At 44.2% G+C, this 72089-nt stretch overlaps 1 protein-coding gene across 1 annotated transcript; it reads left to right on the forward strand.

Moving 5' to 3' along the window:
* Window positions 1–8075: 8075 nt before the first annotated feature.
* Window positions 8076–39300, forward strand: RNF144B (ring finger protein 144B; the record flags this gene model as incomplete). The annotated part of the gene is made up of 7 exons (XM_082014908.1): window positions 8076–8334; window positions 21203–21307; window positions 29504–29564; window positions 35649–35853; window positions 37005–37149; window positions 38874–38963; window positions 39160–39300. Exons 1-7 carry the CDS (start codon window positions 8170–8172, stop codon window positions 39298–39300), a joined length of 912 nt encoding a protein of 303 aa, XP_081871034.1. The 5' UTR covers window positions 8076–8169.
* Window positions 39301–72089: the final 32789 nt, after the last annotated feature.

Below are 72089 nucleotides of genomic sequence, written 5' to 3' on the forward strand. Positions count from 1 at the left end.
GAGGACATACTGATGTAGCATTGCTAGAAGTTACTGCCAGATTTTGGAAGACCAGTTCTTCACAGTTATTAATACCTCACAGTATTACAGTACAGTAGAGATGTTACCTGACAAGTGTACTCTCAAGGACTTGTGGAGACTGATCTACATGTGCCCTAATGATGTTTTGATTTATTAGAATGATTTTAAATTATTGGGTGTATGTGAGATTTGGGAAGCTGTTAAATGTGTGTTTTAGGCGTCCTAAAGTGCTGATATAAAAATGCCTGGCAGGAAGCTGGGTAACATCCTTAATTAGTGCAGTCTGTCCCTTACTTTTTTTTTTTTGAGCAAGAGGCTTCCCACTCACTACATTCCTGTCAAAGTATTTGATATATTTATTTTGTGGTTGCTAGCATGATATGAAAATACTCCATACAGCCAGTGCTTCTTGAACAGCAGCTCAAGGGCTCTTTTTTTTCCAGGCATTCCAATGAAAACAAGTGAGGGAAATTGCCTTTGGTGTGTTCTCATCCACCAGACAGCACGTTTACTTAGGCTGCTTCTTCTTTAAAAAAGTTTTCTTAAAATAAAAATTTTACAGTGCAGAAAGCTGTCATGAAGTATTATACATCTGACTTTTCTTAAGCCCTGCTCAAAGAGAACAAATACTGAAATACTTTTATTCTCTCTAATACTTTGGCTTGGTAGCACATTATGGTAATCCAGAAATGGGTTTTCCTTGTACATGCATGTAATAAAGTGCTTGCTGTATTAAGGCACAGATGTAATGCAAGTAATTCTGAATGTATTAAAAGTGTTTTTAAAATTAGACCACCTATTCATGGATCTGGTTGCTTTTTTTTGACACCACAATTTCAGAAAATCTAAGTACTTGTTTAACTTGTTAATATTCTCATTGCAATAAAGCAAAATATTTAGGCTTTGATACACAGGAGCACTTAAACATATGATGAAATGTCCTTCTTGAAGATGAAGGCTTTCCTGAATTGGAGTTTTAATCATATGCTTTACAGCCTTGCTGAATCACTGCTTGATAAGTAATGCTGTACGGACTAGATAGGTAGCTCTGTGTAGGCAGTGCATATCAAAAGAAGGAGAAATTAATGCATTGTGGTTTAGTGGTCAGTCTGTTAGACCACAGAAGTACTAGTGTGCCTGATTCAGACTAATTCTTTGTGCAGAGCTGTTGAATTTAAAAAAGCTGCCTTAGAAGTGAATTTTGAATAACATTGTCATGAGACAGTTGGGACAACTAAGGACTTGTAACCAAAACTGGTAATGAGAGGGTTTTGCTGAAGCTGATAGAAATGTGGGTTTCTGACAGCTGTCTTCACATGCCCTAATTTCATATCTCGGTTTATATCTTCTATGATCTGACCCCATTATCTTAATACCACTGTGCTATATTTTTAAAATCTTTCTATAATTATTCTTTTTCTCCAAGGGTCCGATTTTTAGCATTGGTTTTGAACACTTGTATTTTTCAGCTAGTTTTCTTCTTCTGTTTTATTTTTTAAGGTGGGAACCCTAGTTGCAGGAAAACAACAGAATCCTGAGCTGAACTATGTCAAAACAGGTTTTTATGTGGCATTGAAGTAATTTTGTAATGGGTGGAGTACTTAAAAAAATCTCTAGGGCAGGAGGAACAATTACAGTGCTTGCAAGTGTTTCTTCAAGAAAGTTCAATGAATACCTGGTACACTAAACAGGAGTTTAGCACAGGTGCTGTGAATTCATTTTGATACTAAAATGGTTTTTGTAAAATGGGGAAGTGCTGTGTTACGTGTTAGACCCACACATGACCTTAAACCTAACCCCAGCCTCTTTACCATCCTGTCATGTGTACGCAAGCCCATGCCTGGGGGCTGGTTTATGGCAAGCCTTGGGGGGTCCTGGCCCAGAGGGGGCTGCCCCACAGGATGGGCTCAGGCACACGCCAGCCCACAGGGAAAAATACACAGAGGACCCTTTTTATTCTGTTAATGTTCCCTGGAGCAATGTGTCTCATGTTTTCCTTTAAACTCCAAACTCAGCTAAAAGCATACAGCTCTACTAACTGCAGCTCAATTGTTTGTAAACACACGGCTTGGAGTAGCTTCTCCAAGAACTCCGTTGTTGCTACGGGATGCAGCATGTGAAAAATGAAAGGGTGACTTACGGTGCTGAATATAATCCATTCGTTCTCCTCCAGCTTCAGTGCAGAAGGCTTTTATGAGTTTATGTGGTGTTTCTAAGTGGTGAAAGTCACATTCGGACGCATTTTTTTAGCTAAGTACAGTGACTTGATTGCAGGCACACAGACAATGTCCTTCTGATGTTGCAGCTTAGGAGACTGCCTGGCTTGTTTTGCTCTATCACATAGAGTAACTTTTGTCCTTTGAGCTTGGTAATCTGGGTTTGAGGCAGCTGGGCAGGCTCAAGTGAGCCTTTGTGTGATTGTAACAAGGATGTTACCTTACAATGCATGCTCATGGGGAAAGTTTCAGCTCTAGGTTGCATCAATTTTTAACACTTTTACTGAGCTGTGGTGGTCTGACTTCGGCTGGCTGCCAGACACCCACCCAGCTGCTCTCTCACTCCCACTTCAGGGAGTTAATCGTTGCCACTTCAGGACACTAATACCAAGATTTGCAACAGGTACCTGTCTAGAAGCAGGCACAGCAGATATTTGCTGTTAGGAAGTCATTTTCAAAGCCAGACGCCAGACGCTGTGGTGTCAGGAGGCCCTGACAGCAGCCAAATTCTGTACTCCTTCCTGCAGTGCTTCTGTTGTGTTTTTCATATTTTGCTCAAAATCTCCACTGCTTTCACGTTAGCGTTGCTGCTTGTACTTACCCTTCCTACCTCCCTGAGCCCTTTCTCTTTCTGCTTTGAGCATGCTGTAATGTTTTCTTGGTTATGGATAGTATTGAGACATTTCACTGCTACGTGAAAGCACAGAGCTTCCTCACCTCCCAGAGACAAAGCAGAATTGTCTGCAGGCAGATGAACGAAGTGGAAACCTTGACAGGTCTGAGCGTTCAGCAAACTGTGGTCCTGGGGCGGTTTACGCCTTCCTAGGACTGTCCCATACAGCTCGCTTGCATTCATTCAGAATTTCTGGTCATGCCTTACCCTATGGCATCAGCACTGATGTCAGACTATGACTATGGCATCTGTCACTGGTGTCAGAGCCAGGGAAGGATGAGTCTTCCCAACAGTTCTTCTTCTGTACAAGCTGGGCAGCATACAATTTGAGGAAATACGTCCCATTTCCTGGAAATTCTGTGCAATGTAAGAGGAGTATGATGTGTGTGTGTGGTTCACAGAAGTATGTAAAAACTTTTGGATCTCTACAGTTCATGAGTGTTTACGCACATGGGGGCCAGTTTGACTCTTCCTTGCCATCTATTTATGCGGGTGCAGAATTTAGTTTGGTATGTTCCTCCGGGTTAGAGTGTCCCTGAGATGTGTTTATCCTTATTCCACAGAATCTCATGAGGCCTTTGTTGCTGTTCAGTGGAGGTTTTTGTGAGGAGTTACGTGCTGTATTCCGGTTTCAGGGATACATTTCTTGCTTTATTTGGGATTCTATCCTAAATGTGTCATTTGTGTTTGTGAGCATGAAGGGGACGATCTGTGTGCTTAGAAATGTATTTTATTTACATGAGGGTCCATTTTTTTTTTCAGGGACTTTCCATTTACTTTTATTTCAGGTCACTTTTATTAATATAACCCAATATGGAACGGTCTTTTCTTTTTTGTCCCCAACTCATTCTTCAGTGACTCCTGCTTCCCCTGCACGACACATACATACTAGGTGGGTTTTTTTCAACCTAAACCGTTGGCAACTCACTTGTAATTACAGTAGGAATTTTAAGCCACTGTAAAGAGACCTAATGGACGTATAATTAACTAATGACAGTCTGTAGGATTAAGCCTAGCAAAGTGAAAGCCATAAAAATTCGTAGCAACTGAGGTGGAACTTTACGGCTTCTCTGCAGTGTATGGAAAAGTCGGTTTTGCCAGGGTAGTAAAGCTGGGGAGATGGTTTGAGATGTTGGGAGAGGACACTGTGTCTTTGAAACATTGGGGAAGAATAGGAGAAGGAGTAGAGGGTGAGAGCAGGAGGAAGACACGCGCCTTTCTCTCCCCATCGTTTCCGCCATCTGATCTGATCATGGGAATAAATCTCCTCCGCAGGCCTGATTTCTCCTCAGAGCCCAGTTGCCACTGGATGGGGCAACCCTTTGCCGTAACCATTAACGCTTCCCCCGCATGCTTCCCTCGGCAGCAGTAAGCAGAAGTCACAATTCCGGTGAGGAGAAGCAGAGACCAGCTGGTTGGGTTGTTCTGGGAAAAGGAGCAGGCCAACTAGGCCGTGCACTCGCTCTCTCTTTGATGGGCAGGTTTTCAGGTACTAACAAGATGGCTTTGCCTATGCCAGGCTGACCTGAAGGACCGCTTATGGACAAGCTGGCCCCTTGGGGAGCTTGGAGGGAGTGCTGCTGCTGGTAGCCATGGTGGCTTCTCCAGGGGCTGTGCAGGCAGGCTGTGCAGCTGTCTCCATGGCTCTGATCCTGTTTGCTTCGTTTGCTGAAGCCCGACGGGGTTAATGAGGCTGCGGTGAGATGAGCCAGCCTGGGCTGTGTGGGGGCTGGATCCTCTGGTCTGCCAGGTTTGCTTGGTCTTGTCTGCTGGAGATTTCCACAGGGCGCTCTGCTTGTTTTAGGGAGAACCCCAGCCCCGCTCTGGCGTCCTAGTGCGAGGGAAGGAGAGGAGTGGGGGGAACAGGGAGCAAAGCTGAATGTAACCTACAAACAGTCTTCAGGGACAAGGGTGCCTGGGATATCATAACAAACGCCCACAGCCATCACACTGTGGCATCTGGTCGCTGCTGGGGCAGATCAGTGTATCAGGAGCCTGCTCCTCACTGTGGCAAACTCTCTTACTATCATGCCGAGTGCCAGATTTAGGCCATCTAAAATTAGCCCCTAGCCCTAAACCTCAGCCGTACACCTGAATCTTTCTACTGCTGCCTTAATAAAAGCATGCAGGGTCATAACCATTTTGGTTATGAACAGAACACTGACTTTGGAAACAGCTGTATCCATTTTATATCCATCCCCACATCCTGACATATTCCTACCTATTTTTTTGTACATCCCTTTGTTGCTAACATCCCTAACATTGCTGCTTTTCACTGTGCAAATGAAGAACTGTCAGATCCGTGCAGTATGGGGATGAGTAGCTTACCTGGACAAATACAGCTGCTGTTGAAAAGCAGACCTGAGTAGATGTGTTACAATTCTCCTAAATACTGAGATAACGTCTAGCATGTAGTTTTAAATAACAGGTACTTCTTGATCTGCTGTAGCGTTTCCAGTGACTCACTGTTTTTTTCCCCCCATTGCAGTAATTACAGGAGAGTATTGCAGTCCCTGACTCAGAGGGAGGCTTCCTTCCAAGGCTTCTGGTCATGCTGGAGCTCCAGCTCTGCAGCCGTACAGAGCAAATTCTTTGGAGCATCGTGGCAGCAGGCAGGGACTACGCCAAGAATAATGAGGGCATGGCATATATTTTGGACTAGTGACAGCAAGTCATTAAAGACAGCGTTTGCTTTGGATTCGTGGCCAGGAATTTGGTTGCCAGAATCTTGGCTATGACTCTTGTGTCCCTAAAACTGGGTGCTTACAGGAAAGGCATCCCAAGGGACACATCCGATGGCTTCTCTGTCAGGCTAGGTTAGGAAATGGCAAAGTGTAAAAATTAAAAAGGGCTAAGTGTGCTCCAACCCAGATCTGTTGTGGATTCATGGCTTTTGAAAAGAAAGGGTCTTCCTGCAGACCCGTGGGAACACAGGGCATGAGACTCATGGGGCAGGGCTGGGGATGGGGCTCGGCTGTGTGTCAGGTTGTGGAGTGGGAGCTGTGAGGCAAGGTTTCACGTGTGCTGATGCCTCAAGCTCCATGAGCACCATCATTTCTTCCTCTGGGGAGGCATTCAGCAGGTACTGCAAGCCGGCCCATCGCGTATGCACTGACTGGCTGCAGCTGGCCGGGCCGCTCCGGGAGCTGCATCACGGCAGCAGTGACGTGCTGCCAAATGTGACCTGACAGCCCTGCCACGAGGACGCTTGGGACTGCGGGGGAGGCAAGCAGAAACAGACCAAAGGGCTCAAGTCTCCTGTTTGCCTCGTGAGATGTCAGATCTGACAGGAACATGGGCAAGTCTTGATCCTCTCTTGTTTTCCTGCTCATGCAGCCTCCATTCGTGACGCAGCTTTTCAGATTTAGTAGAGCTGCACTCTTACTTGTTGCTGGTGTGAGCAGCTGTGTGCAGCTGGCCACCAGGTCTCCGCTTGCAAGAAGTGTGTGTGATGTGAAGGTCTTCTTGCCATCAGCTAAGTGTATTCAGAAGATCTGTGGAAGTTGAGCCAAGGTTCTTGGAGATGGGAATAGATTTTCCTATGCCTTAAATGCTGCTCTGAACCTCACTGTCTATTTTGAGGTTAATAAAATCTGCAGTTTTGCTTTCCATTGTTTTAGCTTAAGAATGAAAGGCTGAGAGAGTTGGGGTTGTTCAGCCTGGAGAAGAGGAGTCTCCAGGGAGACCTTATTGCAGCCTTTCAGTACTTAAAGGGGGCTTATAAGAAAGATGGGGACAGACTCTTTAGCGGGGCCTGTTGCAACAGGACAAGGGGGATGGTTTTAAACTAAAAGAGGGTAGATTTAGACTAGATATAAGGAAGAAATTTCTTACAATGAGGGTGGTAGAACACTGGCACAGGTTGCCCAGAGAGGTGGTAGATGCCCCGTCCCTGGAAATATTCAAGGTCAGGTTGGATGGGGCTCTGAGCAACCTGGTCTAGTCGAAGATGTCCCTGCTCATTGCAGGGGGGTTGGACTAGATGACCTTTAAAGGTCCCTTCCAACCCAAAGATTCTATGATTCTATAAGGATATTCTCTTTAATTTCTCTTTCGGTGTTACTGTGTAAGAATGAGGGTCCTGAAATTTTTTATGGTTATGGTGCAGTGTTTTCAAATTAATAGGTCAGAAAACATTACATGTGAGCATGATATTTCCATTTGTTGCTTCTCAAAGGATAGAAATGTCTTCTCCAGGCACTGCTGTGATATAATGTGTGGTGGAAACATGGCTATTCTGAGCATTTCCCTGTCAAAGTGCTAATGCACTTACTTCATGATTCACAAACCTCAGTTAGATGCCTAAGAACCCTATGAAATAGATAGAAGAGCTGGATGCCACAGTGGGATGGACAAAAGCTACAGACCTGAGCAGGCAGCTCTCCGGCATAGTCAAGGGAATGCAGAAAAGAGGACTGCACATGGAATACTGTTACTCGCTTGGATTTAAGCTCCAGCCCCATATGAAGTAGGATATGCAATCTGAAACCCTTTCCTGGCTTTAGATACCTTTGCCACCCCTCTTGCAATGGACTATCTCAGTAACAATGAAGAAAGTGGAGTTCGTGGTACCCACCACTTACATTACAGGCTAAATGTTTGAAGTGCTTGCCTAGGAAGTGGGAATCTGTGCCTGTTATTGCCTTGCACTGCCCAGGAGAGGTCCTGAGCCATGAACTGGAATGGAAAATGGGAGTGGAGACACCCATTGAAACAGTGTGGGTGCAATGAAGACCAAAGAATTCATAGGGATGGGAGGGGTATGACTCTGAAACTCATTTGAGAAGGCACAGTGATATATATATATATGTACATGTGAACACAGTTTACTTTTTAATTAAGAATTCATTGTCCCAGCTCAGATCACTGTTTTTAGGACTTTGGTGCGGGGTCTGACCACTATACTGTTGCATATAAAGATAGGTGATGTCTCATCTGTGTGAGGTTTGTTTTGTTTGTTTTATATATGGTGATAAATGGCCTGACTGTTTGTGCCAACACAGTGAATGTTCACCTTGAGAACACAACCCAGTTCAGGCCTTTTGGGGAGGTGGGCTCTCAGGCACCTTCTTTGTAAATTTTGAATGGCCTGAACTGTGAGACTGGCGCCAAGATGCCAAAGTAGTACATTTGGGTGTGCAGGTGCTTTTACAGACCTGAGCTATAAATTCTCAGGTCAATGAGAAGTGACTACATGGCTTGTAGGATGTTTCAGCTGTTGATTTTTCTTTTCAGGGTGAGTGGACCATTAATGAGTGAATGGGCTCTGCTGGGAAGCCTTGTCCTCACACCATGACAGCTGATGAGTCGGAAGCAGGAGAGTTAGCTCTGGAGCCCCTGCTCACTTGCAAGCTATGTCTCTGCGAATATTCCCTGGATAAGATGACCACTCTTCAGGAATGCAGCTGCATCTTTTGTACATCGGTAAGACGTAGCACCACCTTTACGTCACAGGAGTAGGGTCATGGGAGATAGACAGAAGTGTGAGATGGGGTTGCTTGTCCTGTACAAGAAGTGTATGTTATCCATGCTGTTAGAAGATGCTTTCCTAAAGAGCATTTGGTGTTAGTCCGTCTTGCCTTAATTAAAAGACTTCTCTGGCATTCTGCTTTTGATAATTTGTAACTCTAACAGACAAATAATAATAAATCCAAGTAGAAAATGGGAAAAAACCCATGCATTTTAAGACTGTCAGAGAACATACGCAGTCTATATGCAATCCAGTATTTATTTTTCTGAAGTAAATCTTGAAACATCATAGGATAAGTGTGAGATTTTGTTTCCCCTTTATCATTTTCTGAGTACTCAGAGACTTCTTAGGTCTTGTATGTAATTTTTAAGGGCAATCAGAAAACCTAGACAAAAATTTACTGTGGCCTATTGAACCTTTGTATCTTCAGTCTGTGCTGCAGAGATGTTGCCCAGGTCATGCATTGCCTATAGTTGTCAGTGAGGACTTTCTGTCCTGCAAATTCAGATCAAATAAAGCTGGTGGAAGTGATAAAGGCGGTGGTTGAGTGAGCTGATAAAAACCCTACAGATATTAGTACTCTTCTGGTCTCTTTGTCACCATGGGAAAATGGACCCAGTTTCTTTGGTGATAGTGACTTTGATGTACCTGACTAATGGACTTTGGAAACAGGTCAGAAGCCACTGGAGTGATGTTGTTTCTTTTAACTCCAGAATAAATGTGCTTGGTTTTATTTTTTAACAACAAATTGTGGATAAGCATCAAGCAAGTATGTTTGTTTTGCCCTTGATTGTTTGAACTTATGGAAGAAATCTGATACTTGTGAAGCCAGCTTGAGTGAGAGTATCTTCACTTACTCTGAATTCAGGGTAGCCTAAGTGGGATAAGAATCTAGCTTTGTGTTTCAAGAAACTGGCATAAGATTGACTAATATGCATTTTCAGCCTGAACTTGATGAAGTTTGTTTTCCATACCGACTTCCACAAAACATTTCTGTATTTCAGTTTATAACAAAACTTACCAAAAAAACCCAAACCTGTGAACAAAATTTAGGTGTGAGAACATACCTAACAGGTAGGTATGAAGATAATGCTTTAAATAAAAAAAAAAAATTAAGAAGTTGATACCTTTACAGTGGTCCCACTCTTCTCCAAGTATTCGGCAATTGATTTATTATCATTAATGGCACATTAACCTCAGTGTTAGCTGGGCTGAGTAACCCTATCGCCCCTGGGAAAGGGAGGACTGCTGAGGACTGTGCCAGGCAGAGCTGGGCTCTCTACCCATCCAGGGTACCGGCTAAAGGGAGAGGTCTGTGATGGCTGGGGATGTTGCTGTCCCCACCTGTCCCCTGTTGGTGCCGCAACTACCACCCTGTGCATACACCTCTTACCTGGCCGGTAGCGGGAAGAGCATCCGCTCTGAGCTTGGCTCTCCAGTGCCATGACAGTGAAGTGGAAAGTACAGTCACAGTTGTTTGGCATCTGCGCAAACTTTGTTGACTTTGAACCAAGGGCCTGCCATGAGTGAGTGCTGAAAGCAGCTGGGAGAAGCCTTTAGACATGCTCTATTTATTTCAGTGGGCATAATATGTCTCGATTGTGCTTATGCTCCATGTCTACTCTTTGTCTGGCTGTTGTTGCCTGCCTGAACATCCTCCCGATGGACGTGTCTGGGCTGATGCAACAGAGACGTGTAGACCTGTAACAAAGGGGACTCTGGAAACTTTTAACCTGCCTATATGGCTTTCTGTTTTGAATTCAGAGTGGTTTCTGGGAGGTCATATGAGTTGCACCTTTGGGCAGCCTCCAAAGAGCAGTGTCAGAAGCACCTTGCCACAGGGTTCCTCAGTGCCAAGGCTTGCATGGGGGGATTGCTGTTACTGAAACTGTCAGTCGTGTTAATTTTTTGTTCAATTACACGACAGGTCTTCTGTTTTTTTTTTTTTTGCTAACTGTAATGACGATTCTGCATCTATGATTGTTTTTCACTACAGCATTTTTGGCTGTGGAAATATTTGGAAATTGTTACTATTTAGGTATCTGTGGGGGTGATGTAGCCTGTAAAACCTTTTCACTTATAGCCTGTAAAACCAAGGAATTTAAATGAGTTAGAATTGTGTACAGCTATTTTTTGCAGCTTAGAAACTCTTGTAATAAACATTATATACCTCGTTAAGGCTGTATTCTAGCCAAAGTAAGTAAATTGTGTTTAAGAAGGTGTATGTTTGCATTTTGGTGGAATGTTGCTAGTAAGAGAGGAGTTTTTCAAATAGCTATAAACATTTTTACTCTCTCTGTTCAGAGAAGAAAAAACAGATTGCTTGCAGAACACACTTGCCATCTTACTTGGTAGTGCAGTCAGGTCTGAAGAGGCATTAGCCTTGTATTTCTCAAGATTTGTTGCACTTGGCGTAAGACTCCACTGAAATGTAAGCTAAAGCACACCTTTACACAACCCCAGAGTTTGGAAACGGCTATAGTGTACCTGATGGCTTTGTTTCGTTGTGTTTGGACTATATTGGCTTTGAATGAAAGACTGATCTCTGAAGAGGCTTGGGCAGAGATGTGAGGTGTATTTTATCTGCAAAGGTTTGAGAGGACTGCACTTTATATTATTCAGGTCATTTCCTATACCATAAAATCTTTGTGGGGTTCCATGCTGTGGTGCACACTCTTACATATATATATTCATCACTATATGTATTGCTTAAGCTGCATGCCCCATTCCCTAAAGGGGAGGGGATCTCATCTGTTCCTGAAACTGCTTATGTTGGTTTTTGTCTTGCCAGTCATCCTTCTTGTATATTTGGTGGGATGTCCTTCCTATCTGCAGTCCCTTATGTTTACCTTGTTGCCTTGCAACTTTTTCTTCCTTGGATGCGCCCGTTGTGCAACTGCACAGGTTTTTGCCCCTGTGGTGGTCACATCGCTTATGTAACGTATGCTTACATATGTATGTAAAATAATTATATACTGTGAGTGGCTACACCATCAGTGTGTTACAAAATACAGTATTTTAGTGCACTTATATCTGGGTCCAAAGCAAACTAATATTAATTACATCCCGATTCATACACTTACAAAGCTATATTTTGAATATTACACTTATTTCTAGTCAATTTTCCTACATGTTTGTATCCTTTGCTCTTCTCCTTCCTCCCCCAGATAGCTCCAGTGGTGCCTCACTCAGGCAAGATTCAGGAGTGCTCTGGCAGGGTAGTGCCAGAAACGGGCAGGCTGACCTCCCAGCTTTGCCTTTGGAGGGGGCACTGGGTGTTGGCCAGGCTTTGGCACTCATTAGGCTGGCTGGAAAATATACATCTTGGAGACTCCCGCCTTTTCAAAACCTGGCTGAAACTGGGAAAACAGCTGGGAGAGATGATGAATGGTGTGATCGCAGGCACCTCGCTGCTTCTTGCTAGATATGCCCTGGTAGCTGGCACAGCATAAACTACCCTACACAGTAGTGAGGAGTGCAGGACTGGCAGTAATACTGGAAATGCTAACGGCCCTGTGGAGGACTCGGTGCAAGTCTGTAGCCTGTAAGCAGTCATGGAGGTGGGCTTTTACCAGGTGTGGCAAGCTTGCCCTGGTGACAGTGATGACAGAAGGGAACCAGTGCAGTGCTGTTACAGAAGACATGAGTTTGGAGTCAGTAAAAAAGTTGGTGTCAGCTTCTTCCCTGCACACCAATTCTGTTTGGGTTTGTCTGTCCTCTTTTTCCCCCTCCTCCTAAGCATTTCAGAGTCCTGATGAGAGCCTGGTGAGCAATAAATGGCATTGCTGCTATTTACGTCAAGCAGCAGCTTATATCCATCTTGTGTATTATATACTGGAACAGGGTTTGAGATGTCTAAGACAACATATAACAAACTCTGAAAACAGAAGATACTTTCCTCTATTTGCTTCTGTGTTGTCAGCACATGTTTATGCAGAGCTAGCATGAGTCACCCTTCTTTTTTTCCAAGCAAATTCTTTGTTGGGTCTTGTACTTCTGAGAAGTTTGTGAGGTAACTGAGTTACAAAACGTGCAAAACAAATACCATGATGATCCACCTGTTTATTATTTTGGTGGAGACAATGCGGTCTCAATGAGATTAAACTTCATGCAACCTTAAAAGGAGACGTCAGTGTGCAACATTGAGGTAGCTTCTGTGCTGTCTTGGCTATTCTACAAGTAGAAGGTGATCTGAAGGCATTTGGGAGAACAAGATTTTCTGCTGTAGCTCTGTGTGACAGCAAGGCCAGGGCTAGACATGGGTGAAAAAGGCTCTTTTGCTGCTCTTGACAGCCTGGTGCCCTGGGCGGCTGCCTGCCTGGAGAGTCAGGCCTTGGGAGACCGCAGCCTCCAAGAGAGGGGCTCACATGCTGCTGCCAGCTACTTTTGCTAGAGGGAAGGGGAAACCCTTCTAGAAACAGGAGTTTATCTGTTGCACTTTACCAGCAGGACACTCTAAGGCTCCTCTGCTTTTCTTAATCTTTTTAAGAGCAGCTGTGCACTGCCCTGCTTCCTTTGGGTGGCTAAATATTGACATTTTGTCCTGAGTGCTGTGAAGCCTCAGATCGCTTGTGCAGAGGAGCACTGGAGAACTGCAGACAAACTGGTGTGAAGGATCAGCATCATCAGCAAAAAGCATGGGCAGAAAAGCCTCAGAGCAGAGGAGACCGAGCAGATCAAAGACAAGGAGGAGGCAGATTACAAAGAGCATGGGATGCATGCTAAATGGAGAAAATGTACATGAATACTCCAGTGAAAGACTACTTAGTAAAACTTAGGAGTGAGGGAAAATTTGGATTTGCCTTTATCTAGCCAACATTGGGTTTTAGTATCTCTTCTGTTTCTTTGTGCTAATTTTCAAGAAGGGGTTTGATCCCCTCTTCTTCCTCCTCTTTTCCCCATTCTAGGAGACAGCAGCATGTGCTCATGGCTGCACCAAAACACTACCTTCTCCTCTTCCTAAATAGACCTTGTGCTGCAATGACCTGCTTATTTTATATAAAGCTCACCTCAGGTTGTTTTCCACTTCCACCCACAGGTAGCAAGCTGTCAAGTTTTGACTTTTTTTTTTCCCCCCCCCAGCTCAACACTTGAAATGTTTCAGAAAAGCTTTGTTTTAAAGTTATAAAACACAAAATTGCCACACCTGCTAATATTGGCACTGAACACATAGCACTTTAATAGTAGTTTAGGTGGTTTAAGAACTTCCTACATGCATTTCTGGGCAGAGTCACACCAAAGGGAGAGTTACTGGGGGTACCAAAAGGGCACAAATGTACCTATTGCCTTTTGATGGATGCTACTATTTAGGAAGGGAGGCTACATGTTTCTGAAGAGGTGGCAGCATCATCTGGGTGGTGGCCAAGGGCTGGCAGGTGAGGAAGAGGGAACTAACATGTTTAATGACAGCACTGCATCGGTGAAGTCGGTGTTATCTCCATTTAACAAATTAAGAAACAGATGTGAAGTAAGTTGTCAATGCCTCAGAGTGCCACAGTAACTGAGCCAGCCTGTGACATAAGCCTCGCGGTCATGTCTGTTTTGTAGCTGTTGGTAAGGCCAGGTGTGGTCTCATGGTCATGTCTGTTTTGCAGCTGTTGGTAAGGCCAGGTGTGGTCTGACGCAGATTTGTTTGCAAGAGAAATGGTATTTGCAGCCGGTTCTGTTTTGCTGGGGTGAATTTCTCTGGTGCTGTTCACTGGTCCTTTTCTGTATAGAGGTACCACTTCATGGCAACAATTACCAGGAACCTTTCCCAACTTTAAGACACAGATTTTAGGCCGTGTATCTGAGCAAAATCTAGCATCACTGGTGGAAGATCTGTTGAGACAAAGCTGATGACAATATATTTCTCATATATCCTTGAAAGATTTCCTAAAAAAATCAGCTTGTAGAGCAGCAGGAGGCCATCATATTCTGGCCCATTGTCATGTTTGCTTGACGTTTGCACTTGGTCGTGATATAAAATGCTTGTCAGTGATGTTATTCCCCCCCTTCTACTTAGCCACGAGATGACAGTAAGCCATTTGAGGTCAAAGGGATGTATTTTTTCACTTTCTTTCAAGTATCTTTCTCAGTAAGGCTCTTATGTGGCCTGATCTTCTATCTATTTGAAGGCAACTTAATTTGTCACTGCATCTGGTCCTTAGCAGTTAAAATATAGATTGGGCAATACAAATGCATGTTTTACTGGACTTTTGTTTTTCACTTTAAACTGTCCCTATCATAAGTTTATCTCTGAGAAATTAATAAATGGCTATTTCTGCGGTGTACTTTTTAAAAACTTTCTTTAATTGGAAAAGCCTCACATTTTTTTACAAGTGCAGTGCAGATGCCTTCAAGCTAATTGCCAATAGACTTGATTCATCTAGTTTTAAGACCTGTTGAGAAATACTTGAGAGATTCCAGGAGCTGGATTACCACACATTGAAAGCAACTGGCCCATTTTAGAGATTGAACATGCAGAAGTGCAGATGTCATGACAAGGATGAACATATTTACTAAACATTATGTAGATCTGTCATAAGTACTATGAGTACTGTTTTGTATTTTGGTTTGTGGGGGCAGGTATATTTAATTGAGTACACAATTGATTAAACGCTGAGTGGATCAGGTGGTTAAATTTAGACTTCTGACATGAACTGTCTCACCAGAGTCAATAATACTACATATTCCATAGAAAACTGCATCACTATAAGACTACTCTGTCTTGTGTAGTCTTGTGTACACTGAAGAATGGGTAACACTTGTAAATTATAAGAAAGATATTAAAGCTGTATCTTACTGAGTAAAAAGTACATAAACACTGCCCAGAACTGAAACAAAACCGAAATGCCTATCTGTTGGTCTGTTCTCAATCATAAGACACTCTGGAATGTCAACTGAAAATTTGTTTTCTTTCCATTTACAGTCTTCCCCCCTGCCAATGTTGAGTTTGTAAAAAGGCTAAGGCTAAAAAAACCCCAAACCAATACAGTTTTCAGGACAAATCTGGAACAGAGATTTAACATTTTAATCAGTGTCACCGATTTTAATATGGAAACCTGGGGTTTTCTTAATTTTTCTGAAATTGAAATTGTCTTCAAGTTACACATTAGTAGGAGAGACCTTCTTCTTTTGGCAGGATGCCTTCAATCATTTCTTGCGTTTTCATATTTAATGTAGATCATGCCCTAGTAGTGGTTAAGAAATACTGTAGATCTGTTTTTTCCTTTTCTGCAATTCAGTTGAAGACAAATACCCTTACTTATTCTGTATCAACTGCTGCACAGTGGTCTGTGGCATTTGACAGGAAAAATGGCCAGCACTTTCCATTTCTTTCTTCTTCCTAGCCATTCCTCCATCTTTCTTAATAAAACTACCTGTTCAGTTTTGTCATGTCACATATGTGGTTTCCTTTTATGCCTTCGCATCCAAACAAATGAGGCAGCATTTAGGGAGCTGAAGAGCTCCCATGCAGATGGGAGATGAGCAAGGTAACAGAACATGTCAAGACTCTTGAAAAAGCAGTACGTAGGGAATGACCGAGATCCATCTTTTGTCTCTGGTACAGAGACTATCTGAAAATGGCTTTGAATAGAAACATAAGAATTCACAGTGAGAGGGATATAGGGCCTTTGTCACATCATTACCTGGCAACATAATGCTGAAATTATTCTTTGAACTCATTCTTATGTTAAAGTGCAGCACTGTTATGGACCCTTTGCAGATTAAATACATGGCCAAACAGACTTTTTTTTTTGGTCACCACATTAAAAATCCCCTCCATACAATATGCTTTGGGGGAAAAAAGAAAGTTGAAGTTAGAGCAGCATGTAGGAGAAGTGTTGAAATGAAGAAACCATTAATAGCCTGAACAGAGTTTTCTGCTCCTGAGGCTCGCAGCTGATCACAGCAAACACTTTTTAAGATTTGAGGAAGTGTTTATTACTGAAGAAGGAATTTTTTATATTATTAGTTTGTGCATTGCTAGATTGGGCTAGATTTGCCTAAATCGTAATCTTTCTTACAAGTCCTGCAAGATAAAAGATAAAGCATGTACTATGATAATTTGGTCCAGGTACTTTACAGGCCTTAACTTACTAGATACTCGTGAGTTGAATTTTGTGAAGTATGTAAATGGATGTTAACCTTATTTTGTTACATAGAGGAAGGTGATGGCCTGAAAGACGAAAGTGGCATAAGAGGAAAAAAAAATTCTTGCCCCCAAATGCTTAGACAGCAAATTATTTGAAAAAGGTCTCATTATACATTATGAATCTCAGGCAGAGAAAAAATTACTTGTAGTACTCTTTCCGCTGACGTTGACAGCAGGAGCAAAACATGCTTGGCAAAGTTAGATCAGCACCGAAACCTTCTGTTAGGTGTACTGAGTTTTACTGATGGAATTACCTTATCACATTTCAATTAGTCCCTCTTGCTTGATTGCATCAGGATTTTGTTTGATATTCCAGAACACAGATACGTACATGGTACAGTTGCTCAGTGGGGAAAATCTGAGTAAACTGAACGTAACTGATTAGGGTACACTTGCAGGTATGGAAGTTAAAATTCCTTGGTTTGGTCTCCACCATTTATTTGAGGGGTAAACATAATAGAGCCAAACCTCCAATTTCATCTGCAGTCAGCAGGATTCAAATCTGTTCAGCAAGACCTCAGTAGATTTTGAGCCTGTTGCCTCAACCATTCTGCCTTGACTATGTGACACATTCATGGAAACCTCACTGTGCTGCTATGAAGGTCTCTGCTGATGACTTGCTCTGGCCATGGAGAGTAAGACAATGGTATGACTCTCACTGTAAGCCACAGGTCCTGTGGTGTGGCTTCTCCAGCCACTGACTGCTCTCCATGCTTGTAAGTCACTGCTCTGTGGGAAATTGGTGGGGGAGCGTAGCCCGAGGGTGTTGAGACCTGGTTTTGTTCAGACCTGAGACCTGTTGAGACATCCTGATTTCTTGGATGTCAGGATTAAGATCCTTTCAAGGAACTCTAACACCACGGAAGGCTGAGTATCTTGATCTTACTTCCACTTTGTAGAACAATTAAGTAGCGTATATAGTGTGTGCAGTTTTCCAAACTGAGATACTGCTCATTTTTGTAGACAAAATGCCCGAAAAGTCTTACCATTTTATGTCTGTATAATGCATTCTCCATAGTGTGGGAGGACATACTGCTGAGAAGGTCAGTCATGATTCATTATATAGACATTGAATCCTCTTTTCATCACATTTGCAGCTTGTACATCTTTTCAGATACTTTTATTTGCCACTTTTCAAGTAAGTAGCTAAATCAGTAGCTGAGCTGTAAATAATAGTAACACCCCTCTAAAAACAGTTTTACTGTTAAAGTGAAGGCATATTTTAAAATTAAAATTTTAAAATTTCTTTGATGCTAACTTGTGAAACAGGTGAAAACCTGTTAAGACTTAGGTAAAAAGCTTAATCCTTCGGTGGTAAATGTTAAATGCTTCCTTTGAGTTTCCCAGCACCTTTAAGTTTTTTTCCATCAGCTTCTTGAACTGCACCCACAGAACCTTCTCCAAGCACAGAAAATCAAGGCAAAAGATTTAATATCTATAAAAACTCTTTAACAGGGAGGTTTTCTGTGAAACACTTGAAGATCCATGGCACTGCACAAACCTATTATAAAATCTCTCCAAGTCACCCTCTGAAAGCACAGCAGCCTCTAAAAGTATTGCAGAAGGCTCTGGTTGCTCACCTATCATCACCTACAACCAAGGAGTGAGCTAGAAGAGAAGGAGAATCCAGGTGCATTAGCAGTCCTCAGTAAACCTCTGTTCTCCTGGCTTGCTACCCATAATGATTTAGGTAGTGCATATTGAAACTGATTGCAAAATCCATATTGTAGATTGAAGCTCCTTAAGAGCTTCAGGCTCATCCTTGCATGGAAGGGTAATAGTCAGTGCTCTGAGCTTCTGTCCTGGAAGTCTAAATTAAGAACAAGCCTCTGGGCTGCTGCTAGGTCTGCAGTAACTTCTCAGGCTTTGTCCTGCCTCTCTAACTGGCTGACCTGAGCTGCCCCCAGAATACAGATCCACTGTACCATACTGTCAAAACAAATTACTGTCAGGCAGTACCACAGAGGAGATGGAAGCCAGGATCTTAGCGAAAGCAAAGGGTTGCTCTCCCATGCTTGCTGACGAATTAAGGCAAACTAAATACTTGGGTGGGAGGGAAGCATTCCCCTTTCCCCAAATGCTGCCCTGAGACTTGATCAGGTCTCCCATGAGGAGAGGGAGTGAGATGTAAGGTGGGTCTGCTGGAACATCAGCCACGTATCTAAGTGCACCCAACATACTGCAGCACGTGCAGGCTTTGGGGAAGGGACTCAGAGGGCAGAATTTCCTCTTTGCATTGTTCGTGGTGGAGGCTGGGTACAGGCACAAACCAGGGAGGAAATTTGTGCAGGGAGTGAGCGCTTGATACCCCATTTCTCCCATGATGTGGTCTGAAGCATGTGGGCAACGCCAGGTGCTTAATGAACGTGGGGCTACAGGAGCGGGTCACCCACAGTCTCCATCCGCATCGGTAACGGCACTGGGAGCCACCCTGGGCTCTGGGGACACTTTTTTGGCTTTCCCTGTGCCACCCACAGGGATGGTGGCAATAGATGTGGGCAGGGCCCTGGCAGCTCCGGTGTAGGGTACCTGCTCCCAGGCACCACTGTGGTTAGGTACTTGCTTCTGCTCACTGCTCTGCGAAGGAGCTGCTAGTGGGGTGATTTGATCCGGTGGTTAAACTGGCTTCCGTAGGCACTGTGCCTAGATGACTTTGGGAGAGGTGGGCAAGGAGATGGGACAGGGCAATGAGACTTCTTGAATAACAAAAGAGTAGCTCCTGGTTAAATCTGGGCTGATACTCCCTAGGGAGCTAATAGTGCCTTCAGTTACTGACAGGATTTCTTTTTTGCGCCTCACCTGTGAGTATCTCCCTGACTTCCCACATGATACTTGCACCAGCAATTTCTTACAGCCTGCTCTGCTGCTTTCTTATAGGAGTGTGTGCTGGATCTGGATCCATTAGTGCTTAATGAGCTAGATATTTAAAACTTACCATTTAGGTTATACCCCTATGATCTTCTAAATGAATACACTTCAAATATTTACAAATCAAAAGTAAGCTCCTTTAAAATGGCATTAAGTTAATCTGCTTCTACTTGCTAGAACTAATATCTCCGTATAGTTCATCAGAATTAACCAAAACATGTGGATATTGATGTTTCAGTAGAGAGACAGACAGAATAATAAAGAAACCTCATTGCCATTTGTAAAAGTCGTAATTATCCTGACATTTAACAGCGTACCAGCTTTCCAATAAAAATACAAATGAGGAAATTTCTTCAGTCAGAGCACAATATGCAAGGCCTTCTCAGAACAGTCCAAACTAATGCTGACTTGAATGTTAAATGCCTATAAATACTAGAAAAACAGTTTGTGAAGAGCCCCAGGGCTTTACCAGAGTTGATGCTCTGAAAGGCTGTGATTTCCCCATAACCCACCTAGCAGCTTTTGAACTCAGCACCTGTTCCGAAAGTTGGCAGAGAGACAGAGGTCTCAAAGACCTTATGCTTTGACATACTTTTTGAAAATTAATGGGGCAATAAGGGAAGAAGCCAGCAGTACTGAGGAGGAGGAGGAGAGGTTTATCATGTGCGCATAAAATACAAATCTGTAGGGAACAAAGCTGCAACAGTCCTGCTGCTTGTAAAATATGTTGGTTTTCATTTACAATAAACTGTGCAAGCTGATCCCAAAATCTGCCAGAAATCCATGGTTTGTTATTTTGTTAACAGTGATTTGCAATTGACTGTGCGCTTTGTCATTATTTTGAGGAGACTTGGTTGTTTTGTTTGATTTAGAAATAAGCTCACTTACCTACCTGTGCAGTTCGGAGATACAATTCAAGCACTGTTCTCTGGTCCATTGCACCAGTTCTATGCCATGATTTTACTCAAGACTCTATAGTATGTGTTAAAAAGACAAGCTGAATATATTTGAAACTGGCATGCCTGATAAAATGTGGGGAGAAAAGAGGTTTTTGGTGGGGGGAGGCCTGCCATTTTTGTGTAACATTCAGTGCTAACAACCCCTACGCTCTGCTAAACCGGGACTGGAGGATTTAAGGGGGGTAGTATTCAATTTGGAAGTGTTCATAAGAAGGCCTCTATACTGGAAATGGACTTTGAACTCCTGCTCAATAGACTAGAGGCTGATGATAAATCATTGTAAACCATGGAAATTACCTGTTTTCTTAGGCGGGCTGCGAGGGAGGGAAAGAACTGATAGCTGTACATCTTTTAGGGCAGATTATAACCTCCTAACCCGGTTATACACCCCCTTCCCTTTTTATGCAGCTGAGAACAGTAGTCTCTTTCTTGTAAATGAGGTCTCCTACAATGGAGACTGCTGGCTGAGAGTCTGAATTAAAAACACAAGAGGAAAGACAAAAGAGCGAAGCCTGTTTAATTAGGATGAAAGATACTACCCCCCCCAAAAATCCTCTAGTCCCGGTTTAGCAGAGCATAGGGGTTGTTAGCACTGAAAGGTCTGACTTGCTGACTTGGGTAAACGCAATGCTTGGCAGATGAAGTCATGCATAATTAATTGTTCTTTGTTGCATTCTTTCCAATGTAATGACTTGTAGCATTCACGCTTATAATAATAGATGTTTTCTGTGTGCAGGAGCTTCAGGACAGCCAATTAAGGCAGTGGAGGTGGTAGCTGTGCAGCATCTCTAGCATCTGTGTGTTACCAACATTTGGGCTGTAACTTCTTTTTTTTTGCGTTTCTTTACTTGTTTCTAGTGCCTAAGACAGTACATGCAGCTGGCAATTCAAGAAGGTTGTGGTTCTCCTATCACGTGTCCAGACATGGTATGCTTGAACCATGGGACCCTACAAGAAGCAGAGGTATCAACACTTTTTTCTTTCTCTTTTTTTTAATGTAAACCCCCAAAACTTCTTTATCTACATAATAAATATGATCATACACTTTTTCCTCCCTTTAATTACCTTTAACGAGCTTTTGGCAAGAAGCCTGACTGACAAGAGGAACTGGAAACAAGCAGATGTTTTTCAAGGGTTTTGCTCCTTTTTTCCTCCCTCTGTGCCTTAGGGAAAAGCTTATTTGGCATCTGAACAACCTCTGAATTACCCATGCAGGTGACTTAACCGGAATACTCAGCAGAATTGCTGAGCCTCCATTAGCACTGTCAGTTAAATCAGATTTGATTTGACTGCAAACACTGAAGTTCCTGCGTCTCTCAAGAGCAAAAACTCAAACTGGTGGTACACAAGGCCAGAATGTCTTCATTTATGTTTATATTGGGCTGCAACAACCAATTTGCAGCCCAGTATAAACATGCAAGGCTCTGTATAGTGGTATGGAAAGAAAGGTCTCTGCACAGCACTGAGTGGAAGTTGGTCTTAAGAGATATGAGAAGTGTCTTAATTCCCAAGGCAGTAATGGAAGATGTTGAGAGCTCAGAAACTAAATGAGATTTAGGCAGATATGTTTGCGTGTCTGGCAGGTGCACAATCTCCCAGAGTAACTGGAAGATTTGGTTTGAAAGTTAGAGGTGGAGAAACCGGAGGGGAAATGTTCTCCTCAGACCTTCTTGCACCACTTGGGACAACAGGGTTCAAGGGGGCTGTAGATGGCCCCTACCAGGCTGCCCGAGGGCCTCCCAGCAATGTTCAGGCAGCCTCCTGCCTAACTTAGGGCTGGTGTAAAGTTTCTGAATTGGGCTTAGCGCCAAACCCGTGACATGGGGAGGAGCTGTTGGCAGTCTTGCTGGAACCCTCATATGTGCCACCTGTTCTGTGAATCTAGAAGGCCATGGAAAACCGCAGGCAAATGTGATATTGCCCTGTGGCTATTCTCGCTTGCTTGCTTTGTGAGCCAGGTAGGCCCCTGCTGGGCCTTGGAACACAAGCCGGCGGGGGGAACCGGGAAAAAGTGGTGGCTAAAGGTTTTTGACTGGTTTTGTGCATTCTCTCTGCATTTGTTTGCAGGGACAAAATCAAGGAGAATCAAACCTCCATCCATGAACTGAAGAATCTTCTGGGTTCCCTTGAGCCCTACGTATACAGATGATATAACTGTGGTTGTTTTAATATATATTTTATATATATATGTATGTATATAAAATCCTATTCAAATGCAATCAGTGGCAGTGCATTTCCCAGTACCAAAAATGCCTTTTTCTCCAGAAAATTCAGTATCTCCTCTCCAGCATGCATTTGAAATGCTGTGCTTAGCTGAATCAGGGCCTGGGAGTTACAGCTATGTTCGTTACGGTGTGCAGGCATATGGTGGAGCTTTTCTTGGCTGAATCCAGCTACTGTGGAAAGTAGCCAGCTGTTTGCCTTCCTCTTTCTTCTGCATAGATACAGGGAGGGCATAGCAGTGTCCCTCCCACCCATCACACCAGATTGGAGGCCACTAGCCTTTACTGAAAACGCATTTTTTAAAGAGAATTAACGAATGGTAGGAAGAATTCTGCTCTGTTAAGCTAGGGTTATGATGCTGTCAGAATTACAGAGCTATATTTCCCCTTAGAAAAGCAGGAGGACACTTCAGGGCACGTATTAATGGACCGTTAGCTTAATACTTGGGTGCTTTTTGGGCTGAAGGCAAAATGACTAAACAGCCCAAATGTGCATTAGTGTCCTGTGAATGAATGAATGTTCTGACACTCCCTTTTGGCGATGTGCTTGAAACACAGACCTTCTGCTTGAAAAGCAAACAGGCCCCCCAGCCTAGTTAAAATGAACTGCTTATGTATTTTACCAAATACCTGTTTCTTTAAGGAAGAAGACCCCCTCAAAAAACGGGAACAATTGAAAGAATAGATTGTTTCTGTTAATAATCTGAAAAATTATTACAGATTATGTATGAGCACTCTGTATTCTTTTTACTTCTCTATAAAGGCTGTACCATGTGCAAATGTGGTCCTTAAAAGCTACTATTTGAAAAACAGAACCTTAGTCAGATGGTAGAGATTGTGCTTAAATATGGCTATTGTTTGGTATGGAAGCACTATTTAGAATTAGAGTTTATTCATTACACAGTCTGAAACTCCTGGTTGTAAAAGTATCAGCCTTCTCACCCTCTGGAGGGTCTGGATGTTTGGTCTCTGGCTTCTGGCAGGAAAAGGTTCCTCACCAGGACAGTTCAATGAGGAATTACATGTTGCCTGTACAGCAGGGGAAAAAAAACTGTTGGTCTTTTTTTCTCCCTTGTGTTAGTATCAGGGTTTTGAGAAAGTGTATTTTTCATGCCATGTTCATTCCAGACTGTGCTGTGAGTGACGTTTACCAGGTACCGTTACAGTTTGGAGAAGAAATAGCATTTCAAATTGTCTTTGTCATGGACATGATGTTAAATTGGTTCCTATATTTTGGGCTAAATTGTGTCTAATTATGTTAGCTAACGTGGTTGTTTTGTTTGCTTTTTATGCATTTTGACCTAGCCTGCACAAGGGAGATATGGTGAACTTAGTCTTAATTTGAAGTGAAGGAAAGGACTTCAGTGCATTTTGGATTGAACTCTCTTCAATAAGAAAACTGAACAATTAATAACAAAGCTTATAAGCAATTTATAACACATTAGAGCTATGAAAGTTCCTCTACTTCCCTCTCTCAAGATCCTTATTCAAGGTGTGTAACTGTCGTGGTTTAACCCGGCAGGTAGCTAAAACAACCACACAGCCATTCGCTCACACAGCACCCCCCCCAGGGGGGCAAAAACTCAGGTTAATATTTTGAACACGGAATAGAATTTCTTCTTGTATGTCTCATGAAGAAATGAGCAACCATGAATAGTAGGAATGTGTCTCTCTAAAACAGGTGAATATTTCGTCAGTGTTTGGCGAATAAACTGCTTATTCATAGAGTATAGGAGATGTTGGGAGTTAAGGCTTTACTTTTGATCTTTGTGTCTCTCTGGACCTCAGAAGAAAATGTTCCAGGTTTTTATTCTTAAAAAGCTTAAAATGAAAAGTTATTTGAACTAGAATATATGTTTTCTGAAACTCCTCTGTTTGGTTGTTGTTTTGGGAGGTTTTTTAAGTTTTGGTTTTTTTTTTTTTACTTTAACAAAATCTAATTGAAATTGGTATGTTCCCCAGCATTTTTTTTTTTATTTTGACAAATAGTGAATTCAAACAGAAGGAATTTTTCCACTGGAGTGCTTGAAATCAAGCGCAACCGTAGGTCATATCTTGACCTGTTACATCAAGATAGCAGATGCTTGTAGTATAGCTGGTTTTAAGTAGAAATAAATGGGTGGTGGTGGTGGGAAGGCAATGGTTTTGGCTGCAGACTCTGTTTCAAATACCTGGTTACACACAGAAAAGGAAAGTTTAAAAGCAATCTCGTTAAACAAGATGTTTGTCCTTTCAAGCTCTAATAGTACAATAAACAAAGATGATTTGGATTCCTTCCTGGAAGCTGAGGGTAGAAAGAACATCTTATGTTAATGCAGTTCTCTTTAACCATGCAGACTACTTCTGTCTAGAACACTCCTGTCTCTCTTGGGAATTTGCTCCATTGATTTAATTGGGCCAGTTAATATCTGTAATCTAAATAAGGGGTAGTTTGTCATGGTTTGAAATGGTTTTACTTGGTGCAAATCCAATCACCAGTGTAAGCTATGAATCAGGGTAAGTCTCAACTGCATACAGAGATTTCTCAGGCAATACTCTTGGATAATGTCTAGGGATTGTGCTTTGCTATTTCTGACTCCAGTGTTGTTTTGAAGTTTGTAGCATTGATGCCAATGATCCATGTGTACATCATCTGATTTGGGTTAAAACCGTGCAGCAGGCAGTAAAGGAAATACTGATTTGGCCTCTCCTTTTGCCTCTTAAGATTGACAAGGAGAATTATCCCTTTGCATGCAGTGCAGATTCTGCTTATTGTCCTTCCGTCTGTGTAAATCTGTGATCTGCACCAGTGCTAACCTGACAGAGCATTGTCAGCACTTTGTAAAGCGATGGTGAAATGGGACAGGGACCCAGATCTTAGAATTCTTAATTGTGTTATATTCCATACGTAGCTGAACAAAAATCCCATTGGGAGTCAGTTTAAAATACCGGTTTTATTTTTAATTTGAAAATTGGTTTACATTTTGCAAGGGGCGATTGAATTGGCAAAATGAGGAGGAAGGTGAGAAGATGTTGCAGGCTGACCTAGATTTTTCAGGGTCAAAATTAAAATTTTTGTTCTTTTTATTTACTTGTTTTTAAGTAAATCCAAGGGGAGCAAATGAGAGTCTTAATTTTGTTTTTATTTGTCACTAAATAAGAGCTCCTTAATGGAGAAAATGAATAGTTTAATATTTCATGCTGACTCTAGTGAGCTTGGTAGCTGATGAAGAAAGGGGTGGGTGTAATTTCTAACAATAAAGAGATTGAACTCCCAAAGAAGCCCAAGGTAAAACTGTTTTGCACTCCTTGCAAAACTAGACAGTGCCTCTGCGAGTGGGACTTTTGCAGAGGTGGGCAGTGCAACCCTTTGTAAGCGGCAGTTGCTGCCAGTGCAGGATCTGCCCTTGCTGCGTATCTGCTCAAGCGAGAAAGGGAGAAGCACTTGTCCCGGTGAACTTTCCTCCCTCGGCATTATCGAGGTTTCTTTCATATGGGTGTGAAAGGAAGTAATATCTATTCAGCTTTCTTGGTTGCCTCCTTGCATCTCCTTTGAAAGCCTGAGAATAGGTGGAGTAGTGATTTTTCCCTTTCCACTGTGATAGCCAGTGTTTAAAAACAGGGGAGTTGTTCCTCCTTGGCTCCTGGTTACGGAACTGCCCGGGTTACAAGGAACAGTCTGCCCCTGTGTAAGCTGAACCCAACTATTTCAAACCCTTTCGTTTTCCTTCCTTTGCTCTCTTTGTCTCACCTAGTGAGAGCACCCCCGTTGTTGTACCATGTTGGGCAATCTTTTTGGACCCTTGGCAAGGGTCCAGCTGGAGCCTTTTGTGGTAGTGAGCCTTCAAAATTTTTCTTTTTTTTCCATGGATATTTTTGCTTCAGGTGAAAGCTGCTGTTCCGAGTGAGAGCGCTTAAGTGTTCTTGTGCTCTGTGACAAAAGTACTTTGACTGCAGACATTGTTTACAGTGTATAGAAAATGAGAAAATTTATTTCAACTCCCAACAGTCTGATAAGTCTCAAATCAACATCTTTTCAGGAGAGAAGAGTCCTTGCCTCTCATTTTTTTCATAGGTTTTTGTTGTAACCTTAACTCAGTATTAAAAAAAAAAAACAAAACACCTAAAGCTTATCCTGTAGCATTTCCTGCTGCGTTGAATAATTTCTTAGCCTAGAATAAGAAACATCTTGCTTTCTGATGCGCTCATGGCCTTTCTCTTTTGATCCTTTGCTATCTGCCGTGTTGCTGGTTTGCTTCCTCCCCAAAGCTCCGTCCTGTGTCCAGCCCAGGGGTGTGTGTGGTTGTGCAGGGGAGGAGGTGTTTGGGATGGACTCCCGGGTGGGGCTGAAGACATTGTGTGAAGATGAACGTTTAGGCTCTGATGCCAAGTACAGGAGATAAACACCTAATCCCCTCGCCATGTGTACGGCTGTCTTTCGCAATGAAGCGTAAGTGAAACTAGAAGTTCACTGAGGAAGGGATTTTCTGATTTTTTAGGGGACCTGATACTCACGTTTCATTTTTTTTCAATTGAGTTTGCACGTACAGCTTTGCTATGGCACTGAATTCAGGCAGCAGCAGATTGTGCATCCCTTTCCTCATGCCTAAAGATACTAAATCTGTGAGGGGCTTTGGCTCAGCACCTCTCAGGTTTAGCTCCATGTGGGTGCTATCAGGAGCTGTCTTTCAAAGCCTGGGGCGGTCAGTGACAGAGGTGACCGGCTGCATACGTTCAGTGCCGCGAGCTGCATGCAGGGAGGGGGGAGCTGAGCTGTGAGGAAGCTTTGTAGGAAGAAGAGTGAGGCTGGGTCAAGCTGGTGGGGAAGGCTGGCATGGTAAGATCAGGTTTTCAATGGGAGAAAGGGAAGCTTTCAGCACTAACTCTGCTTCCTCTTGAAATCTGCGATAAAACTCCTAACTCAGCTCCCACTGTAATCAAAGAGGCCGATTTTTAACACATGGGAAATTCTGGGCTCAGTAGAACTGCTTGTGAAAAACTGTTTGTCAAAACCAATAGCAAGGACAGAAAGACCCCAGACAACTAAACAATTCACTCAAGTGGCTCTTACAGCATTGAGACTTGCTCTTTTAATTTAGTTGCAATGAAGGAAAATTTAAAGTAGTTGCGAATGCCCACCCAGCTGGCGAAAAGCAGATGACTCTGTTTTCCAAACTCTATTTATATTTGAAGCTGCCCTGGGGAGGAGTGGGCAATACTGAAATGATGTGTCTTTTGGGTTTTATAGAACTTTGTTGGTTGGCTTCATTCTTTGCTGAAGCTGCTAAACTTCACTCTTTTTTACTTGTTTGATTAAGTTGTTATTTGTTTTCCAAGAATGTTTCAGCTGACTTCTGATGAACAGGTGAAGAGTTTCCCAGGAAGCTTACTGTGTTTTACAGTCATACTTACGTAATATTGTTTAGCCATGCAAATACTTTCATATTAAAAGTAGTTTACACCTTGAATTCAGAAACAGAATGAGGACAGAACTTTGACCCCAGGACTGACTTATGAGACTAAGGATATGTTTTGTAACGATTTGTTGGTGTTTCCCATTTTGATATTAAATCCTTTGTTTTCTTCAACTGGAAGTCTTTTAAGCATCTTTGAACACTTAAATCTTGATATCAGTTGGATTATTTTGTATGACATTGATTTGGGTCAAAGAAATTATCCAAACATCTGCTTCAAAATGCAATTTTAATTCCAATTGATTTGAGATCTTAATAAAGCAGTTTAATATCTTGTAATATACAAATGGATGTATTATTTTATTTTCTTTCTTCCATTTACAAAAGCAAATGTATTCACAGCATGACATTGAATATATATTGGATTTTTGTGTCTTTGTATTTCTTCTCACATAAGTGCTGTGTCACACAAACCAGAAGGATAGCCAGGACCAGTGTCTACTTCACTGAAGGCAGAATTTTGCCTTTTACAGTAATTTGAACGGCTTTGGTGGGAAACTGGGTGTGAGGGTTAAGAGCCTTTTAACTTTGAAGCTGTCAGTTCTACATTGTCTCAAAGTGCTTCCAATGATCAGGTCTTGTGTTAATATTAGTCTAGGTTTATTTTCAGTAAAAGAGAAGGACATTTGCAGTGCTGGTTCAATATTACAAATGGATCAAATAAAGAGAACAATCTCAGATTTTGAGTCCAACAAACATGTGGTTCCTGACGTGTCCATGAAGTTTCTTTTGAACCTCTCCTTACCCTGTATGCAGGTTTGCTAATGTTTTAAATAGGGTACTTGGTTTTCTTAGGTAGACTGTTAATTGGAGATTAGAGCATTTAGCCTTTTAGGCTGCTAGTTTAATTATGGTAATGTGTAAAATGTATCAGCAAAGCCTGTTTGTCTACGCCAACTAAATGTGTTAACTTCAGTCCAGTTCCTACTGGGCTGGTGCATGTCAAAGGCGAATTCCAACAGCAATGGCATTAACTTTCTCAACCCAAAACACTTAAAGTGAATACAAAATGGAAACCAGACTAGCTTTTAAGTTTCTGAGAGCTAAGCGACCCTTGCCATTAAGACTGGGAGACATGAATGAGGAACCGTTCATGTGAGCTGTATTCTTGTGCGCAAACAACAGGCTGCAGTCTCCAAGGCTGGCAAGCTGTCACCCTTTGTTACATTAAACCAACATGAAATAACACTGAGAAGCCTGAAGTAAATAAAGAATCCACAGAGAAGGCTTTCCTATGCATGGTAAGAAAGATGTGGGCTGAACTACTGGGCTGTGTGGCTGAAATAGGAGAGGTCAAGAACTACTTTACATTTGGGAGAAGGAAGTCAAGGTACGGAAGAATGTGCTGGTGAAAAAAGCAAGCAGGAGAAGAAGGTGGATTTGAGAGCCAGCTCAGGAGAGCAGGCATGTAGAACAGGGTGCTTAATTTTTTTCAAGTCTGTGTTTCTAATGCTTGTTCTGTGTGGTTTTTTTTCTCATTTCAGATTGCCTGTTTGGTGCCTGTTGACCAGTTTCAGTTATACAAGAGGCTGAAGTTTGAACGAGGTGCGAACCTTTTGGTTTCTATTACCTTCCTTTTTAAAGTGCCAGTGGAGGCAGCAGTATTACATACTGCAAAGACAAAGCCTGTTGGGTGAGTTAAGGAAGAGACAGAGAAGATGTCTTTGTTTTGAAATAGTTTAAGAACAATCACTAGGTCTGACTGTGCTCTGCAGACGAATTTGAAATTATTTCAGTGAAGCAGAATCAATAGAGTGGCATCTTACTGAAATACCACGCTTTTACTCAAGCTTATGGGCAACACTCTCAGATGGCATGCCTGAGACTCCATCGTTCTTCCCGCAGCATGCTCGTCCTGGGTCCTTGAGGAGGTGGTTGTACTGGTAGAACTAGGCAAGGTGCTGGAGACTGGTGCAGGGCGCACACGGTCCTTTCATACATCCATAGGGATCTTCAGAACTTCTGGAGGAGACAGACCTTCCAGTGTGAGGGGGATTTTTGCAAACATCCCTGCAAAAGAACTTTTCTCATGTAGAAGCCTTGTGTGTTCATCTAGTACCTTTTATTTTTTCCTGAGGGGTAATTGGACCCGTCATTACTGAGTAAGGCCTATTACTAAAGAAGTTTGAAACTGAAGGTCATACTGGGGACAAGCTTTCCTATGCCAGAGGTCAACCTTCTGCTTCAGGAGATGGTTCCTTGCCCAGAATGAAGAAACTTGCTAGTCAGAAAGATGAGTCCTGTGCTGGTTTTAAAGACTGACACCAACTTGAAAGTCTCAGCTGGAAGTTGCAGCATTTTTCAAAGAACTCACTCCATGGTAGCTTGCAGGATGGTGTATCGGGGACTGATCTGCCCTGACTCTACGTGTTTTCAAACTTTTCTTGAAAGACTGTATTTGTGTTCTTGCTTTGCATGCATGCTTAGATGCAGATGGATTTGAAATGAGTATGAAAATGCAGAAGTTCATAAAAGTTAGGCACAGTAATGCACGTGGAAAGATGGTGAGATAGAAGAATATATGGGTTTTTACTGAATCTCATCTGGCATGAGTCACGGTGAATGACCGTTAGTATACTCAAGTATGCCTCAGAGTTCATGGGCAGATGCAGATTGTAGCTATGATTTGCAGGCACTCAGGCCAAAAAAAGAAAAAAATCACAAACCCTGCTTTCATTTTTTATTTCTCCTTCCTATTTTACCTTCTTCTCGTTTACCCTTAATTCCTTAGGAAGTCCCTCCAGTTCATAAGCCAAGCAGTGGCTTGTCTACAGCCCTAGACAGTGGAAGTCAGAGCTTGTTAAATCACCATATTAAAGGGTTAAGAGAGAGAGACGTTCTTGTAATACATTAATCTGTTTTATGTAAAACCTTTTTTTAACACAAGACTGTGAAACTAATGATTTCCTGGTATCTCCTCCTCTATAACTAGCCAAGGTGAACTCATGATCTTTTGTCCAACTCCCTGTTACATCTCTTTTTTTCACTGCCTCCCACGCACAGAAGCCTGAAACTTGGCTACTTTTTAAATCCTCCTTCCCTTTTGTTTCTTGCCTAAGTCTGACAAATCCTCCTCCACTGCCTCTCTTCATGGTGTTTTTAAGATCTATCCTTTCTCCTTTATGGTAAGTAAAACTGGCATTCAAGCAGCAGGCTTAAACCCTAACCTTTTTGCCTTGCCCATTAGCCCCAGCAATAAATCCAGCTTACTGATGCCTGGGAGCAATGTTTCCTGCTAACTCAAGCTCTGACCTGAACACCAGCACAAATCCCAACCCTGGCCAAGACCTTTTGACTATCCTGGGTTTAGCCACTGCCCCCAAGGCTGACCTTTTTGGGCTCATCAGCTGAACCTGGCTTTCTAGCTGCTGGCCAGAAGCTCTGTTCTCAGACCTGACCCTAGCCTGGCAAAGCCTGCCTGCCCCAACCGATGTCAACATTGGCCTGAAGGTCTTTTTTCTGAAACTAGCAATGAACCTTCCTTATGGTGCTTGCTGGGGCCAAATTCTGACCTGAAATCTGCCCAGGGTCTCCCGGCAGCTGAGATCTGATGAGTGCCATGTGTCTGTGCCAACCATAGTGCAACCTAGCCCTTTTCAAACCTGGAATTACACAAAGCCCAGGCTGCTACTGCCTAACTCTGCCCTCTGCCACAGGCTCTCACCAGCCACGACTACTGTGTGCCTCACGATCCATTCTCGCACCGGCCCTAAGCCAAACTCAGCTGCAGCTCCTTGACCTAGCAGCAAAAGCAATTCATCAGTCTTTGTGTTGAACCACGGGCCTTTCCCTAAACACATGTGAGCTCCAGTCAGGATGCAGCCAGGTGGGCAGAGCTGATGTGAGCCATAAGCTGCACCAAGTACATCTTCTGAGGACCAAGAATTAATTTCATTTACTTAATGACAGAGAACATTTCAAAGAACAGAAATACAGCATAAGAGTAGCATTGCTCTAATCAGCCTTTCAGGGTTCATTTAAAAATAAAGAAAACCTTTATATGTGAAATATTTTGAGCTCCCTTTTCTTTTTAGTTTTCAGGTTTTTCTTCAGACCAGGTGCTGGGGAAGACCTAGCTTGGGCTTGCTAGGGTTTTTTGTTGCTGGGGAGAAGGAGTCAGCATGGTAATGGGAATAAATAGAGTGCAATGAGTTTTCCAGACCTTGCTGTCTGAAATGTACCATCATCTTTTCCGTGCTTGCAAATACAATAGGCCAAATTCTGGTTCTTAAAATAAGCAGGTGCTAGGGTGTCCTTCATGACTTTTGCTCTGATCAACAAAGCCCTATATTCAAACTCTTCAGCTTCCTATATTTAGACCCTCCTTCTCTCAGCTTTATTCTATTGAGATATAGGCTCTCTGCTTCAGCATCCCCTTTGCTTTACTATAGACGCTGGAAATAAATAACCAACTTCTTGGGTAAGTCTTTTTTCTCTTGCTCTGTAGTCTTTGCTCACTACTCTTCAAGCAATTGGTGAAGCCAATGCTTCTCACCCTTCCAGGCATTTTCCATTGCAAGATTAATTTTGAGGAAAATTTTGAAGACCTGAAGAAGGACATCCAAAAGCTATTTTCCCCATCCCCCATCTGTGCTAGTTATTTTAATAAAATATACTTCCTCTCCATTTTCTTGTTTTTAAAAAAAATGGACAGATAATATTGAGTGAAAAAGCTGTGAGAAGTAATTGGCGTACAATCGTATATCTATATACACTTACTTAGTTTAATAAGGAATGCACTGAAAATATTCTGTCCTTTTGTGGTTTTTGTGTTTTTAGAATGCAAATGTTTTCTGGCTTAAAACCAAGCTTTCTTACATATCTGTAACTTCTCTGCATCCAGTCAGGACGTAGCCACAGAGCTTCTGTGCAGCATGTTTTAATAGGAAGAAACAGGAATTGCTGTAAGTCTGCTTAGGATGGGGTCGATGTGGTCATCAGAAGTAATGAAATAGAGGAATAGGATGTGGTTAGGACATATGCATTATATTCTATTTCTGTGACAATTGCCCAATAGGCCTGGTGGTAGATGGTGAGAACCTCCATTTTATGCCTGACCAAAAAGGAGTCCATTTTAAAGGGAGATATTACTAATACTCTACAAAAGGCATGGGCTTATCTTTTCAGTGGGTACCTCTCCTGAGCCAGAAATTCTCCCTTCTTCATGATGCTGCATTTCCTGCATCTGTCTCCCACATCTCACCTGCTTGCTTGCGTGTTTTGTGAGTATCGGCCAGATCCCTGCCCATTACTGGCACTGTTCGGGAAGGCTTTCCCCCTGAGACTGGGGTGAGTGTGGCTGAACTGGCTGTGGGGAAGCAGGGGAAAGGCTCAGGAGAGAAATGGCCCTAACTAGAAGATGGAGCAGTTTGTCAGAGTGATATAATAGCCTCTTTCCTTTTTTTTGGCTGCTCAATTTTATTTTTTTCTGGTTTCACTTGTACTCCATGGTAAACCAAACAGTATGAGACAGCATGGATTGCAAAACACCATCTGTAGGTTCTTTGTAAAATGGAGGAAATGGGAGAGGAGGGAATTTCATCTCATGTGTTAGATCTTGCTGCAACAAATTTGTAAAAATCAATACTATCTACAACCCAGACTCCCCTCCTCCCGGTGATGTCAAAACCAGACATCCTGTCTTTCATTCAAAAACAGGGTAGGAGAACTAAGGTTTCCAAAGTTGAGTATGTTAAGCAGCTATCTGCAAGAACTGCGCTTTATCTCATTTTAATCACTGTTTAGCAACAGAAGGCATGTAGAACCTACCATGTGAAGACTCAACTGCAACAGCCAGTACTAGGTTATGGTCTTACCTAGTTCAGAGTTTCTTTTGAGAAGCACCAAGGGAAGCTACAGAAATAATGATTTCTCAGTCAGGACACTACTTTTAAAAAGTATGTAAAAATGGAAAATAGCTCATACTGCTCATCCATCTCTCTCTCCCCTCCCCAGAAATGAAGCTGCAAACTATTATGTTCTGGCTTTCATTCAGTAGAAAGCAAAATGTTTGTTTGTTTTGGGAGACAAAGGAAGCACATCTAAGAGAATAAGAGGAAAGAAAGGAACTAGATTAATGAAGTGGCTGGAGGTAGATGATACAAGTGTTCTGTTGGCACTGCATAAATTACAGATGACAGCCTTTGCCATGGATGTAGAAATTCTCCACATCTGTCAGAGCACTCTGACACATACTTAAAAATTACCTGTGGTCAGAGTATTGTGTACCTGTGTGTCCTGCAGCCAGCGGAGAGGATGATCACCCTTATGTGGTTCCTCATTTTAAGTGTCCTGGACAAATGAGAGGGAGGGATGGCATTAAACAAACGCGAAGTTTTTGAGGTGAACAGAGGGGCTTGGCATACTGGAAAAAAATTAGTTTCTAGTGCAAGTTAGGTTATGAGGTTTGTGGGGTGTCCTTCTCCCCAGGTGTTCATGCATGTGTATCTAAATGCTTGAAAGCTTGGGGGAGAGGTATACTACTTTGAACACATTTCTAGTTGTACACTTTCTAGTTTCTGGGTATCTGGACACTGAACTGATAGCACTGTTTTTCATGCTGGCTGAAGCATCTGCTAGATATCCATCCACTAGCCCCCTTCAGTGTGGGCTACCAGCACCCTCCTGCAGAGGAGCAGTGCCGGCAGCGGGGTGTGCCTGGGAGGAAGTGCCTTCAACTGTTTCAGCAAAATTTGCCAGAGAACATATGTCAGGGGCCCTTGTGCAGCCTTTTGTTTTAAGTGGGACAATATTTTATCTGCTGGAGGTACAGAAGAACATTGTAATGGCTTTTGACATCTCACAGTCAGGGATTTCCATCTGCTCCTGAGACATCCCTTCTGTCTATTTATTTTCAGAGGTGGTACCAGAGACACAGACACAACAGCCCTTTTCTAAGCCAGCTCTGCAGGGTGGGAGCGTTTAGCTGCACCTCATGGACTTGAGCCAGTATGAAGTGTGCCCACAATGGGCGCCCCTAACAATGAACGTGTTTCAGCTGGTTTTCAGTTGCAAGCCCAAATTCCTTGAATAAAGGTTGGGGAGCAAGAGGAAAAACCAACATTTATCATTCACTGTCATGCGGTGATGCCTGTAACTCAACGTCTCCACCCTGAATCTTGCCGTGACTATTGTTGTAATCTGATACCTGACAAATAATCATCATACAATAAAGAGAATATTAATCGGAGTTTATAGATAGAACGGAGAAAACAAGGCATGGAAAGTGACTTGACATTAATTTAACAACAGTCCTTCTGCTATTTACATGACAGATACTGCCTGGCTTGCACATGTGAAAGACATGGCATGGCCTAATGTCACAAGACACGTGCTTCTCAGCAAGCAGCACTTATGTTCGACTTTTGTACCTCCCTGTAAAGGCAAAGAGTATGTCCCATGTCATGTGTTGCCATTCTTGCAATGCTTCCAGTGTAGCTGCCTTTGCAAAGTGCGATCGCAGAGCTGCCTAAAGAAGAGGAGCAGACCCGAAAGCCCATGGGCATGGGTGCAGAGGGCTTCAGCTTTCCCACCCACACGCAGAATTTAGTCGTGCATACCTAGACACACGCCGCTGGGATGAGAAGGGGATGTATAAACAGTTTTGTTTCTCTCTCTGTTACGTTTCAGAAGTCCACTTGGACCCCCAGAGGACGTGGTGCCCCGCAGCTGACTGCCAAACGGTGTGCCATATTGCACCGAGCGAGTCAGGAGCGCCGGTGCCAGTGGAGTGCCCGGCTTGCCGCCTGACGTTCTGCTCCTCTTGCAAGGAGGCATGGCACCCGCAGCGCCTATGCCAGGAAAACCAAATTACTCCAGTACCAACTGAGCAGGGGTAAGAGGGGAACCCACAGAGGCAACATGGTCTTTCAGCTCCTTTTGGCATGGGCTGCTAGCTCTGTGCCTCATATTAGTTTCAGGGAATGGCATCCTTCTAACATCTCAGGCGCATCTCTCAGACTTTCCATCTCTCCTGATGTTTCCTAAATATAATTCCACTCTAAATATTGGTTTAAATGATACATTTTATTTTTAAATACTTAATATTATTTGGGTACTTATCAAACTTGTGATGCTACGAACACTTCTGAAAGGTAAAGCCCTCCAGGGCTTTGAATCTGCCTAAAGGCTTTGTTTGCCTGCTAGAATTATGACTTGTGCCCATACAAAAAATCCAATACACTAGTATTCTGGGACCCAAACTTTGCATATGCTATGATTATGAAATCATGCCTGCTTAATGTTTATATGATCTCTGCATAGCCGAATCTTAACTCTTACACAGACTGGGTGTAAAATGTCCCATTTGGTGTGAGGAATCTGATTTATGCTCATTTTGCATAGGTATAAACAACCTACAGATAAGGTTACGTAAGACATTAATCTACAGAAAGAAAACACTTTTGTGTTTAAATTATATAACGTCTGTGGCCATCCGTCTTTGTTTTCAGAATCAGATTAAGTTCAGTCATGTGTGTTCAAAATTTTCTATCATTTTTTGCAAGAAATTAAAGACTGACTTAAAATCTAAGCTTTCTGCTTGCTAGAGACTCCATTGAATAGGAGTTGCCAAAGAGCTCTCACCATAATTTTTCTTCTCCAGGCTTCATCTTTGTCTTTGGTGGAGTTTAAGTCTATTTTGCTCAGACAGGGACAGTGCTATAAATTGCATAATCCAGTCCTGTTAAATGAATGGTGCAAGCTGTCTTACAAAGTGCTGATTTTTAGTACTATAGGTGATACATTTGTGGGGATAGTGAATGTTGGTTTTATGTAGCATAAAAGACTAAGGGAATGGAGTTGCACTTTTACATGATCTTACACCTGATAGTGAGTATACTTCAATGTAACAAGCTTCACACATTAAGTGCATTAACACAACATTAGATGCTCTCTAAAATAAGCACGGTACACATTAGGCAGTGGAGCTGAATGTCAACAGTAATTATATTCACATTTCACTTTAATATTTCCCTTCTCTTCTAGATCACTTATTGGAACAGAGACAGAGGCACCAATTAAGCAGTGCCCGGTTTGTCAGATCTATATTGAGAGAAACGAGGGCTGTGCTCAGATGATGTGCAAGAACTGCAAGCACACGTTTTGCTGGTACTGCCTACAGAACTTGGATGTAAGTGCTGCAGAAAAAAATACCTAGATAAAGAGTAATGGTGTTGGGATTAGTCAGAGGCCCTATACAAGCTCTCCACCAACTTGTTGATACCCTAGTGTACAGCTCGATTCAGCTTCTAACTTAATGTCTTTCTTCTCATTCATTCAGTGCTTTTATTTATATCAACATCCTTTTTCCATAAAGAATTATAGCCGCGTCCCTGGGTCCCATCCTAGTTCTTTGAGGGAAATGGGACAGACTGGTTGCTTTCTGGAGGTCCGTTCTAGCACTATCTTTCTCTGATTCCCTCTTCCAAGGCAGTAGGTAAAAATAGTTTGGTTGAGAGCCAGGGAAATAAGTGTCTTCCACCTGCTCCAACTGCAAGGGTCACAGCTTGTCCAAAAAATGGTATGGTACTGGCTGGAGGGGGTTGTTTCACAAGTGAGTGCATTAAGAACTCATATGAAGTAGGTCTCCTTTACCAGTCCATCTCTAGTGCTGTGTTTGCTGAAGAGAATGATTGTTTAGTAGACTTGAGGATAAAAATGTTGGATTATGAACATGGATTATGAAGTGAAGATTATGAAGTAGTTATTTCTCAAGTGATACCAACTAGTCTCAACTTGTAGGGACTTCAAGTTTCCTGGCAGGATTAAGAGTACAGGAAGTAATGTGCTTGTGTATATGACAGCTTCCCTTTTTGGCACAGTCATCGGTAACAACTGTGGAAGTGTGAAAAGGGCTTTCCCAGCACTTGAAATAAAATGTTAGATGCTGCATGGCTTTTCTTTTCTTTTTTGTGCTCCACAGCCAGCAAACAATGAGACTTCCTCATTCTTCATCCTTCCTTTTCTGAGCATACTAAACAGGTTTTGCTTAACATTATGTCCCATTTCCCTGTGTGTGAGCATACTTTTTCAACATGAGTCTTGCAGCTTGCCTCAGAGTACATACAGTACACAACGATTGCTTAACACCGTGCTGAACTGGAAGACGCTCAGATTCTTACAGACTCTGCAGATGTGCCCTTCCCAAGTTTTCATCAGTTCAAAGGAGAAAAAAAAAACAACTGTAGCTGTGTGATTCAAATGTAGTTTCTAAATGTGCGGGCTTACAGGAGCTCCAGGTGGAGGTGAAGGTAACACCTGCAGAGCCAAAGTTCAGGGCTGAAAAAATGAAAGCAGCATCAGGTTACAGTGCAGCTAGCTAGGGGAGGGTAATGCAGGGCATTAGTCACCTTCTGAAAAAAAAGTGATATTTTAATAAGTATTAATGAAAAAGAGAAAGGAAGCAGGGATTTCCTACTTCTTAAATTTTTCCTGTTAAACCTAGGAAAAAAATTACTATAAAGTGTAGGGACAGCAGAAGAACAGAAGGTAGAAGTACCTCAGGAAGATGATCCTTCAGATTGCTAGTTTTCAGAAATATCTGTTGTTTACAGGTCCCTTTATCATCGCCAAATTACAGACTAGGTACTTGTGCAATAGGTGCAACGCATATGCTTATGCTTTTTAAAAGTGTGGGAGGAAAGACACTATGCAATAGCTCAGGTCCCAAACACACCACACTTTTTGAGACTGCAGAAAGTTTTGCTAGAAAATTATTTGGAAGACAGGTGAACTTGTCTGCCAGCAGCTGGTAATTTTAAAGCAGTGTCAGGAAGGTTGTATTTCCAGTCCAGTCTTGAATGTCTCCCCACAGCACTGTAACCTGCTCTTACAGCTTTTCCTTTTGTTTTTCAGAATGATATCTTCTTACGACATTACGACAGAGGCCCTTGCAGAAACAAGCTGGGCCACTCGCGTGCTTCGGTTATGTGGAACAGAACACAGGTGCAGTCCTTGTCAGCTGAGCAGAGCTCTCATGCATGCATGAAGCAAAGAGATTTTACCCTTCAGTGAAGCAACAAGAATATTATTTTCATGTTTTCATCTATTTTTTGTGACCTATGCTGTGCTTATGCATGCACACTTGTATTTTATTTTCCACATTAGCTAAATACATATTTTTCACCACCATGTCTTTCAGGTTGTGGGGATCCTCGTCGGACTAGGTATTATAGCATTGGTGACCTCTCCCTTGCTGCTTGTGGCATCTCCATGCATCATCTGCTGCATTTGCAAATCTTGCCGAAGCAAAAAGAAAAAACACAGCCCACCAACAACCTAAAGCTCTGTGTGTGTTTGAGCCTCCATCTGTACAGCATATGTATGTGAGAAAGCACAATGGTTGTATTTTGATGCCATACACACCAAATAATACTCCTTTTTTTTTTTACCAGTTCTTGGGATAAGTGCCTATTCATTACAGGCTACTCTATCACTAACAAGTCCCAGTGTGGGAAAAGTCTAGGTTATTGTGCAGTATGTATGGTGTAGGTTTTTGCTTTCTAAAAGGAAAACAGAACGCCATTCAGTAGTTCATACCCTTAAATATGAGACACTTTTTGAGACTGCTAGAACTTCACCATCTTCCATCAGCTGCACATGACTTGATCCTGCAGTAATACTCTGCCTTTGCAGACCCAGTCATTACTGTCATGCTTTCTGTTGGTTCTTGGTGACACTCAGATTTCTCAAAAAGTTTGGGGTATTTTGTAAAAGAGGGAGAGGCGAAAGCCTGATTAAGTTCTTCTGTCTGTGAGCTTGTGTCCCGTTAAGGATAACAAACTGTTAAGAAAACATTTGACAGTTTCCTGTCAATTGGCTGCCATGGCATTTCTGTCAGCATTGAAATCAATTTGATTTATACTATTGATCTCAATTCTGGAAGTAAAAAACAACAAAACTATTTCTGACTAAGATAGGGCTCTCTTTTGAGAGGCTGGACTACCTTGAGAAAACTGGTATTTTTTCTGATCAAACATGACATTTCTACTTTGAAATATTAGGAGTATGCATATTTCCCTGCCATTGGACATGCCTTTTGTCAGTACCATGGGTGTAGCAAACTCACCGTGAAGCTAATATTTTAAGAAAGGTAATGATGCAGTTCCTATTTTGTGTGCACTATTGGGAATCTTGGTTGTGCATATATAGAGTGGCCACATGGGCCATTACAATTACTATTACCGAGTACATATGCACAATTTATTTTCTAGGCAGACAGTATATTTTTTCAGCACTTTACATGAGGTATCAGCAAGAAGCCTGTTAAAAAGTTACTCAGGCCAGGCTAGGTCAAACCCTTCTTTAAAATCTTATGGACCTGCTAAAGTGAATACTTGAGAAATGCTGTGTAAGTGTAAGCTCTGTCCATTGGTGGGTATTTCTTCTGTCCCACTCAAGGTTAACAAACTCTGTTACCGATAGTTTCTCTAAATCTGAAAGGCTGTCATTTAATGAACCCTTAATTTTAATTTGGTGCCTCACTACCAAACTGATTCAGACCCTGGTGTCAGTTACACCTGTATAAATTCACTGAAACCTCACTGAAGAGCTGGAGTTACTCCAGGCTCACTCAGGAGTAGCTGAGATCAGACTCTGCTCCCTGGAGTTTATTTCCTTAATGGCTGGTGCTCCTCACAACCCTGGCTAGTGGCAGCTTTTGGTGGACTCCTGTCTGTGCATCTGTGGGAACTGATATGAGTTTGCACTATATAATCAGTTGTAATTCCAAACCCCTTTTGATAAGGGCTGCAAGGTTTAAATATGATGCTCATCCGGAGCATCATGTCGGGCTCACCCTCCACCGGTCTGCCCTCCTCCGTGCACACAATGCAAGGCACCCAAAGAGTGCTGCGAAGAGTGTCTTTGCTGTTGCGTTTGGCCAAGCCTCAGGAACTTTGCCTTCTTGGCAGCCGTAAATGTGACCTTTTTTTTGTTTAACTTCGCTCTCTGGTTACTGTAACAGAAGTAGTAGATGTTTTTATTTTAAGAAGGTGTAGTCTGTGGAGTAGACTAGCAGAGACAAAAGCCTTAAATGATATTGTCTGTTTTACTTTTTAATTGATTTCTTTTATAAATAGTGTCTGACTTTGCTACCAGCCGTGACTGGAGGGCAGGCAGTGCTTGGCAGCGTGAAAGGCTATATTTATTCTCCATCCACAGCTTCCAAGGGAAGCAGAAAGGTAGTCAGTACATTCTAAATACAGAGTGCAATGCAGGCAACTGCCATTTATAATAAATAGAGAATGTTTTCTGTTTGTGTGTTCCTTAAGAGCAACAATGGTAGTGCTTGGGGGTAGTTGTGACAAATTAAAGTGTCCAGCCCGTGGCTTTGCACTATTTTTCTACCTGCGTTTTTATGGCACTACTGGAATTTCCATTTTATTTATGAACTTGAAGTTGAGGGTCTTATTTTAATGAAGCCTAAAGGACAAATACATAGGAGCTGTACAGTCTCTTTAACCATAACCAGCATTGCGATGTACCAATATCCTTTGCATGTTAACCTTGATGCGTTTTTCACGTTTTGTGGTCTTACGTATGTCCAGTGCACCCTCTGCTAGTTCAGTTTCTTTCCTTGTCTTCTCCCTCTTTCCCTTGGCCTGTTCTTGCTAAAATGCCTGATGGAATGAAGGTGTATCATGTTTTTTCATTAATACTGCTGTGTTAATGAAATTGCCAAGTTCTTCCCTCTGTTAAAGAAATGCAACTGAAGAGAGTTGTCTTGTCCAGAATACACTAATAGACATAAGGTCACCATTTGAATTGTAATACAATTTTGACCTTTTTCGGTTCTTTAAATGTTGTTTAAAGTTAATGCAGGTCTCTTCTTAGAGTGGGAATTTGTTTAAATGGTTTGAAGGATAATATTTTATAAAAGCATTGCACACGTGCATAGCTGTAAAGTCTGGGAAAACAACACTATTCAGTTTATTTTTAACTCCTCGATTTCAGTGCTGGGTAACTCCGTTCAGAGGCTAATTCGTCCAGAGCAGAAGGAAGGTGTGTGTTCTCCGTGTGCACATTTTATTGCCAGTACTAGTTTAGGTGTCTGGTGGGTGTACCAGAAGTGGTAGAAATTCAGTATGCAGGTGTTAGCACAACCTGACAGCCAGAGTGCCAGTCCAGGCATCTAAGGAGCTTGTATGCAGATCGGTAGCAGTGGCCTGGGCTTTAGCTGGAGGTCTTTACACAAAAAGTGGATAAGGAGAGCATCAGCTACAGGCACATCTTCCTTCAGCTGTGTAGATGCAACAAATTGACCAAGAAAAGCACTAAAAATTCTTTAGAGCTTAAAATAGAAGTCTTGCAAAGATTAGTTTCTTTAAAAGGCTGGGTCCAGTGCACCATGTATCCTAGCTTTTCATTGCCTGGGAATACTTGAGCATGTGCATTAAGTAGACCCTGACCTGGCCAGCACATGAGGACATGCTAACTCTGCTGAGGAGAGCTGTACCTGTGCTGAAGTGCTGGGAGCAGTAAGGGCCCTCTTGCCTTGTTTTCCAGAAGGCAGCTATTTTGCACCAACTGGTCATGCTCACAGAGTTTCCAGATAACCATTTTATCAAGAACCTTTTTACAGTGTTGTTTTTTTGTTTTGTTTTGTTTTAACTTCATAAGAAAAATTAAAGTCACTTTGTAAGAGATTTATTGCAAGCATGACAAATAGTACTAACAGAAATTAGGAGAAAGAAACAGAAACAGGACTCTGACTACTTGTGACTCTTCTAAATCAATGTAGCTTTAAATCCACCCTCTTGACCTCCATCTGTATGATGTGGTACATGTTAGTACCAGGCTTCGCTGCTCTTACCATCTCTCTTTCCTCTGTGGCGGGTGGCTGGTGTGTGGGTAGCACCCAGGGGAGAGCTCAGGGCTGTGGCAGGACAGGGTACTGAGCAGGAGCTGGGGTCTACGGCACACCACCCACCCTGGCTCCGTCACCAGTTTGTCCTGGGGCCTTTAACCAGTGAGAGGGACCTTGGGGGTTTTAGGCCATTAACGTTACATTGATAGCGTCCACAGACGTCTCTCTTGGAGAACGAAAGTGGCAGCTACTCTATTCCCTTTGAACCAGGGGCATTCAGCCCTTCTGAAAATTGGGCTCTTGATATTTAAAGGTCAGATCCTAAAATTAGAGACCAGTGCTAGAAATCAAAAATTCTACTGCAGCTGGCCACAAATTTTTACTCCATGGCCACATATCTCATTATAATTCGCCAGCAGTCACTGGAGCTGTGTCAAATACAGCTGAGGATCCCACTCAGCATCTTATGTCCTTATGTTAAAATGAGGACGATGATACCTGCTCTCAAAACCACCTGTTAATAAAAAGAAAATTTTTGTCATGCTATAGCATAGGTACATCCCTGCAGCATTTTTTTCTAGAACTATGGGAGTTGATCACTGCTGCCACTCAGGAATTGATGATTTATTAATGGTGCATGGGGTTACTTAACCCAAAGAGTGGCATGAGGGGTAACAGTAATTAATGTTTCTACAGTGCTTTAATGATGCTAAATGCTGCATACTGTTGTCTATCCAGTAACACAGCATAAAGTCCAAAGATAAGTTTAAAATGCAAATAATTTTTACTTGAATGAACTAAGAGAAACTGGCTATTAGCTTCATATTTGCTTGAAAATATACAAGTCGACAGAAATCAACTGCATTTCCACAATGGGACAATGAAATCAACTTTTGACTGCACTGTTCTCTGGTACCACAGTGGGTGGTTGTGCTGTAGTGCCTGCCGCCTTAAAAATTTAAAATCTGTTTTGCACTGTAATCTCCTTCTCCCAGTCACTCTCATCTTTCTCAAATTAGTTCCTTTTATGTTCATATTTTTCATCCTCTATCTCAGGCCAAAGATCCTTAGAGTGAAATTAGTAGATTTCTTTGTATGAGGATAAAAATCTTGCAAAAAATTTTCTCCCAGGTTATAGTGAGAAGTTTGATGCTGAGATACATTACCAAAGATAGAAATTCCAGACTTGGCTTGTTTAGAAACACTCATTCAGACTTAAGAAGTTGTCTTGGAAAACCTAAATAAGGACTGCTTTGTTAGAGCTCATAGGTAAAGGAGCCCTACAGCTTTTGAGCTTCACAGGAGAGATGCTTCTATTGTTGAACAGACTTTTTTTGAAATGCATTGGGGAAAAAAAATCTACATCCCATATACATATTTTTATTACATAAATCAAAAAAGTTTCTCTTGTATGGCTTCATGTTTTAGGGATTCAAACTCCCTGGAGGCTTTCTAGGGTATACTTATACAGTAAGATAGTTTTAAAAATCGCTAAAACAGTTGAACAGAGTGTGCTAGTTATAAAACAGTTACAAGACATTTCTCACATGAGCGTGTAGGATCAGACCCTAATTTATGGGGCTGGCAATAAAGGTGTGAAATTTTACCTCTCCTGCAATAGCGAGCTGATTCTTCTGCGATCTGCTGGAAGGTGAACTTACTGCTAAGATTCTGAAAAGCTTCAGTCTAATTTATATTTGTCCTCTAGTTAGGAAAGTAATGAAGGGAGAGCCGAATGGTTTTGCTGACCAGGAAGCCCAAAGGTCTGTTTTGTGTCACTACACTCGAGTTACTCAGAACCAATCATAGAATCATAGAATAGTTTGAGTTGGCAAAGACCTTTAAAGGTCATCTAGTCCAACCCAATGTATTCTTATAATTTATAATTACAATTTATACAAGTAATATACAATTTATAATTTGTAATTATAAAATATTCATTTTGAAGTATCATATGATAGTTTTTTTTTTTTTAGTTGTATTCATACTGGAAGCCTTTCCTCTTCTGCTTCCTGCAGAGAAGGTCCTGGTGTTCCTGGCAAGGTAAATTCCTACGATTTGGTGCAGTCCACAGTAAATGTTCACTGCTATTTTTTAGTTGTATCAGAGGTTTTGTTATGATTCCTCAAGTTAGTTCTTTCAATCAAGCAAATTTTTATTGTTAGGCAAGGTAGTTTCCTAGCAATGAATTTTACTGGCCATCACAATTTGGGCTATACAAAACGATACCTGGTTGACAAGGTCCACCAGCTTTTTAGAGGACATGGCCTCATTCTTTCCCCTTCTGCCCAAGAGGCTTTCTCTTTTCTTGGCTGAAAATTAAGGACTTCAGTCATTTGCTTGTGCCTTCTGGATGTCCAAACAGAAGCAGTTGCTTCTGGTGGCCCCGTGCCGGGAGATCCCAGACAGGTTGAATGTGTGATGATGCAGCATGCGCGCAGTGAGTTGCTTCAATTTCAGGGAGGTGCCTGAGCTTTAGGACTTGCAGGTGCCCATGCAGTGGATGTGGTGCACAAGGGACTCATCCAGGCAGCTTCATGAGTGGCACCAACTGTACAGCATGTGTAGTGCTGGGCCAGTGCTGCACCACAGCCGTGATGTCGGGCTGTCTCACCGTGCGCGAGCGTATCCCAGAGTTTCGTCAGGGGCCCTACTTCAAGCTGGCCCTTTCCGTAGCTACACACCCACCCCCGAAACTCCCCAAATTCCACAGCAAATCTCTGTTCCTTTCATTTTCCAGTCTCTGCCACTGGCCTGTTTCAGTTTCAAAGAAACCTCAGTTCGGATGAGGTATTTGGAGCTCGGCTGGTCTTAGCATTCGCTTTGCCTAATGTGCAAGTCTTGTGAATGAAGAAAAGCCGAACTGTTGCATAACGCGCTGACTTGAGCATCACAGGTGCCAAGGGTCACCTTGCGAGAACTCTTCAACTGCCCCCGCATTGCTTATTTCTGAAAAGAAGTGCGTATTTTAAATATGTGTGGTGCGAAGTGTCCAGACTGACACCGAGGTGTGGTTTCTGAGCACTGGTGCGAACCGGCAGCGGTTGTGGACCCTTGTTCTGCCCCATGGGAGGCAGGCGCTTGGCTCTGCGTGTTGCGGACAGAGGCGCCGGGTTTAGCCAGGCTATTCGCAGCGCTCCCGGCACTTCTCGGTTTGAGGTGTCCCGGCTGGACCCATGCTGCTTTCGGATGCATTTGCTTGAAATAAGGCCTTGGCTTGAGAGGAGCGGGAGAGAGGGCATTGCATTTGTTTGAAATAAGGCCTTGGCTTGAGAGGAGCGGGGCGAGTGGCACGGCAAAGGCAGGAGGAATCGTGCTCCTCTCCACAGGGCCAGCCCTTCTTCATCGGGGGGCTCGTCTCCTGCACTGCAGTGCACAGGGTAAATTCCTCCTCAGCATCTAGATGTTGTTTCCTTGGTACCTGTTTAGGCTTACATTTTGTTTATTTGGGTTTTTTTCTTTTCCTCCAGGTAATACACTTTCTTCACCACTTTTCTCCTGGTGAAGGGCAAAAGGGTTTGATCTTTGTAAGATTTGTTAAAATATTTTTGTGTTTATAAGAGGAAAGCTGACATATATAAAGACATAAGTGCTTTTGTAATTTTTTTGTTGTATGATTCAGCATTTAAATGTTTTACAGATGCAATTTTTTGCACTCTCTCTGCATATATTCATAAAAATATATATTTATTTTCTGTCTTTAAGGTTTACTTTTTTTTTCTTCTGATGTTATAAAATGCAGTATGTGCAACATTAAAAAATTAGTGTAAAGGTGTCTCATTTTGTTGCAATTCTCAACTGCCTTTAAAAAGATGAACATAGAAAATTTATGGGAAGAATTCAGACACACCTGGGGTGCTTAATGGGAATTGTGAGGATAAAAGAGGATAGAAGTGATGGGATCAGAATCTTGACTCTTATTTACTTTCTCAAAAATAAATGACATTAAAATCCTTTTAAAGAGAGTAGGGCAGGCTTTGGGTTAGCTCCTGGACGCTGCTGCGGTGGCGGCGTTTGCTCTCTGTAGGTGGGGTGCAGCGTTACCTTAAATCTGTCCCCCCGCAAAGTCTGGTGGAGACCATGACCTGGGACATACCAGGAGCAACCTGGAGGAGCCGGAACTGGCCCAGGCTGTGGGTGGGGGATGTGCAGGAGGCTGCACGAAGAAAAGTCTTCTCCTTCAGACCCCCTTTTCTCTTCCCTGGCTCCCTCAATCCTTCCTGTCCTTGCAGCAGAATTAGGCCTCCTCCTCTGTGTTTCTAAAGGACATGATAAAACACTACACCCTGCCGTGTAATTCCAGATATACACGCTCCTTAGTTTTCTCACATATCCACATCCTGCAGTGCTTATGAGACAATCACAGCTGTGTTTCTGAGCATCGCATATTAAGGTGGTGTTTATTATTAAATATTTCCAGCTTAGGTAGAAGTCTCAGCATCCAAAGATAGGATTTTCCACGTGAGTGACACATCCTTGAAAACTCATCCTGCCGTCTGTGGGGCTTTTCACCTTAATAGATTACCTGAAAGGTCTCGAGAGTTTTGCCTCTGAGGACACACACATTTTGAGGGTTGAGTAGAACAGCTAGAAGGCTGTTTTCACCTCAGTGTTGCCTTTGTAACAATGTCATTGTTGTCACCTACAGCTCAAGTTTTTGGTCATGCCTGTACATTTTTTTTTTTCATAAAATAGAATAGTTTGGGTTAGAAGGGACCTTTAAAGGTCATCTAGTCCAACCCCCCTGCAATGAGCAGGGACACCTTCAACTCAGATCAGGCTGCTGAGAGCCCCATCCAACCTGACCTTGGATGTTTCCAGGGATGGGGCATCTACCACCTCTCTGGGCAACCTGTGTTAGTGTTCCACCACCCTCATTGTAAAAAATTTCCCCACCAGTTTTTCCAGACTAAATTCAGCACTGATGTTATTCCACTTAAACACAGTCATTTTATTTATTTCTCTTTTTTTGCATCTGAGGCTTTGGTCTTGTTTGGTGAATGTGCAACCAAGCAGTGGTGACACATCTGTCCACATGGTAACACAGGTAACATACTGCAGCAGACCAAACATTTCCAGCATGGCACTTTTCCTTCAGAGGATCTTGATGATCATCGAGGAACCAGCTTTGTGGTGGAAATGCATCAATTCTGTCAAACATGTGATGGACACCAGCTGCTGGCAACCAACGTGCCTGGTGCCCTGCCAGCCTACCGGCTGCTGGTGGTGGGCAAACTGCCTGGCTCCCCACCTGGTAGACAAGTGAACTGCCAGCTCCTCACCTGGCAACTTTGAAAAAAACCCCCAATAAATCTTTTCCAAAATAAAATAGACATTTCTGAATTTTTCTTGAATTTTTAAAATATCACATCAGATGAGTCTGAGCAATTTTCAACAGAATGGAAAGTCCAGAGGCCCCGTGACTCCTGTATGGTCACATCGTCTTCCACGCACACTTGTTCTTCAGCAGAAATGAGAACTAATTACCACATTCAGTTCAGTCTCTTAATGTCAGTGGGGAACTGGTGCTCGCCACTACTCCTGCCAACCCAAACATCTTCTGACCAGTTTTGAACAAAAAAAACAGTCAATGGCTTCAAATTTGATTTGATGCCACCTTCAACGTGCGATTTCCTCCCCAGTTCCTGTACATTTCACGAAGAACGGTTTTCTTCAACAGCCTTTTATTTCAGGGTTATTTGTAACCAAATCCCTGGATTTTAAACACCTCATGTTTTTTGAGATTACAAAAGATGTCATTTACCTTCCCCGTGTGTGTATAACAGCCATCGGCCCACCCATGGCCACACCCCCTTGTGCAAGGGGGCGAGTGCTGCCTTAAACACTACCCTCCACCTGATCCATCCTTCCAGTTTGACAAACATCACCCACATCACCCTCGTAAAACACCTCCTCTGGTCTCCCAGCGAGCGGGTCAACATTTTTGCTCCAGGGTGACCCTGCGGGTGATGCTGCCCACCCTATAATCATTCTATCACGCTTCTCTGTGGGGCCTGAAACTCCTCCTGAGGATGTTTTCTCCTCTGTAGGCGTTGATGGCCTCTGAGAAGGATTGGCCTTGCAAGTACAGTTTCCAGTGGCCTTAGAGCCTGGTGTCTGGGGGGTGGCTCCTTTCTCTTTCAAGCTCTACAGCTCTTCCAGTCTGAAACCATCTTAGTTTTCGGAAACCAGAAGTCGCTGAAAATTATAACAAAAAGCCTTGTGGTTCTACAGAGCTTTCCAGGGATATCTCAGAAATAATAATTAAAAAGAAAACCAAAACCTGAAACCGTACAGAAAATAATACATTTCAGAGCAAACACTTTCTATTTGGCACGATGGGTTACTTCTCGTACGGGATCTCTCAGGCTGAGCAGCTCAGCCCAGAGCCTGACTTGCTAACACCTCGCAGTGAGTGTCGTCTCCAGCCACTGCCATGCAGAGCCTCACAGCTGTCCGACAGGCAAACTCAGGGCTGTGAATCTGTACTGTAATATTCAGCATAAAAAATAAATCCTTTCTTGTCATTCCTTTCCCTAACCTGAGCTTTAGCAGAGCTAGCAATTAGAATAGGTGCACTTTAAAGTTCAGTGGGATTGCTGGAATAGCTGGCAGAGCTTGTAAGCAACAGCCCAGTGTCCACACCTGCCTGAAGGTACGCCCGTGTTTTATCCAAAAAGGGAAAATTGCAGGATCTCTGACTTCTCAAACTGAGGCTGCAGAAAGTTTCTGCAGAAGGGTTAAAGCGCAGCCTCCAAGCAAGAGACCCCTGGTCTTTTTCCTTAGTAGTACCATGTAGCAAAGAAGTGAAAAATCTTTCCTGACGCTGACCTCTCATTAGCATAATCCATTACCAGGCACAGTTGGTAATTTGGCAGTCTTGCCTTCTTGAGATCCATGCCAGTGCCGAAATGTCAGACTTTGAGAAAGCCTGGAGGACTAGCCAGCTAGTGAGTAGTTGAGTTTTCCTGGGTCTTGGCTAACGAATTGAATTTAAGTGCAGGTGAGTGCCTGTGCCTGTAGCAGTCTGTTGTGAGGGATGAGAGACTTCTGCTACCTCCAGCAGCAGCTCATCCTGGACACCACAGCTAATGGGGATGCTGCCTGTTGTATTTCCCACGTGAGTGTGCCTGAGCATCCCATTGCTCAGTCAGGTCTGAGATGGGGGCTCAGGCTGTATCTATTCCCATTTAGAGGTGTGGTTTTTTGTTTTTTTTTTCCCTTGGGAGCTCCAGGCAGAGGGGGAAGTGGGATATGCAGTGGGAAAGATCAAGGGAAGACTTTTATGGGTATCTGCTTCCTTGGGGTGTTGAGGCTTGACTAAACTCTCTCGCTCTGCTCTCAGCACTACAGGGAGAGGGAAATTCAGTTTTGCTGAGCTAGTACTTTGCATGTTTAGCTGTTTCCTGGAAGGGGTGTTGTTCTTGATGTTCCTTCAGTTGGAGAAGCCTTGCTTGTGTGTTTGCTACCAAAGTGAGCTGAAGTATGCAGTGGCACGACAGTGGGATACTGCCATTTAAAAAACATAATCAGAATGGAAAGGAAATTTCTATCTTTGACCAGGCTGTGAATACAAACAACTGAAGTGTGAGAGACGCTGGGGCCTCCAGCCTGTGTCACCTGTAAGTTTTGATAGAGCCAGGGAGGCAGCAGTCTGTGGCTCCTCAGGGAAAATGGCTTAAAAGTGATAATAGAGGTGCTCTGAGATGCAGTGGGACCTGAGTCCCTCTCAGCTGGGCAAGGAAGTGCAGCAGGTTCTGATATAGCTGCTGTAGCCCAGAAAGCAGCAGAGTGCTTCTGGTAGTGGTGGGTTGGCTGGATTTTACAGTGTCCCCTCCTGCCTCTGAGATGCGTTGTCTTTGCATCACCCAGGGTCTCCCTGGTATGTGGTCTGGGGTGCTCGGCCGCAGGAGGACTCTGGTAGGAAGGCGGAGGCTTGGGGCGGCTGTAGAAAAACCTCTTCCTTCTCTCTCCCAGCAACTGTATAATGTTTCCTACAGTAATATGTGTGCTTTCTCTAACATGGGGTTTCAGCCTGTATCGCACGTAGCTTTTGGAGGAAAAGATGCTTACTAATCAGCTAAAGGTGTCCTGATTAAAGTTCACCTGGTAAATATGATCATCTTACTGTTCTATTTATGAAGATGAGTGATATCCCATAAATAATCTTTCTTTTTTTTTGGACTGAAGCTGGTTGGTAACTTCACTGATGTCAGGTCTCATACAGATTTCAATGCTTGTGGGTTTTCTTTCTGTCTTGCAGACAGAAGTGCCCGTTCTGCTCTTTGGGCACAGGTATGCAGCAGCACTGGTGCTGAGCTGGCTCGGTGGGGACAGCTGGGGTGCTGGACGCTCCAGATGCTTCAAGTACAGGGTGTCTAACTCACATCCAAGCTCTAGTGGCCTCAACACTAACACTTATCTAGGCTTTTCTCCTACTGTTTTACCTTATCTGATTTTTTTTAAATTTATTTTTTCTCCCCCCCCCACCCCCCCCGGCTTCCACATCAGCTTAAAACCTAATCTCTGCTTTGGGGCACAGGTTTTCTGTCATGTTGTTTGTGCCTGCCAGGAACAACCCGTGCAGTTTGCAGATGGGGAGCAGTTACGCCGGCCACAAAAATGAAGTTTGATGTTACGGTTCCGCAGGTCAGTCCTGCGGAGCTGAAGAGAAGCGAGCCCCTCCGCCTGCCTCCCAGGCCGTCCCTGAGCTGTGCATGTGTGGCTGCGTCCCCCGACATGGTGGGGAGGCCGGTCAAGGGCAGGGTAGCACTGCGCTCCAGCCCCGTGGGGACCGGCAAAGAGCCAGCCATGGGGTGGGGAGCAGGGGCCGGGGAGAAGAGACTCAATGTTTGCGGCACTTGAGGATTATTTGAATTTTGGCACCTGGCCCAGCCGCCCTGGAGGATCGCCCCGCCTGAGGGCTGCGAGAGGTGGGTAAAGGCGGCTTCCTCGCCGGGCTGCGCTGCCGCACTGCAGCACGGCTGGGACCCGCTCCTGGCCGGTACCGAGCTCAGGCAGGGGCCTCCCACAGTGAGATGAAAGGAAAGGTTTGTTATGAATTCGCTCCTTTCCCTTCTCCCCTCCATGTAAGAGGCAACTTCTTCTCAGCAAAGACCTAGTCAGAGGAGCCAGCGAAACGATTGGTGTGCTTAAAATGAGAACAGTTTAGAGAGAAGCTGCGGACGGGCTCCCTACCCACCTGGGCGGAGGCTTCGCAGACGAGCCAGGCCCTGACGCTCATGTTGGACGCGTGTGCCGATGCTCCTGCGCTGGCGCTTTCGCAGGGTGCCGTGCCCGGCCTCCGAGGTGCCATGGCACCTGCTGGACAGACCTCTCCTTGCTGCTGGCGCCCGCCTGCCTTCAGTGCGGCACCGTTGGTGCCATCCACGCTGCTCCTGGGCCATGTCTTGTTCTCCCGGGCATGTCGGGATGGGGAGGGCTGGGAGAGGTGGCCCCGCTGAAGGCAGAAGCGGGAGGGAAGGGTCTGAGGCTACAGAGGTGCTTGGGAAGATGCTTGAACGCAAGGGGCATTGGCACAGTCCTGGCAGCTTTTCCCAACGTCCTGGGCTCCAGCTGGGGACCCGAGCAGGGCACATGGTAGAAGATACTTCACCAGGAACATGTCCATGCAGTGGCTGGAAGAGGAGGGAGGCCTGGGGGCCAAGGGGGAGGCCTGGCTGCTGCTGCCCCCATGTCTCTCCTGCCTTCCAGGGCTCTGTTCAGAGCTGCTTCCCAGCAGCTCCTGCTGGGGCAAGGCCCTTTCTCCAAACCCCTCCAAAGCCCCTTGGAAACCCGAGAGGGATGAATGTTGCAGAGGAAATACAAATACGAAGAGAAGAAAACACATTCAAAGTGGTGAAAGGCAAATGCACGTGTAGGAAAAAAATTCATAGAAGTAGTGTGTAAGACTACATTATTTTTATGTTAATTTTGATAAGATGTCTCAGTTCGGCTGCCAGAGCTGAAGCATATGGGATCAATAAAAATAATTCAAAGAAGAGAGCATGTATGTAAACAACAGGGGGTAACTCAGCAAGAATCGAGCATGTGTTTTAGCTAATTAAAAACAAAAACTGAATTCTAAGCTTCTGGTGGCTCATAATCCCTCTGAGCATTTTGGTCACTCTTCCCGGCTGTGGCTCGGGTTTGGATGGCCTCAGGCCTGGGTCTGTGGTTGTACTTAGTGTTACATGTTCATGTATGCCCCACTGCGGGCAGTCTGGTCTGTGCCAAGGTTGTGCCTGTGTATATACTTCTGTAGGACAGCAGCTCTGCAGGAGAAGAGCCCTCTATGGCTGTGGGCAGGGAGACCGCCAGGGTTGCATGCCTGCCTGCCTCCCTCCCTCCAGCAGCCTCATCTACTGCTGATGCCACCCAAGGTGGTGCCCCTCTCCCTTTCCAAGCACCTTCTGGTCTCCTTCTTGGTCCCGTGTCCATGTATTTTGGATGTTACTGATGCACAGCTGGACCTAGCTTTCTAGTTAAAATCAAGGAAAGGCTAACAGTGGCTTTGTTATGTGAACACCTTGACTCCTGAGTAACTCCAGCAGACCCTAGAGGCTGTGCGGACCTGGGGGGGGCGGGGGTACAGCAGTGAGTGTCCATGGGGGCTTCCCCAGCACAGGCTGCGATGGTGGCCTGTGAGGAAGCGCGTGTCACCAGTATACATACCTTGGTACGTCCGCAGCATTCCTCTTCCCCCCACTAGACTGATTTGTACAGGAGCAGCAAAGTACTCTGTGTTTTCCCCCTTCCACGCCGCTGGGAAGTCAAGTCCCTCTCAGATCCAGGGGTCCCTCTCAGACCCAGGGGTTTGTGTCAGTCTGCGTCTGTAACCATCATTAAGCTGAGGTCATGCGGGAAGGATTACCACTGGTGGTGACCTGGACTACTTATGGCCTCGGCAAGGCAGGTGTTACTATAAACCCCATTACTCACAACTTATCATTATACAATCATATAGAGCATAATTTTATTTAATTGTCATTATCTAGCTATTTATTTATATGCACATGGTGATGTCAGAACACCTGAGGTGATCGATTTCTTCCCAGAAATGATTATGCTCCAGCACATGTGAGACTAAAATATACGTCAGCTCTCCACGGCCTGGAGAAGCCCAGGGATGACAAAGTGCTGGGGCTACGAAGGACATGGCTTTGCTGGGGGAAGATGAAGGTATTTTGCTCTTTGCAAATCATGTCTCCCCCCACGCCAATTCATCATTTGAAATGACAGAAATGGTTTTGGCTGAATTTGTGCCCTCTGCCTCTTGTTACTGGGTTTTGCCCATCCAAAGGTTCCTGTAAAGCCAGCACTAATGTGGGCTGGCTGGGGCTGCCACTAGGCTGCGGCGTTCCCATGGCCTGGCAGATGGAGGAGAGACTCCTTCATATCCTGGGGATGGCGTCAAGCAGCATGTATATTATAGCTTCCTCCCCGAGATTTGTTTTTAAAAATGGATGCTAATGTACTAAAAGGAAAGATACCATTTATTTTTAAACAGACTTTAACTAGAAACCGTTTGCCCTGTTGCATGCTGGATTCTTCATGTTTCACTGACATCATGTGCTTTGGGAAAGCAACGGGGGAAAGATGTGCAAGTCCAAGCTGTGAAAGAAAGAAGAAAAAGATAAAATAAATACTGGGACAGTGACGCTCTCAGTGACTTTGTGCAGAGAAGAAAGCGAGTATGTGGAGAAGGGAAGCAAGAGGCAAGCAGTGATGGCTGTTGATGAGATTTGTCTTGTACTTCTAAAGTGTCTCCTAGCCCGTCATACCCACCATCACAGTGTTATTGCAGGTTGTGCTACATCACCTCTGCTCCTGGGAAGTGATGGAGCTGCCAGGAATGCTACAGAGTGAGAGGTATCGATCGCTGGCTGTGCTCCTTGCTCTGAAACTCCTGCCTACATCCTGGCACGGAAGCAACTTGTAAAGGAGGGATTTAACATGGGTGGACAGACAAAATTGGGGCCAGGAAATAAAAAGCACATTATAATAATTGTCTGACTCAAACGCAAAAAACCAATGCAGGACTGCGGCAAGCTCATTTCACAAAGTGATTTAACTGTTTTTCCTTGAACATTGACCACTCTTTGCTGGGAAGTAGTTGGTGTGGGCACACTGACAGACTTCTTGCTCCTGGAGGAGTTGGAGATGATTCCGGACTTTGGAGGTGGGGGAGAGGTGGGTTCCTCAAATTGGTAGCTCAGGGACTGGCAGATCATAGACACCACGGCATGTATGACCCCACGGAGAACTGCACGTGTTGCTGAGCTGCGTGTTGGTGCAGGCTCCACAGGGCACAAGATGGGTATAGCTACCCCCAGAGGGGTGGCATGTGGGGACCCCTCTGCCCTGCTGTCATGGGATGTCTCCAGAGGTCATGCTGGGTAGGCCTTTCCATTTTGCCTTGTGGATCCAGCACAGGGGTGGGACAAAGTCCTGTGTTGACATCTTGTTCACCAGTGTCTATTCTTTTTCCCCTTCTCCAGCCTCTTTAGGGGAATTTTTAGGGCCTGTATTGAGGCTGCGTGTGCACTTTCCTTGAGCCAACCCTGCAGAGGGGGGTCCTGGCCACTGAACACCTGACACGTAAGGCTTTTAGGCGCCTGACCTGAGCATCCTTGTTGTGAATACTTGAAGGATCATGGCAAGCTGTCTTAATGTTCTTGTCCCTCCCTGTTCTCCTTCCCTGCTTCCCCAAAACCTCTCATGTGTGTCCTCAAGGAAGTGTCAAGCTGAGTCACCGGACAGAGCCATGTCCCTGTTCCAGAAAGTAGGACACCCTTTCTTGGAGGTGCAGTTCCACCACTGTCATGCTCTTAGCCATATCTGGGCCATGTCTAGAGGTTGTCCATAGTAAGCACACGGGTCTTACATGAGTTGCAGAGGGATTTGAAGCATGCTTGTGCGTGGGCTTGCTGCCTGACTAATGGGGCACCCCATGGCCTCTGGCTTACCGAGCACCTGCTCCCCACATCTGGAAAGGGTGGGAAGGGATTGGGCCATGGGAGCCACTGGATGGTTTCCAGCTTGCTGTTCCTTGGCCTTTAGCAATGGTGGGAGTAGAAATGGGATAAACTAGTCTGGCCCAATGTGGATTCAGTCGCAGCAAGCTCCCCTTTGCAGTGACGGGAAGGTGAAATGGTGATTTGCAGCACGACTGAGTGCAACCTCTGCTCTCCTCTCTGGCTGCACTGCAGTGGGTAATTCCCTGGAGATATGAGCAAATTCAGCTGGTAGAAGTAGGTTATGTTCTGCAAATGTCATAACATCTGACACGTCCAAACATGGTTTAAGTTGCGGAGGTGATGCAACTTCCCATTAACTGAAATCACAAGGGTTTTAACACGGGCTGCTGTGCACTTCAGCTGTGATATGTGAGGCTCTGTGGCAGCAAAGCAGAGTTCATTCTTTTCCACTGAAGTTAAAGGATGTCTCTGAAATATTTCAGACAGTTTCTCTATACGGGAACTTTCACTATTACTTGCAGGAACAGAGTCTTTACAAATTTGGAAATAACTTGGCTTTCCCTTGTGTACTTAGGGGCTCTCTGGGGACTTTTCTTTGCTACTTTCCCCTTTCTGCAGGCATGACCCAAGGCAACGGCGAGGAGTAGGTTAAGGGGGATCCTTGATGATCTTGCCCCTCTGCCAGGCAGCTGCCTTCCCAGCAGGGCAGAGCAGAAAAGTGATGCAGAGGTTTTGGCCAAGCACCATTTTAGAGCCAAATCTGCATGAGTGCTCTGTAACTGGAGGAGCAGCCACCGTGGCGACGGCTGGGGACTGACCTTCCCAGTAGCTGCTAAATGGAGCCGATGAAGGTAGCCAGCACTTTGCCTTTTAAATAATACCTATTTATCTCTGGGTGGGCACCAGAAAATGGAGTTACCCTTTTCCTGCTGAAAACTTAATTTTCTTCTTGGCACAGGCTCCAAAGGATTTGGAAACGCCGGTGACTCCCTTCTGCTGCCGGTGAGGGCTCTGTGGGGTTGGATAGGGAAGCTTGGTGTGACTGAAGTTGGTTACTGCCAGCAAACACAGTGCAAATATCAGTGGGGCTGTGCTGCAGCAGGTTGGATTAAACGCTAGGAAGAGATCAGTTGGGTGAAATCACAGCCCCAGAGGGAAATGGGGCTCTTCTCTGACGAGGATCACCTGAAAATACCAGCGTGAGGTGTACAGCAGCAGACCAGTTGGGGCTGGGTGAGCCATCAAAAGCCCTAGAGTGTGTTTTGCGGGAGGAGCTTTACAAGAGAAGGGGAAAGCAACCTTAATGAGCAGGGAGATGCACATGTAGACGGTATGAAAGAACTCCGTATTTTCACTTTACTCTATTTTCCCCTGCCCGCCATGTCCTTAGAAACCCAGTGCAATGAAGAAAGGGACCTGGGCAGTGTTAGCAAAGAAGGGAGGGGGGAGCTGGCTTAGCTGGCCAAGTCTGTGTACCTTTAAGGTATGAAGTACAGATCTGGCAAAATAACCTCTGAATATTTCAGCCTTACTGATGGCTCTCACACACTCACCACCTGCCATGGCATTGGGACTCTAGAAAATAGCTCGGAGATGCTGAACCTCCCCACTAACACCCCAGCCTTGCCCAGGGGTGGCCTGGCTGCAGGATGCTGCTGGTGTGGATGCTGGTTCCTGCGCCAGGCACCTGTGACAGAGCAGGCTGCAGAGGGGAGATGAGATGCGGGGTTTCCTCAGGTGTGGGCTGCTCTGGTGGAAGTGTCTGGAGTCGTGTGTTGGGGAGAGGAGAGGACAGAAAAGGAGGATTAGGTGCACATGATGCTAAAGACATCTGATATATGAATTATAACTTAAGCTTTGGCTGTCCATCAGATCTCATCCCTGCTCAGGTAAGAGATGTTCATCATCTCTCCTACTGCTGGTAAGGGATTTGCTAGGTGGGTATTATGGATATGAGACTGGGAGAGTAACTGATTTGTATGTTTCTGTTTACTTTCTGTGGCTGAGTGCAGGGGAGGATCAAGACTGGTGCTAGCAAGTTTGGGGCCCCTCAGGAAGAGGCAGGCAGCTTGCAGAAGTGATACAAGAGGTATGTGTTCTATATTGTATGGCATGAACATAAGCACTGTGCTGCTGTAGACCAAGGATTCACCTCAACCCTGTCCAGTCACCTTCACCTAAAGGACGATTTTATAAATGGAGCATGACAGATGGTGCTGTACCCCAGTACAATCTCCTCAGCTTCTCTCAGGCGAGCTTGAAGGCCCTTAAAATAATCTCTCAAGGTAGCCGGTGGTTGTCGCTGCTCTGAGAGGCTCATGGAGCGTGCATGGTTTGGCATGGGCTGCATGGCTGGGTGCCTGTGTGTGGAAAAATAAAGCTGGGGGAAGCAAACCTGTGAGCAGCCTTGTTGCTCCTAGCTCATGTGCCAGGGGACAGTTTGAGCTCATTGCCATAACTTTTAAACAGCCTACTCCTCGTTGCTATTTCCACCCCTGGACAGGAGGCACCCAATGTGTCGGGGAAGGCTTGCTGCACTGTGGTGACCCTCCTGCCCCTGGAGAAGAGCTGTCATGGGATATCGTATGGGGAAATGCTGCATAATGCATGGCCCAACGGGTGACAAAATGTGTCTGTGGCCTGTAAACGAATACTGAAAACAGAGTGAAACAAAACAAATGCGTTATTCCAGTTGTGCTCTCTCCTTTGGCCTTTCACCCCATCAGGCAGGTGAGGAGGGCATCTCTGTAGGTATGCCAGGATGGAGGGAAGAGCTGGGGGAGCAGGAGGCAATTCTATCCTGCAAACCAGTACAGGTATATAAAGGGAAGGAGGTGGCTCTAATAGAAAATAAAGTGAAAGAGAGGTTGGTGAAAGAAATAGAGGACTTTGAGCTGAAGGAGAGGTGAGTGCATGGGGGAACACCCACAAAAGGCTGCTGAAAATTATTGTTGGGAGAAGATAGCCTGTCAGAGGGAAAGAGATGGAGGAAGTGGGTCATGGCTGTGCTGAGGGGAGACTGAAGGGCCTTGGAAAGGATCTGGGTTGGGGAGGCAACACCAAGGGGAGTCAGCCGGTAACTGAGGAAGGTTTACAGAAAGTACAGCGCAGGGCACTCTGCTGTCTTACACCGAGTGTGTATGACCCCTGCTGTTTCTACACACAGCTTGAGAAAGCATCTACTAAAGAAGCTAGGGGCTGACAGTGGAAAGGTGCTCTGAGGAGATATTTCCTGCTGGAGGTCCTGACTTGGATTGGGCTTTTCCAGCAGCTCCCTCTCCACTACCTGGATGTATACTATTCACTGTTGGGAAAGCAAGAAGTGATGTGGGGCAGGGGAGATTAAAAAAAAAAAAAGGCAGGAAAAGTAATTTGGAAATGGAAACAGCCCTCCAACTTAGTTGGAGAGGCAACTTGCCTGTGTTGTGAAACTTGTGAGGTTTTGGGCTCAATCTAGTCGATCTTAGTGTGCGTGAAGGATACTATTGGGTTTGTAAGGCTGCTGGACTACGGCAGGCAGCAAGCTGTACCCCAAGGGACAGGTCTCCCGAGCAAAAGGGATGAATACCCCCGGGCAAAGCTAGGTCCCAGCCCCCAGGGGCTGACCCTGCCCGCAGGCAGGTCCAGGCAGGGGCAGCTGAGGACCCCCAGGCGGGAGACAGCCCATCAGGCTTTCAAGTGTAGTTTCTTGCTGCCATCTGGTGACTTGCGGGAGTAACTAAAAATGTCAAAAAAAAAAAAAAAAAAAAAAAAGAAAAGAAAAAAGAAAAAAGAAAAAAAAGCCTGGTTGTAGCGTCGGGCTGCGAACGGAGCCGTCTAAACTTGCTAAGTTAAACGTCGGGAAAAACAACCCTGAAATATCGTGGTCTTTGTTTTCTGTATCTCCTGCAAAACAACCATGGGAATCTTTGGCATTCTAAGACAGATTTCGAGGGGTGATTAGTCATGAAGCATATTTGTCATTGAATAGGGTTATTTCCCAAGGTAGAGACAAAACTAGAGCTGCCTTTTTGCCCTCTGTAGTGTTGCTGCTCCAGGTCCGAGTGGGTTTGCTTTGCCTGTGCTGCCTTCCTCTTACCGGTGCCTTTGCAACGTTTGCACAGAAGAAGTCCCAGCAAAAACTTTGAGTAAACTGGAGTGACCTCATTAAACATGGAAAAAGACCTTTATTTTGGAACTTCCAAGTGCTTCAGGTTCACCTAATGATGGACCATGACCCATAAGATTTATTGGTCTTTTTTCTATGGAGAGGTGTAGGGAAAACCTAACAAGGCAGACAAATAGGGCATCGATTGACTGAGACGGGTTATTGGGATCAGGGATTTCTTGGCCCTCCCAGCTCTAGGAAATCCATAGGATTGCAGGTCATCTGAACTTTTAAAACTGGACTTTTCTCAAACTTGCAGGTGAAAATATGAAGATTTTCTACAGAAACCAAAGGGAGAAGCCCCTATGGATTTTGATTAGGCCAAGATTTCACCTTATGACTTCTTAAAACATTTACTACTTCTGAAATAATAACATGATGAAGAGAATATTTTTACCTTGGAAACATTTTTGGGAAGTTTACTGGAACTTCTTTGTGTGTGCTGCTGCTGTGGCCTGTTCATCTCAGTACAAAGATGTTACGGGTATGCAAGCGTTTCTCCTGTGTCTCTGAACACCCTTGGCAAGAACTAATACCTTTGCACCCTGTTATCACCTAGCGGGCTTCTCCCCTCCACCTCCAAACAGCGGCTTGCAAAAGCAGTGACGGAAACAGTATTGCAAAATGGCTTTACTTTATTTCCCCTTTCTCTGTGCCTTCTTCCCAGGCCAAAGCTTTGCAGGGAGCCCAGCTACAAGGGCTTTAGCTGCTGAGAGCAGGACGCCTGGAAATATGGCAGGTATCCTATTATCATCGCTTCAGTCTTTCTTGTACCCTGGCACCTCAGGGAGCTGTGGTGCCAATGGTGATAAATCATTTCTGCTGCTTGTGTCCTTGGGGGCAGCCACAGTAATTACGTGGAGTGACCCTTGCCTTCAGCCATCATGAAAACCTCGCCATAATCCCAGAAGAGCTGAAATCCTTGATAGGATGTAAACTGCTGGCACCAAGGGCAGTGCACATAGCCAAACAGGAACGTAATGCTCAAACTCTTGCCCTCCAACCTGTGTATTTTTGAAACAAGGTTAATGATCTCTTGTTAAAAAGAGAACAAATGTGTAATGGTGTTAAAAAGGTGGTGACTGTTTATCCATCTATGTTTATCCATCAAGTTTTAAAGACTGTTACCAGGGAATTGGAGATGACAGTCCTCTTCATTGGAGTCTGGAGGTTCGTTTGGACACACGAAGGTGATGTGTGTGTGATCTAGGGGAGGGCTCAGGTGGGGATGGGAGTGGTGAGTCAGGGCTGCTTGTGGGTCAGACAGCTTCATGGGGAGATGGTGGTGTAACACTTCCCCCTCTGAAGGTGAACCTGTCTTTGCCATGATAGGTTTGCTACACTCTTTGAACACTGGGGAGGTACAAAATTGGACAGAGGCAAAGTCAAAAAGCTCCTAGAGGTGTGCAGATGACTCTCAGGTGGTGAAAGGCACACAAAAAGCAGAGCTGTTGGTGTTGGCAAGCTCTCTCCAAAGAGCAGTGTACTTCTACAAGGTGAATGGCTTTCCCACCCTGCTGCACGGGGAGATGTGTGGCACTTCCACCCATGCTGCATGCGTGCAGACTGACCTTTTCTTTCCCTGGCACATAGCGCAGCACTACATAACTAATAAAGCCCCCTGGGTTTGATGAACCCCTGTTTTACCCTGATTTGTCCCCAGCGGGAAGCATGGGAGACGTTCCTGCAAGCTTTTGGGCTTGTGGCTGTGTGTGGGGTGGTTGCGGAGGATGCAGCGCGGGGGTGGCAGAGCTGCTGCTGAGCCTGGCTGCCTCTTGATGGCCAGTGCATCATTCCTTTCCTGCTCCCATCAGGAGTGGAGCTTTGTGAAACATCTAAGCACAGCATGTCAGGGCTGTAATTCTGGAGCAGTTTACAACTTTGGGTGCTGTAGGCTAGATGATTATATCCTCAGCATCAGTGGAGCTGTCATTGGTCACACTTGAAGACCAAGACTCACTGCGACTTGTCACAGTGAGATAATCTGAAGAAATTCAGCTCACAAATACCAAACCCTGGGCATGCATCACCCAATGGGTTTAATAAGGGCAAGTTATGAGTAGAAAAGACTATTTCCTATGGAGCATTATCCTAAAGCAACACTGTTGCACACCCATGCTGCATGTCCAGACTAGATACCAGACACAATTTATAACAAGGAGTGTATTTAACTCTTGACAACATGGTGAATTCTTCATTATTTGGAGCAGCCAAATCAAGATGCAACATCTTTACCAAAATCAAAGCCATAAGTAATTGGGCTTAGGGCACAGCAAGAGCAGTAGCACATATCCCAAACATATTAGACGATGGCTCGCAAGTGTCAGATGCTGATGATATCAAACCCCAATGTTTGCAATAGCAGACGATTCAGGTACTTTACAATCCCAGATCTGTTCTGTGTTACTTTTTACCTTTTGCTAGAATAAGGGCTGGGGAGCAGATTCTAGCAGCAGTCATGCTCAAAGATTTCTTGCACTCTACCCCTGCCTTCCCCCTGATATGTCTGAGGACATCAAAATGACCAAATGGCTTCAATGATCCCCCCTCAAAAATCAGAAGCTGACTCCAGTGAAGTCATGTTTGAGGCAGAGGAAAAAGGAGAATGATTACTTTATGTACAGACTCCCATTCACAGCCTTTCCTCATGCTAGGAACCATGTGTGTGGCAAACATTCAGATCAACTTCAGAGACAGCTGTGTCAGGACCAAAATCAGGGCTTCAGAACTCCATGTAAAACTAACCAAAACCATCTGAGAAAATGCTTTGCTTTACTTGCATGCAGGTAGAAAACTGTGTGTGTCCTTTGGAGTTTGGGTGTACATGTGTAAACACACAGGTAAATCATAATTCTCTGACATTGCTTGAATCAAATGGATGTATTAAAAAAAAAAAAAAGAATGCCAGAAGATATAAGTTGAACAAGAAACTGAAGTGAGATTGCTGAAGCAAGCACGTTTGTGTATAAAATCTAAAGCCCGTAGGCTGAAAGTTGGATGCTACGAAAGGAAAAATCACAGGTTTAAAGTTTCCGCCAGTCATCTCTGATCAGTCATTCGGGCTGGAGCTCCTCAAGCAGAGAGTTTGATTTAAAAGTATGCAATTTTTTGTTGTGTTCGGCTACCAGGGTTTAACTGAGAGCAACCTTCTCCAGAGGAGGGGATAGGCGATGACCTCTAGTGATGGATACATGCAGGAATGTATGTGTTGATACACGTGATCGTGCTGGTTTGTAACATTGCGATCAATTTATTCCCAGCTGGAGCATTCCTGGGGTGAGAAGAGCAGCCGGAGGCATCAGCGGCCACGTTCACAACAGATTCCCTTTTCTGTTCAATTTTGTGGCGAGGGGCTGGCTTTCCTCTCTTCACTGGATCATGATGCTTTGCAGGTATTTAAAAAAAAATCAGTGCTTCTATCTGGACAATAATATTTTGTCACTCTTCCCTGAGGCTTTGTGGGTCTGAAGGCACTCTCACTTTCATACAAACAAGAATGATTTTGCCCTTGAAATTCCCCTTTTTTTTCCAGTGTCCTTGAAGTGCAAAGCAATGGTGGTTTGCCATCAGGTTTGTCCAGTAGTTTCTGTGGCAGGCAAAGAGGGACAAATTCCTGACGTGGTAATGCTTACCAGTCCTAACCATCTCAGCAGCATTAGCTGGAGTTAGGGTTAGCTTTCTGCCCTAAGGGCTCTGCGCTTCTGGGCACTGTCAGACAACTGCCGAGCTGGCTAGCTCAGAAAGGAGCTGGCTCTGCCCAGGGGAAATGTTTGACAAGCCCAGATTTTAACTAGGGGTGGATTAAAGATGTTTCTGAATTTAGCATTTGTTCAGATAACAACCCATAAAATCGGAGACCAGATGTTTCTTGAACCTCCCCCAAACCGTGGATGTTTGCAGAAGTGGCCGGGACACTGGTGTAAGTGGCCAGTGCGCCGATGGGCCCTCTCCTGGCTCTTCTGCAGCCGTGGTGGCAGAGGGGCTCCGTGGTGGGGGCTTGGCATTGCACAGCGCGTGGGTGCGTGGATGTGCCAGGTCTGGGTCTAGAGCAGCAATTCTTCTTTTGGCCTTGGTGCCATTCACCTCTGCCATGGGGGACCAGGCACAGAAAAGGCAGAGCTAACCCGTCGTGGATTTGATCAACAATGGGGATTTGGCTCAAATTCACAAGAGACTTGACGTATCAGTTTATTTAGGGTTATCTGTGTCCTACTCAGAATGGCTTCCTCAGAGTTTGATTTGATGTCTGTGGGACCTACCTGGGCAGGCAGCTCAGGGTTCGTTGATAAAAACATCTGTAGAAAACATCTGTATTCCAAGTCTACCTGTTTTTCAGAGTTAGTAACAGCCCTTTAAATAATTTTCATTGAAGTCTTATTCATCTTATTTACATTATAGATAAATATTGTTTGTACTCTTACTAAATACATAAATATTCATAGTGAATTAAATTTACTTAATTCATTACTAAGATGCTTGATCAATACTGCCTTCAACTATACCTTGACACACATGGGAAACTTCTGGTGCAAAAGTATTTTGAGTCCTGTTGTATCTTTGCACAGTTGAATGAGCCCCAGGAAGTCCCAAGTGCTTTGTGTGTGTCACACGGGAAGTCGTTGCACTGGACATCATCGCAGCGCTGGTCTCTGGCTGGAATGAAACCTTTGCTGTGAAAGCAGACTTCCCTTGTGCTCTCTTTTGGGCATCCCTCCTGCTGCTTTCCCACCAGCACTTTTTGGTGTGTGCCAGGGCTGACGTGAGCAAGTATCATGGCTTCCGCGTGGCTGTTTGCAGCAGCAGTTGGCCAAGGTGCAGGGCCGTAGCTGCCTCCCTGCCTGCTAGGGCATCATATACACTTAGACCATGCTGTAGCATTGCATCTTTCTTTACCTTCATGTATATTTTGCTTCCTCAGGAGACCAACGAGAAAGACTTGTCCCCCCCCCCCAACCCATTGGCATTTCTCCGCACAGACCAGATGAGGCACAGCCTGTCTCAGGGTGCTGCAGACTAAGACTGTATGCCAAAAATATTGCTTGACAGGGACTGTAAGTTAGCACAGGCATCCCCCGTCTCTCTTTGGCTGTGCTGCTGCCCGCCACCGTATGCTCTGACCAGCTATGGCAGGCTACCTGCTCTGGTTCTCTAACTGCAGCTCAAGCTCATCACAAGTGTATTTCAACTTGATCATATGCTGCTGGCATAGCGAGTTGCTGCTTGCTTGCTTGCAGAGTTGTTAAGGGATGCTGGTACGCTGAAGGTGACAAATATAGGTCACTATATCCTTGGCAAAGCAGCACATATTTTGCATGGGTCTGTGAGTTTGTGGAATAGCAATTCCACAGCAGCGGTCACCAACAGTGAACAAGTGCGAGCAACTTTTGCTGTGTTGTACTGGGGAGAGGATACAGATCTTTAAGGAACCTGGGTATCGGTTGCAGTGTAGGAGAGGAGGCCTGGAAAGGTCCTCACAGGGTCACCCACTCTCCAACTCTGAAACCTTTGCTGCCGCAGGTTGGTCTACGTGCCTACAGAAGGGATGAAGCTCCCACCACTTGGCCTTGGCTGTCTGCTCCTGTGCTGGCTGCCCTCATTAGAAAGCTGAGAGTCATCTCTGCCAGCTTCTCACTTGTTCTTCTGACCTAGCAGTCTTGGTGGCCATGATGGTCAATGGACATCTAGTCTGTGTGTTCAGTGGAGCTGAATTTGTCTGTAATCATTTATTTAGGACAAAATGAATTTCACCCTAACCTTCACTGACGTTGACTTCTTCAGCTGAAGACGCCTACAGTGTAGACACCTGTGTTTAATCAGACTAATCCCATTCCTGTTGTTTAACCTGATTTTTTTTCCTCACTATCATGGTGTTGCAGGACATCTGTTCCTTGTCTTCAGTATGAAAAACAGATTTTCTTGGACAAAAATCTTTTCATTCTTAAACTCTTTCCATTGCTTCTCTCAGTCCTCTGAATAAATTGGCAATTGTTTAACCTGATTTTTCTCCAAAGCAATCCCTTTGAGACCTTTGATTGTTCCTGTGGCTCTCTGCTAAATACTTTCATATTAGTCCTTATCTTACTCGAAGTGTGATGCCCAAAACTGGGTACAGTACTCCAGCTGAGGCCTTACTCATGCTGAGCAGAAGGGACAAATCACTATGTACAGAAGCAACAAATTTTCTTTCCATTTCCTCTGCTGCTTTCTAAAATAGGTCTTTTCAATGTTTCCAGAAAAGTCAGTTCTCTCTTATACTTTCCTTCCCCCAAAACCACCTTGAGGCTTCCGTACATCTGGGTTTTTTGTGTGTTAAATCATTGTCCATCCCTCTGTTCTGCCTGTTCCTGGGTGTGCAGAGTTACACACACTTCAGGAGTGATGCTGATGTGTGTAATGACTGTATGTATATATATGTATATATATAGATGTGTGTATATACATCCTCCATACTGGGAGAATGGGCTGGAGCAGCTTGGCCCTTCCACTGCCGCTCTCCTCCCAGCCAGGTCATGCCTTGGTTTGCATCCCATACAAAATCTGCTCCGTGTAAGACCTGAAGCAGCCTGGGTCCAAGTCCCCTCAGAAATATTTATCTGTGCTGCTGTGATTGTATGTAGAGATTCTTGAGCTAGCACGAGAAGGCAGTTACTAACAGGGCATTTTCTGGGGTTTTGAGTTCTACTGAGCTGATTTTCTTTTTGTTGTCCTTGTTTTTGTTGCATTTTGCTCCTATGTAACCTCAGCCAATGATTCCTCAGGAATAATTTATCTCCCTAACTTTTCAAAGGCTTGAGAGTTAGATTTTTATTTGTTTATTATGGGCTAGAACAAATTTCATAGGATACTCATAGGATGATTGATTGATATAATTTATTTAGCTGTAGAATATGCATTTCACGATATTTTTAATTAAGTACTGATAGAGTTAAGAATTTTTAAAGAAATCCAGGGTTTGGTTTTACCACAACCTGATGTGTTTCTTCCATTGGATGGAGGGTAACAGAGGCATCTTGTTGAAACACCTTGGTGTTTGAACACCAGAGCATCACTTTCATGCATGTCTATTCATTTTCCCCGTTAATTCAAGCACAGGGTTTTATAGCATTGAAAAATCTCAGAGCAAAGTCTGTTTTAAGATTTGACTCTGCAAGGGAGGAGTGGATGGAGATAAACCAGAGGTAGAAGGCAATTTGAGTGAAAGCAACCATGAAACAACAGAATCGCTGTTCTGAGGAAAGAAAGGAGTGAAAGGAGCAGAAAAAGGGTAATGAACTTCAAAAAGCAGATGTCAACAAGCCTGGGAAACAGGTAAATGTGTGTCTTCTGGGAAGATAATCCTGACGATAAATGAGCTGTCAGTTACTGAAACTGCCGTTAACAAAAGCAGGACGGTAAGCTATCCTGATGTGAAAGAAAGAGGAAACCGAGCAGGAGACCAGCATCCAACTGCACCAGGAGCCAAGACCTAGAAATCAAAGCGACTTACGTGATGGGTAGAAACGGGGACTCATAACTGGCGGTGATTGCAACAAAGCAGCATAAACATGCTGGGGTGCAAACAGAAAAAAATCATATGTAAAACCAATTAGGAAGAAATTGAAATGCCACCTTTCTATACATATACAGAGGAAAATATACATCTTTAACTTTATGAAAAGAAGTACAAATAGCAGATGAGGCATAAGGGCTGAAAGATTCAACATTTTCTTTGCTTCAGTTCTGTGAAGGAAGTATCTGGTCGAGATCAATTAAAATTTAGAGAAGCTGAGTGTATTCAGATCAGCCAAACAAGGTTAAGAAGAAATTAACTTCATAGATCTCAGAAGTCTGAAGATAAACTGGGTTTATTCCTATCTCTCAAAAGGTGGGGAAAGGAGAGCCTGGAAATGTTTAACCAGGTTGCCTAACATTGTGTCCTGGAAAGACACACTCCTTGTATGCTAAATAATTACTCCAAGGGGATTTAAAACTTTATTAAAAATCTAACCCACATGGTTTTGTCATGAGCAAAACACATTGAACCAGTCCAATTCCTTCTCTGATGGGACAGTCATCCAGATGGATAAGGGGAAAGCAGTGAATGTGGCATATCTTGTCTTGAATAAGACTCTGGGGACTGTCTTATACATGGATAGCGAAGTATGGTACAGGAGAAATGACTGCTTGTCGGGTCTATAAGTATCTCTATTCAGAGAAGAGTGACCTGTGTTTCTCTGCCACACTGCCAGAGTCTTAGTGGACTCCTTCAGATGTTTCTTCTCAATCTATATATCCAGTTATGTCACTAATGCACTGGTGTATGTATGCCTAAAAATGATGATATGACCTCAGGTAGCATGGGGCTTGCTCTGCTCTGGCCCCAGGCTGTCGGTAGCATGGTTACTGTCATTAAAAAAAGGGCACTTCTCATTCTGGTGGGACATGGGAGAGAAGAGTTCTTCTCAACTCTGCAAGTGCTACGTCCTTGATGGAGTAGAGTACAATTTCAGAAAGACAGAGGCAAAAGATGGCAATAAAACAAGGGTCAAAAGACAAGGTGGGGCTCAGAAAACATGGTTCAAGAGACAGAAGTCCGTTCAGTCCAGAGAAGTGAAGAGGAAGAAAGAGAGCACAGTGTCCCAAATGTCTGGGACAACACAGGTGTCTGCATGGCCTGAGAGAGAGTGAGAAAAACCCACTGGGCTAGTGGCAGAAAAGACCCAGAAAAAGAGAGTCCGTGGCCCCTGCGTTTCCACGGTCCCTGCTCACCGTGAAGCATTGACAGCTCCTCTCCTGGAGGGAGGCTTTGCAGTCCTGGATGTATGTGCCAGGCACAACCGCATCAGCGGCACGCGGAATGTCATGGCCTTGCTGTGCAGGGAAGGCAGGAAAGCACACACTGCACACTGGGTGTAAAAATTAGAAAATTATAGGAATGTAGGAAATGACTATGTATGTCATATGTATGATGTATGTAGGAAATGACTCCTGCCGCATTTGCGGTCAGCTTTATAGCTCTTATCGCTGGGCTTTTTCAAGGAGCGAGAGCACATTTCCTCCATCTCATGCAGGAAGGAGCTCATCATTCCTTATTAATTAGGTCTTCAGTCACTAATCTGTTATGTACCTTTCCAGCAACTGTTTACAGATAAGTGTTCTAGGATCTAATTGATGGAGGATAATTAGCTCCTCCCTAATTAAAGTGAAGTGTGCTTCTTTTCACTCTGTGGATGATCGCTTATGAATGAAAGGCCACAAATGGAAAGCTCAAGATGTGCAATGTGTCAGGAACTGATTTGCTTAAACTATTTTTGGAAGCTTATTCAGTTAATACCCAAATAGTAGGCTTATGCATGAGTGTCTGCAACCAACTTCAGTTGTAGGCAGGCACGTGGTTGCCACAGACTTGAGAGTTAATGTCATGCTCCGTTACCATAGGTTGTGCAGGCACCATGAGCATCAGCATTTGGAAATAACACAAAACCTTCTGGAAGTTTTGGCAGCAGCTTCATCATCTCACACAATGGTCTCAAGGCTGAAAAAAAAAGTTTATGGCAGCCTGCATCCAAGTGGCTGGTAAACTTTGGGGTGCCTTTTTGGTTTTTTTGTGTTTTTTTTTTTTTATGCCTAGCCTCTGAAACTTGCAGAGTTATCTTATTGCCAGAGAACAGATATTCAGCATCCTTTGGAAACCAGACACTTATATCCAATTGGGCACCAAAATTACTAGCTATTTTCCAAAAAGCTTCTCTACAAAGACTCTAGATTATTCTTTCTATAACACAGCTATGAGTTATTGTCATAATTGGTCTCAGTTACAACACTTTTACTTCTTTTCAAAATGTGACCACTTTTGCCCGTGACTGCCTATGGTCTCCTGGCTGCAAAAAGAAAACTGGAGAGTAACTGAGCCACTTTCTGTGGGTGGATATTCACTGTGAAACACAAATGTCGAGGCTTGGAGTATGTGTTGATGTATCTAAAAACTTGTAAGAGAAGATGTGGAGTTTATGTAATTAAAAATTATGTGGATTCATAATACAGTCTGAATGCAGCTATAGCCTTGTAGGCAAATATGCTTTTGTATGGATGAAACCAATGTTAGCTGTTTGATCAGAAGCCTACTGCTCAAGAGCCCACTGAAGTTAATAGAAAGCCTCTCATTGACTTCCCATGTACTTTAGATGGGATGTCACAGTTAGAAATACGAAGGGAGAGTAAGCAGGCCTCCTCTCCTGGTTATGAAGAAGATCTTGAGATTGTGTCCCTTAAGGATTTGAAACTCCAGAAAACAAGAACACAAATCCCATAAACTTCCCCCTAAAAGGTTTAAATCAGTTTAATGATTTGGGAAGTTATGTTCTGCTGCTGACCTAACATACTGAGTGAGTGTCGTGGTTTAGCCCCAGCCAGCAACTACGCACCACGCAGCCGCTCGCTCACTCCCCCACGGTGGCACGGGGGAGAGAATCGGAAGAGTAAAAGTGAGGAAACTCATGGTTTGAGATAAAGACAGTTTAATAAGTAAAGCAAAAGCCGTGCACGCAAGCAAAGCAAACCAAGGAATTTGTTCACCACTCCCCATGGGCAGGCAGGTGTTCAGCCATCTCCAGGGAAGCAGGGCTCCGTCACGCTTAATGGTTTCTTGGGAAGACAGACGCCATAACTCCGAACGTCCCTCCACCCCTTCCTTCTTCTTTGTCCCAGCTTTATATACTGAGCATGACGTTATATGGTATGGAATATCTCTTTGGCCAGCCTGGGTCAGCTGTCCCAGCTGTGTCCCCTCCCAGCTTCCCGTGCACCCCCAGCCTGCTCGCTGCAGGCCAGCATGAGAAGCTGGACTGTCCTTGACTACTTAGCAACAACTCAAAACATCAGCACCTTATCAACATTTTCTCATCCCAAATCCAAAACATAGCCTCATGCTAGCTTCTATGAAGAAAATTAACTCTACCCTAGCTGAAACCAGGACAGTGAGACAGAAGCTGAGGAGGCAGAGGGGACATGGATGAGGTTAGGATTACCTGCAAATTTCTAATGTTCCCTGAGACTGGGGAATTGCTTCAGTGGTGGTAGCTATGTTCCCTAGAAGCCTAATACTGTTAATCAGCGATGAAAGATTTCACTGTTTCATTACTTGCTGCAGCTGAAACTCAAGGAAATTACTTGTGTCTCATTATCAGATAACGTTAAGATGCCAATATGAAAGAAAACTCTTTTTCACACTCAGGTCGAGAGTAATTTATTTTTCCTAGCTTAGATTTTAAAAATAGAGAGACAGCACAGGAGAATACAATAGAACCGCACAAAATCTGGATACCACAGATCTGCTTTGATACAATAACAATTTCCAGCCTCTTTTTTATCTTTATAACCGTTCCTAGGTATGGCAGGAAGAGATTAGAGTGGCAAGCCGAGCAGTGCATCCATCCACTGCTAGGCACTTGCCCTACTCTGTTATTTCGTGGACCCAGCAGCCGTAAAAGGGGCTGTAACCGTCACCAGGACCCGATGCTGCCCAGTGTGCCTGGGGGGCGAAGCAGTGCTCGGCGGACAGAGCGTAACCGTGCAAATCCATTTCGGAAAGCAGGAGCAGACTCTGTGTCTTGGCCTGGTCCCCGCTTTTCCCTTGCGGGGGGTGACCCTACACGCCTTCCCCGGTGCAGGGCACCTGCCCTTGGCATCGGCACCGCACTTGGGGCTGGAGCCTGCGCCCTGTCCACCCTCTGCGCTTCCTGCTGCCGCATGGAAAGGGATGCCCAGGAAAGCCTGCTCACCGCCTCCGGCATCCAGCTGGTCCTGGGGCATCCCCCTGCCCTGCTGCTTGGGGGGAGGCCGGGAACAGAAGCGTGCTCCCAGTAAAAGCGGTGTCGGGCTGTGAATGAGTGGAATGGGTGGTGTGTGTGTTTTAGTGCTGCGGCAACTGGGTCTCTGAGGCTGCGAATGCTAAGAAAACTCCTTGCTGTCAGTCCTCTGGGCATTTTCTCCTGGGAAATCTCACTGTAATGAATGCCGAGCTGAAGGGCTTGGTTACATTCTAGGCAATGGCTGGTTTCCAGTGGGGTTTTGATGTCAAAGTTCAGACTTCTTTCTTTTCCTCGAAAAACACAGCGCTGACTAGCTTAGGCTAGTTCCAGGATGCGAGCTTACAGAAA

Source organism: Phaethon aethereus (assembly GCF_964289735.1).
Source record: "Phaethon aethereus genome assembly, chromosome: 2".
NCBI lineage: Eukaryota > Metazoa > Chordata > Aves > Phaethontiformes > Phaethontidae > Phaethon > Phaethon aethereus.